A 72,089-nucleotide genomic window follows, 5' to 3' on the forward strand; every position below is an offset into this window, starting at 1 on the left:
TGATTGTTCACTCGTTTTATAAAGGTGCTATTATCTCAGTTTCACTTTTCTACGGCTGGCTGCTTTCTGCATAATTATGTTTAACTTGCCTTCTTTTTATGACAAGCTTTTACCCGCGGCTTCGCTCGAATGGTACTGAGAAAGCTAATTAATTTGTTTTGTTGTTTATGTATAAGAATTTTCCAGGTAAAATGATATATTTTTTGGAATAGAAGTAGCCTGTATCGATTGCCGGTCTTCCAACTATCGCTATTAAAAAAAAAACGATCTGTTAGTCTATGGCGACGTAGCATCGTTATTCTGTTTTGATATGAATACATTTTTCACCAAAAATTTTCTCAATGGATTTATACTATTTCACAATTCAATTTTTTTTTTTGGTTATCCTTATGCAAAAAATCACGTTGACCGGTGCTCCGTTGCGACTTGAAGTAAACACAAATAAACACTCTTTCGTATTAACTTCGTGACTCAAGCTATTATTTTCAGATTTGAAATATTATTAATTGCTTTTACCCGCGGCTTTGCTGGTGTGGTATTGGAAGAAATTTTGAAGTATTTGTCAGCAAAGAGACTCAAACTGGATAGTCATTTGAACCTTTTGGTTTGACCAAACAGGATTGAAAGATGGTAATAGAACTGAGTTATGTTTAAAAGCGCTACTTTGAGTGATGTTGAATTAATTAATGCTATCTATCTATCTATTTATCATTTATTTATCTATCTATATATCTATCTACCTATCTATCTAGTAGTACTTAGGTACCTACAAATCTTAATTAACACATATACTTCAGAGCGCGATTTACCCTGAGCCCTCTAAAATTATGACACTCAACCCATGCCCAACGCAAATTTGGTCATTGTTTAATTTACAGCCGTGTTTTGACGTGACCTTGCCATTTAATTTGAAACTAAAAGAAAAAAAGAACTAAGATAGACCAGAACTTGTCTTGAGGTAGTATTTTTTGTCTTAGCTTTAATTTTATTTCGTTGTATTTAATTTCATTTGTACTTATATTTAGTATCAGATTATGTGTTTACCATTATTGGAATGACTAAATAAGTCCGTCAATAAATAAATTATAATAAAAGAAAATTAATGTATGGTGAAAACGTGCAAAAACTTTCCGGATAAAAGGAAAAATACTTTAAATTGATATGTAGGTACCTAAGTACTACTAGATAGATAGGTAGATAGAAATATATAGAAAGATAAATAAATGATAAATAGATAGATAGATAGATTGAATAACCAACCAGTTTGGGCAAAACACTATGCCTTCTTCAGGGTTAAATTTGTAATTAACCTGTCGACGCTGACCTCAAAAAGATGCTCCAGGAAAAATGATTTGGCTCCAGTGAAGAAGTGATTGCCGAAACCGAAGCCTAATTTGAGGCCAAAGATAAATTGTTCAACAAAAAATGTACCGGAAAGTTAGAAAAGGGATGGAATGAGAAACATTGGTCGAACCTTGCTTGTTTTCCGTTTTCTTATACGGTTATTTATCACAATCGAAAATGGACACACCATGAAGACATTTTGGTAAATTTAAAATAAGGCAAAAACATACCTAATTTTTTTTAAATGTGTATTGCCGTTTTTTGAAAAACTCTGCAAAAGAAAATGGAAATTACTTTGTCTTGTAATGTTGTTTGAACATTGGATCTCTGATCCCTAATTGAGCGACGATAACTCGGAATCTCAAAACAATTCCAGTATTTAAAAAAAAATATGGAAATTGGTATGTTGTAATGAATTATAATTTTGAAAATTAACAGCGTAGGTACATACATAATTTCATTGACAATTTTACGTTAATATCACAATATATATTCCAAATTTGCTTGATGATTAAATGAAGGAAATAATTTTGAATTTCTGATAAATAAAATCATCTTGGCAATTAAAATAAAACCGTATGTTCTATCAAATTCGTAATATCCTAGTTATAATGAATAAATCATTAAGGCGAGACTCGGAAATTCTGTCAGTAAAGTTACAAATGTATTTATATATTTAATGTGAGCGCAGAGGTACATTTAGATTTAGTGACACATCTGATAGATATTTAATGCTATTAATAATAATCTGACTAAAGTTCTCGAAAGCTCAGGATATTTGCTAGATTACTTTTTGAAGTACTTCATCAATTCATTAAAAATGTTATCTTCTTGATTTTGTATGAATATATCAAATTACGAAATACCAAAACATTGTTTACAAATAAAACAACTAAAACATGTTATTACAGTCTTTATCTTGTAAATGATTGGATAAATTAAGCAAGAATTTGTGTATTTTACCAAGTTTTCGTAAATTTAGATATCGTTTTCGTATTTACCAAATTACCATCAAATCACAACCTCAATATCATTTTATATGGCTGAATTTAAATATTTTTCCATGTTTATAGGTTTTTTATTCTCGTATGTGCACTTGTTTTTTTTACTTGGCAAAATACAAAACATTTACATATTATTTTGCGTCATACGAATATGAATAATATAAATAATAAATGTGATTTTATATCCTTTTACATGCTTTATTAGAGCAAAAATTAACTTAAAGCGATGCGACGCGATGTCGAAATAGTTGAAAGATGTTCATTTTTGCCTCAAACGAAATTGAATTCCACTTTTAACTTGCCGCTGATTATAACTTAACGTAGCTTGAGGGCTACGTTGAAAATGTCAACCTCAGGTGAAAATATTTGAAGCTGGCCTAAATAATGAACCGTTCAAAGATGTCATGAAGAAATTACGAAATCTTTTGATATTACGGTATTCATTTTAATTTATAATGTTCATGACGTTACTAAATTCAAAAAAGTCAGACGATTCCAGTTTGAACAGTAAATTATTAATGATATTTACCTAAGCCAAAGACACGTTTTTGCTAATTTTTATAACACGGTTAGTTGTTTGTAACAAACAACGTGACAAAAATATATTTTAATATTACTTTCATAGACACGTTCGTGAGAAAAAGTAATGAAAAGAAAAGTGATGGATTTAGCCTCGAATGTCTGATTGACTTGATTAAAAAAGCACAATTAATGACCTTTAAAGAGGAGAATTTTTGTAATTAAAGGTACACAGACCGCAAATAACGGTTAAAACTCTAATTCTACAAAAAATACAATAATCTATTTTTCAATAACTCTAATTTATTTTGATAATAAAAAAATATATTATTATAAAGATCTTATCATTTAATAATTTTTTTTTCGATTTATATTAGGTTAGTTTTCCAATTTCCGGGTGTAATGAAGATTTATGTATAATTTTAGAAGGGAAAGTAGATCCTTGACTAGTATTACGGACTCACATATGCTTCCTACCACAACTTTCTCATTTTCCAAAAGTGAGTTATTTACAACAAAATAAAGTTGTTTCAATATGCTACAACCATTATAAACTCCGAGACTTTGAAAAAGTTCAAGATTTTGTTTATTAAGGCTCATCTATCTCTGCGGGCGGTGCATGCACTTTAGAAATTAAAAGACGCATACTAAAAGCAAAAAAAAAATTGACAAGATTAGGGCATCTCGAAAAGAACTAAAATATTCATAGTGCGTACGCTTGTGATCCCGATATTCGTGTATGACGCAGAAACGTGGACAGTTAAAGCATGTGAGCAGGAGAGAATAGATGCCTTCGAGATGTGGTGTTGGCGTCGAATACTGATAATACCATGGACAGCCAGAAGAACAAATGTCTCTATACTGGAAGAACTCAACATAAAAGTTCGCCTATCAGCCATATGCTGCCAACGTATACTGCAGTCCTTCGGTCACATAGTTAGACGTGACCCAGAAAATCTGGAGAAAATAATTAATACAGGCAGTGTGCCAGGACGAAGAAGCAGAGGCAAAGCTGCAGCTCGATGGATCGACCAGGTGAAAACAACCTCACGGGCGACCCTATATGGAGCTGTGGAGAGGGCGCAGAGCAGTGACGAGTGGAGACGCTTTGTCAATGGAATAGCTGGTGAGAGTACCAATGATCACAAACCTCAGAACTGAGAAACGACAGAGAAAAAGAAGAAAGTAATGCAGACTACAATTGTCAAATAAATAAATATATTTAACAAAAAAAATATGAGTACCAACGCAATGCCCTTTGCACCGTTAACGCAGATGAGGGAATGATAATAATATTACTTTTGCATTAATCATATTTTCTATGAAGAAATTAACGTGAACTACAACTATCTACAAATATTGTATATTCAGGTTACGTTGAAAATACAGTTTATAGTTTTCGGTATTTTGGCAGAAATAAATTTGTCCTTGTATTTTCAAGTGAAGCAATACAGGTCTGCATACTAAAAGAAACACTTAGGCCCATTTCAGACGGATCGTACAAATCCACAAGGTCGGGAAAAATTACTTAGGCCTGATTGATTTTGATCGCATTCATATTTATTTATTTAGTGGCAGGCAAACGCACCAACTCATAAGTGACTCATAAGGCAGACATATCATCACTTGATTTCCCTTTGCAGATTTTTTACTCGAAAGTAGCCACAAAATAAACAAATATTTGTTTTCTACTTACAATGAAAATCAATCAAGTCGGTTGGATTTGTAGTACCGCACCGGTGGGAAATAGGCCAACCCTTCACATCGCGTGCGACAGTATTCATAGTGATGGCTATCTTGGGAATATTTAGACGCGACCTCACAGTTAATCTATGTTACTACACAAAATTACAGATTTAAGTACGTTTGAGCACCATGAAAATGTTCGTCCGACCGTATAACAACACTTGCGGAAAAATTCAGTTTCGTATAAATGCTATAAAATATAAAGCGGGAAAATGGTCAGCATCGAAATACTAATGTAAAACAGTAACTGTTCAGTGCAATATATCGGCATTTATTTATAATCATTTATTTATAATCATTTATTTATAATCAAATTTTAATCAATATTTTTTAAGTAATGATTCTACTAACAATACGCAAAAGGTCTCGGATGAGACTCCTGGCGCGATTGATATGAAATTTTTAGTTTTAGAACGCAACGATATTTTATCTATTTTTTATTTATTTATTTATTTGGCGGACTTATGCAGTCCATTATAACAATGGTAAATACAATTCCTAATAATAAATACAGGCACTAATAAAATAAAATAGTATTAAATAAAAATAATTCTAGGACAAAAAAATAAAAATTACTACCTCAAGACAAGATCCGGTCTATCTCAGTGAATTTTTAAATCTATAAAGACTTGTACCAAAAAAGTCCAGATCTTGTCTCGAGTTTACAATACGACACAATCGGGACATTGGTGCAGGCAAGTCATAGTTTGTGCTGTGTTGATCGAGGAACAGAACATTATTATTTCGCAACCGGTGGATCGGAACATTGAATGCCACTTGTTCCAGTAACGATGGTACATTAATTAAGCCATTTTGCAAATTAAACATAAATATAAATACGATGTTTTACGCTGTAATATTTCATAATTATTGAACTGATACGTGAAGCGTAGGATGGATCGTCTTCGTGTAGTATAAAATTAACGACATATGTTGTGTGGTATACCAAGGTAACGCCTCGCCTACCATTGTGTTCGGTTATCCTTATGGATGGAAAAAAAAACAGTTTCTAATCACTTTAAACTACTCGTCGCGAATTTCCTAATCTGTGTTGATATTTTTGAGAATATTTATTTACAAAATATTTCGATATATTTACTGTTATATAAATAAGTATTTTATTGTTTTGTTTAAAAGTTCAACTTAACATGCCTAATAATAAATTAATTATTATTCTACGACCTTTTGTGCTTCATTTCAAGTACCTAGTGAATACGTCTTGTAGCACAAATATTTAACCGACGAAATAATATTTTAATATTTAAACTTTGTGACAGATATTTTCAGATAGACAAATTGCATGATTTATTCTCAGCACGTTCTGGAATATTATCATCACCTTGACAAATCACAAATTCAAATATTTGTACATTAATTTTAACAAATTGTCATTATTTATGATTGTCCATAAATAAGATTTAACGTTTAATAAATTGTATTTTTAATAATATCTTCTTAAGGAATATTACGAAAAAAAGCCAATAATTTGGAGATAGTGGTTTAATGATTTAAAATTACTTTTATGCGAAAAAATACATGAAAATTTTACACGACGAAGCAAAGGATTTAAAAATAAGAGCAACTAATTTCTGTACTTAATCTTAAAAATCTCTTAATTTTAACGATTTTTTGGCAATAATTTTTCATTCAGTACATTAATTTAATTATAACAATTTTTTTAATTTAATAACATGAATTTACATATTGCAGGGCCATCAGAAAGTTATTTCTTGTATTTTAAAAATAATATGATCAGTAATGTAACTTGTAAAATCTATTTTTCGATCTTCCAATGGTTAATACATTATCACCAAATTGCAAAGAAGTTTATGTAATGAAATACTTAATAAATATTTTTTTTTAAAACACTCTGAATATTTCAAATATCTGACCGCGAATTGAATCTGAGGCCTCAAACCAATAAACTTGCCACAAATACGTGCGAATAAAGAACAACATATTCGCCAATAATTTGAAATAAAAAAAAAAACTGAAAGAATTTCCCTTCTTTTATTAGTAAAAGAAAAAATAAAGCAAACAAATATCTGATTAAACTTCTTAGATTTTCACGGCCGTTAAGATGCACAATAAGTTTTTCTGGGTTATTATGCCGTGTGTCGTTCGTACTCTCTACCGACGTTTCGGATCGCGTTACAGCGTCCATCATCAGGGTTGATGTTATTTGTGTATAAATATGTGTTACGTTAGGTACTTAGAATTTTTACCGTGTCGTAGTCGTTTTTGTGTGATGTTATGTATTTGGGACTTGTACCGTGTCGTAGTCGTTTAGATTAATGTGTACCATTATGTACTTAGGATCTATACCGTATCACAAATCTGTGTTACATTGCAATCTTTATGCGATTTCTTTATGACTGGGTACCAGGATGTTTTTAATCGCATCCCATCATCTCTGTTTATGTTGTCGGGATGTTTGTAAATCTCAATTGCTTCTTTTACTAGTCGTGTTTGGTGGTTCTTTGGCCTCCCTAAGATTATCGGCTCAAAGGAAAACTTATGCCCCGTTTCTATGTGGTGCTCGGCCAAGGCCGATTTTTCGGGGTAGCCGAGCCTGCATGCACTCATGTGCTCCTTTACTACGACACGGTACAAGTCCCAAATACATAACATCACACAAAAACGACTACGACACGGTAAAAATTCTAAGTACCTAACGTAACACATATTTATACACAAATAACATCAACCCTGATGATGGACGCTGTAACGCGATCCGAAACGTCGGTAGAGAGTACGAACGACACACGGCATAATAACCCAGAAAAACTTATTGTGAAACAAATATCTCTTTAATATTATTTTACAACACAAGTAAAGTGGATTTAACAAAATACACTAAATTATTTGGTACAATTCTAACCTTCAAATAATTATATACATATGAATACGAAAGTGTTTGTTTGTTTGTGTGTCCTTCACGTCTTTACAGAAAAACCAATCGACTTAATTTTTTGCACAAAAAAAGCCAAAGAGATGAAAAATAAAATTAATAACTTATTTTTTAACCCGAAAATTGAAAAAATACGCTTAAAAAATAATTAAATATAGTTTAAATTGACAACATTTTTTGAAAATAAGTAGACGGAAAGGTGGGATTTCAAAATAATCAATATAAAATTTATTCTTAAATTTCTACAATTGACTTGCTTTATCTATGGTAAGTTTGATTTGCTTTTTGTTTTAGTTTTGTAGTAATATTTTAAATTTGTGAACAAAATAAGGTTGATACGTCTTCATAAACTAGCGGATAGTTGTTTTTTTTAAGGACTGGTAATTGATACAAGCTACTTTCCTTTCCCACAAAATACATCATTTCGTTCGAGAAATTCTTATTGTTAAACGACAAAAACAATTAATTTACTTATTTCTCCCTGACACCACGGAAGCAAAGCCGCGGGTAAAAGCCAGTATTTTTATAAAAATAAAAGTTAATGGGTTGAACCAGATTGTCTCGTCATAGTGTCACGGACTGAAGTCTGAGGATTAAGCTTTGGAATTATTTATTTTTTAATAAAAAGGGGGACGGGTTTATTCACAAATAGCAATATCTACCAACTGACGAACAAAGTAATACAGTGAAATGATGAGTCGACTAGGATGTGATGGAAATGTGGTGATACGGTTCCATTTTCTGCCTTACCTTTTTTTAGAATCATATATTTAAATCCCTTTCTACTAATCCGGATCCGTTTTAAAGATCTCGTTGTCACTTTTTTGATCCGCATATTGGAAATTTTTAAATCTTTAGTTGATGATTAGTTACTATTAAAATATATTTAAAATGTATTTAAAATAAATTAATAGAGGTATTGTTGTTTGCTGACGATATAAAGATTTTTAAAGTAATAAACACTGTAAATGATTGTTTAACTCATCAGAAAAATGTTGACAAATTGTTTATGTGGTGTTCGACAAACAAGTTGGAACTAAACATTAAAAAATGTCAGGTCAAGTGATTTTTTAGAATAAATAATCCTTTCTTATTGCAAACGATAAATAAGTTTATGTTTCTAAATCGCAAGATCTAGGTGTTTTTTGTCAGTCTCATAAACTGCATAGCCAATAAATCCCTAAAAATGCTAGGCTATATATATAATATCGCTACATTAAAATTGATGTGCACAGCTTTGGTTAGGAGCCAGTTGGAATTAACTTAACTATATGGACTCTGTAACATAATTCTTACCAATATATTCTAAAAGAGTTCAAAATAAGTTTTTAAGATACATTAACTTCAAACATGGAATCAGATATGAATTTATTAACTATGATTTTGTATTAAATACTTTGAACTTGTTGAAACTTACTGAGAGAAGAAAAATAAAAGATTTACTGAATTTATTTAAGATTGTAAACTTAACATGGAACTGCTCAAATCTATTAGCACTCATTTACTTCAAGGTACCTGGACGAATGACTCGTCGAGTACCTCCGTTTAGTTGCAACAATTCGCGAACAGTATACTCATATAATGCTATCCTGAATCGACTTCATGGACTCGACAATAACTATTCCGACGTTGCTGATATTTTTCAAATAAAGTATAGTTTATATAAAACAACTATATTTTTTCATTTCAAAGATAATGAACGGTAATTTACATTTTTTAGATTATATTTCTTTCTATGTTTACTTTTGTATGGGTATTATTGTGTACCATATTTACGTGTATACTTCTTTTTAAAATTACTTTAATTGTTATAATTACTACTATTTTTTTGATAATTTTTTTTGAGACAAAAGAATTTGATTGTATTTAATATACTTATATTTTGTATCTCTTAAAGAAAAAAATAAAAAGTTCTTTTCCTTTGAAGATTTTATCTGCACATATTGTTTAATTATTTTTTTATATATATATATTCTCTTTATCCAAAACTGCTGTGTGATATATAGTATATATAGTATGTAACATAATACTTTTCAATTTAATTTTTCAGGTTTTCATATTACATTGAAGTGTTTATATTATTTTTAATCTGTATCTTTTTAAGGTAAATGGCACTGCGTGCCGTGTATATTAATTAATGAATACATATTTATTCTTTGTTTATTTTATTTTTTATTTTATTTTATTAAAATAAACGCACTTAGTGCCTTTTACATATTAGTTACAAATACAATTAAATATACATACATGTTAGCATAATTATAAGTTATACAGAGCATTTAAAACAATATTTTGAATTAACAAATTAAGAAAGTCTAAAAAAGATAAACTATAGAAAAGAATAAAATATTACCAGAATTATCGATTAAAAAATATAATTTGGTATTAGAAATACTTTGAACCAGTTAAAAAAATAACTAAGAAAACAATTTTGAATAACATTAAGCGAAAAAAAAAAAAATATATGTATTATTATTTAAAACTAATACTTAGGTAAAAAGTATATATTTATGTATAAAAATATATAATAATGGGAAAAAAATGATGAATGTAAATATTTTGTACTTATAAATTAATTCAAGAAAAAAAACGAAATAAAGAAAAAAAAACACTAATAAAGAAGTTTAAACAAGTTTTAACAACAGTAACAAATAGTTACCTAGAACTATTACCAATGAAATACAGGAGAAGAGCCGTTCTACATGTACTAAATATGAACATTTACATTCACTGCTTGCAAAGTCCCTATCGTCACCAGTGTATATATACATATGTGTATATGCATATATAGTTAATTTGCCCGTTACCATCAATCTAATTATCTCTATTTTGACGGTGATAGAGTATGTTAGTTTATTGGCTTGTTAGTAAACCAAGAGAACCGAGTCCGATAAAGCAAACTAGAACTGTTGCCTCCCTTTCATCAGCCATGTTATAACAGTTCACACAGAGCAACCGTTTCCCGGCGTTTCGCAATTTAAAGGACACCCGGATTCGGGCATTTTTATCAAAATATCTAAAATTAAAACTTATCAGGCGCGAGAAAAAAAAAATAAATTGTAAAATCGGCAGACGCTATTTTCATTAGTCGTTTATGTGTCAAGTTTTTACTCAATCTGGCGATAAAACTTGTAAGCACCGCCAGTCACTAGAGACCGTCATCGAAGCTTTTCTCAAAAGAAACCCGCACGTCATAGCTTTTGTAGAGCAGGTACTCGCGTCAATACCAGGTGAGGTTAACGAATAAGTTTTGGTTTTTATTCAATTTTATCAAAAATAAACTATTGAATGCGGCTAAGTCATTTTGATCTCTATCAATAAATATGTTTTCATGTACTGACGTATAATAAATAGACACATTAATTCCTTACGGGCTGCACCTAAGATTTATCAAAAACTGTGTTGTCCTTAACAACAAAAAAAAATCATTTTAATTTAAGGGTACATTGCTAAAAAGGGCACCCTGCATTTATAGATTTTCGAGACATAAATGCCATTTTTTCTCCTGAATCGAGTTCATATAAACGGCGCGGAAGGCAAAAAAAACAGTTACAACGATTGCTGCAACAAGATCGTTGGGATAAAGCAGACGTTTATGTTTGTTATTTTATGTGATTTCATGTAAATATATATTGCATTAATTGAAAACCTACTTTATTAAATACATGAACCAAGAGTCCCACAAATCAGGTTAATATTATCTTTTTTTTATTATCTTATAAATTTCGTAATTTGCTAATAGGCCCGTTCTTGCCATGTACCCTTCTATAGGGAAATATCACTTTTTTTCAAAACATTTTTAAAGTACTAAAGGTCTTTAAAATACTGTCCAGTAGAATAAAAAAAATTGCTGATTATTGGTACAAATAAATTTATTTTTAAATTTGTAATTTTGAATCGGCGCAAAAGCGGTAATTCCATTGGTAACGCGTCACGCCCCGAATATGCCACGATTCTCTCCGACCAATACATATTAAAAATGCAGTCAACACCTTCCTCAGCCTGGCAATCTCACCACATTTCCATGAATCTGCGATAAGGTTATATATCCTCGAGCCTATGTAATATTGCTGGCTTTGAGCCAAAAAAGTATAAACTTCTCTCTGTAGAATCAGATCCTTATTGGAGTGTCTAGTATTATGAACATGACAAACCGTTGCGTATTTTTCCCTGTTGAGATGCGTTACCGCAATTGAATTAGTGACCGTTACCGCTAGAATTGTCGTGAAGGTTTAATTTTTGGAAGCACTCTATTATGGTATCCCAAGTGAATCGTTGAAACATCCACTGTGGTTTCATCGGCGACCATTTTGTTTTTTTTTATTTTCGAATGAATCAACTGAAAATATAAAATTGTATTCTTAGTATTTGGGTCTGTAACACAGGGCTTTTGGAGTCACAGAATTGCGGTTATGTTACTATTTTATGTTATACGAGTATATATATAAAAATGTATTGTTGTAATTTATAAATAAAATGAAAGAAATAAATGTGTTTTCTTTGTTTTCACTGAAAATACCAGTTCTTGCGCCGTAAACTGGCCAGATCTGGTTTGAATACCCATTTACGTACCTCATTACGTGTATCTATGAACAAAAAGATCCCGCATATTATTAGGTGAGTGCGGATCTAGTAAATACTTCCCCTGCAGAAAGGGGAGTCAAACGCTCCAAGATCGATAGTCCCATTATTAAAGTCCTCGTGACAGCCACTTACCTGAAAAGAAAAACGACACGTTTTTAATCGATTTTTATTACATATTATATCGTGCATTATCATTTAGTATTATTAATATAAACGTTAATAACTTGACTACTATGATAATGTCTTGGATTCGATTCTCGACAAGGTTGAATTAAATTATTCATTTAAAGTTGTATTTTTACAATGCCAAAATTTTTAAATACAATTTATTGATTAAGTTTACATTTATAATCTAAATTGTGTGATTACTATAAAATTTATATTTGAAGCACTTACTTTGTGGTTATTCATTATAATAAAATAAATAAAACAACTTTAATTTATAATACGAAAACAATAATTAATAACCAAATAAACAATATTTCTTTTAGTCCTCTCCTGTCTTACATCGAAAATAATGATATAAAAATTACCACCCGTGTAAGGAAAAAACCACTTGATTTATTGGGTCCACGTGTAGTATTAAGTGAACAAGATAGAAATTAAAAAAAAGGAATCAATTCATTAGTTACGTAAACCTTGACGAAGAAGCTTGTTTGCTTTGAAACCGGTCAGTGAAAAAAAAAATTAGTTGTTAAAAACAAAGTTGTTTTTTTTATTTTGTTATTGTGTGATTACTACTTACACATTGAAAAATAAAGTTTGTTATAAATAAGCTTTTGCATTAAAATACTTGTGGGGTGTCAAATTGGTAAATGAATGCCTTTTATGAGGACCTTACATTACAAGTTATATTCGCGTATCCAACCAACGAACTCCAAAGTTGCATTAAAAAAATATGTACTCCCAGGTATTATAACTGCTTACAATAAAACCTTTTAAGCACTTTACGCTCGGACGCGCTACCTAGGTTTTACAACAACATTTTTCATAAAAGTTTCAGTCAATCCTACTTGAAGTTTTAATTAAGTTTTCTACATTCATAAAGATCTATATAATACAATTATACCATATATTCTATCTGGTTTTATTGGTAAAACCATCCGAATTTTTTGTAACAATCTTTTTTCGCTTTTTTCGTATAAGGAAATTTTCAACATATTTTTTTTATTTATTTTTTTATTATTTAATATAATATACAGTTACAACATGTTACCAAAAAGAAATACATGTAAAGCAAAAGTTAAAAAACAAAAAACGAAAAGGTATACCACACAAAAAAAGAAGCTACTTCTTGTGCTTGCTGTGGGATTACAATATTAATAATTTAAGTCCAAAATTAACATATATTTTTAAAAAATAATGAAGGTATACAAAACATTTTTTTAATAAATAAGTGCATATACATATGCATGCAAATAAGCATGCGTGCGCACGCATATATAATTACACACACATATACACGCACACTCACTCACACGCACATACACATTCACCCACATACATAATATAACATAGTGAAAAAAATGATAACATAAGGTTTTCAAGTTACTTAACAAAACAACTTTAAGTACTGTAGAAAAAAACATTGAAAAAAAGAAAGAAAACAAATAAAAACATATTTCGTTAATTTTAGAAAACTTAAATATAATTTAAATGTTAAAAAGCAACATTTAATTAAGGAGGTTTGTAAACGAATATTTTTACCTTTAGTTTGAATTTTGTAAAGACATTTATAATTTTTATTTCGTCGGGCAAATTGTTATAGAAATTTATTCCCTGATAATAACTTTTTTCAAAACGCTTAGTATTAAATTTTAGCATATTAATTTAATATTGGCGTCTACGTGAATAACTTAATGTTTGTTTTTTTTTATTCTCTTTATAGATTTGTAAAATTGAATTTTTAAATATATTTTGTCAATTGTTGGAATATTAAAAATTTGAAATAGTTCTTTTAATATGATATTGAATCAGCCCTCACCTAGTGGAATCTGTTAAAGGGAAGAAGCAGAGAAAAGGGAAAGAAGAATAATGATTTCATTTTGCAATTTAATTTATTGACTTTTGACTGTGAAATCTAGAAAGGAAGACTAATTGATGATAAGTATAACAGAGTAAAGCCATCGCAGATGGAAAGAAAAAAAGGGCAACTTGAAATATTATGGTATGATTGTATTCACTTGAAAAAGAGTAAAATTTTCTTCAGCTACATCGTTATTTGAGTAATATTACTGTAAAAGTATGAATGCACTTTTAGATGTATAAAGTACCTATTATATCTTTATAAAAGGCAATGTTCATTTGTGTGTCATCGATGGACTGAATAACCACTGGACCGATTTACGTGCGGTTTTTTTTTATGAGCTTTGGCGTGGGCATATTTATAGCTGATAAAATCTTAAAATTAATCTGTAGGAAAAAAGTAATGAACGTAAATATTTTATTCATCAACCTATCGGGGTTGCAGTTGACGAGTATGCATGTACTTAAATATTGAGAGGACCTTATTTTTTGGTTCATAAAAAAGTTTGTATTTAAATGTTTACAAACAACAAACGTTTTTTCTGGATCCTATCAGATTCTTTCTTTATATACCGTATAATTTCTACCTAATTATTTCTTTTAACTGGATTTTCGATAGTGATAAAATAATATGAACTCACATTTAATACATTTTTGGCTATTGCATTCCTACATGTTGGTAGAAGAGCAGAGTTTGACATTTGCAAAAAGAATTTTATAATTGTTAATGAATTATTTTATGTTTTGAAATTCAATCATAAATAAGTACGGAATTACCTATTTACTATATATATTTTTTAAATTGACAAAATTGGTTAAGTTTTGAGGAGCGGCAAACGGAACAATGAAACGTTGATTTTGTCTATTTAAGTTAGGCATAAATGGTCCGACATGGAGTTGTCTTTTTTGCACAGTATCGGGGAGGCATCAAATCAAACTTTTGATGGGGTTTTTTTAATTTTTAAACGACTATATACTCAAATCTTGCAATAGCAAAGTATTTCCGGGATTAAAAATATTTTACCTTTTCAATATTATTATGGTGGATAAAGATACATATAAACTCAATAAATTTATTATTTTAAATTTAATAAAAGCTTCTTCTGCCAAAAAACCATGTAAATGCATTAAAATTATTTTTTTCATGTACACACCGCACTCTACAGATATAATTTATGTACGCACCTAGCGCAATCGATTGTAGTAGTATAACACGAAAATAAAATCTTTATCTTCCAAAGAACTATATTAATTAATTAATTGATCAGCAAATATTATTTATACTAATTTTTGGTGGCACAATAAATAAAAAAATTACAGTTAAGTACAATAATAATAGACAAAATATTTCCTGACTAGCCGCATCTCATATTTAAAAAAAATAACATAGCCCTTAAAAAAATAAAAAGGACAAGAAAATCATGATAAACACACAAAATTCAATTTGTAAAAGACTTATATTTATACACATTTTCTTATTTATTATTTTTCCGAAACTTGTTGCCATGGCTGCAAAGCTGGCTGTTTGTATTACTTAGTGCCTTCAAATATAAAAAAAGTACAAAAAAATATATCGTATTGTTTACTTGTTTAATAAATCAGATTGTATTTACGTTTAAATCGAAATATTTGTTTCGTTCTTCACAATAGAATTATTAATTAAAGTATAAACTAGTCCCACACGATAGAGTTGTTCTGCCTAGAGTCACGTCTGATTACAACGAAAGTCCGTTTATTAATGAAGTCAAGGAAGGCAATTACCCACGAATTGAAATATCACCGAATTGGCACTTGTGACGTGTCTTTTCAATTAAATGACATTAGTCTTCATCCTTTATAAAGTACCATAACTTATTTAAAAGAGACAATAATAAAAATCCAGGGATCCCTTAAGGTTTAAATTTAGTGCTCGTCCACAGGTATACTGTAACTTTGTTCATAACCAATGTTTAAACCTTAAGAGGAGGGAATGAAAAATAATTTTAAGAAAATCCATAATTTTTACATAATCAATTATGTGTACATAAGTTACGAAACTACGTGTTTAATTGAAAATTTCAGTCATATTTAATTTCATTGAATTTCTGGTGTAAATACGAAAACCCACCATTCCAATAAATAAAGTCTTAAATTTATTTATTTTCGTTTAAACCAATAGAAGCATCGAGTTTATAAAATAGTTTATTAATGCTAGAGAAGGGAACGAACAAGAACGTAGTAGGTTTCAATATTTAAAATATTGAAATGAACTTACCTTGTTTCAAATGATAAACGGAATTCTCGGAAGAATCTAATAACTTGGTATTGATTCTTAGACCATAAACGGTAAAAAGGCTTTTTTTTTTAAAAATATATCTTAAGTTAGTTTATATTACCAAAAAGGTGTAAACTAAAATTAACACTTATTATAATAACACATCCATTAACATTATTTTACAGTACACGACATTAAAAAAAAAAATCAAACTTTTTTCATTTTTCATATATTCAGGCATATCTTCATACATTTTTAAACCCTTATACATAATACAATTTTGAATTTATTTATTTTTTAAATGGCAGTATATTTTTAATTTGTATTCTTCGTAATATAATTAAAATTTTTTTTAATAACACTATTTTATTAATGAAGTATTCAGGCATTCGACTGTTTAAAAATTTAAATACAAAAACAAGCATATTACTCGTATATATCAGTCTTTTCTTTATTACTAAACAATTAAGTTCTTCTCGCATTTTTTCTCTTTTATTGTATCTACTTTTCTTTAGCACTATTTTAATGGCTCTATTTAGAAATATTTTCAATTTATTTCAATTTCCGTCATTGGCTAAAAATAATACTGTTGAGTATATGTGGAATGAATATAGTTTTAAATATGAGTTCTGCATTATTTTTATCGAATTTATTTTTCAATCTACCGAGCCATAATATTTTTTCAGATATTTTTTCAAAAATATACTCAAAGTTTGCATTCATAGTTAATTTCGAGTTTAATATAATACCCAAATACTTCATTTCATCCACTTTCTTAACGTTTTAAATGCGATTCTCAATAGTTTTACCATCTATATATAATTCATTATTATGCTAGATTTTTTTTCTTCATATTTCCATGAATTTCGTTTTTGTTGATTGTAAGTCATTTTAAAATGCTGTTTAAATTGTCATTTAATTTGTTTATGATTTTTGTTTAATCTTAACTCTCTTTGTAGATTAATAAGTCCTCAGCAAAAAGTTGCATTTTGCGGTGTTTTGTTATTTGAGTTACGTCGTTTATGTATGTACATGATAAATAAAATTGGTCCTAGAAATGATCCTTGGGGAACTCCTTAATAATTTTCTAATATAAATTAAAATGATCAAAATGCTTTGTTATGAGACCACTTGAGTGTGTTTTTTGGAGTATTGCTTTATAGTTTTTAAAAAAACACAAATCTTTATTTTGGAAATAAAGATCAGTGCTATGCGAAACTATATTCTAGTAATGCTCCAATAAGTTTAAGCGGTTTCTTAACAAGGTATTTTATTTGATAAAATTAATCATGTTGTTCCACAATCTTAATCGCGAATCAATAAATAGTATAAATTAATCTTCTCGTGGACCCTGCAGCGTTATACTGATCACCTTACCTTCTATATTTTAAAATGGAATAATAATGTATTGGTCTATGCCCCACAGCCCGTGCTGACAGTAAAATTATGATGATAATGATTCTTAACGTTTTAAATGCGATAGATTTTATTATTAATATTACAAAAAGATCTAAATATATAAAAAAGATCTAAATATATAAAAAAATATCCAAATATATCTAAATATATCAAAAAGATCTAAAATATATCAAAATGATCTAAATATATCAAAAATATCTGAATGAAAAGATTTAAACAAGTCTCCCATTTTACTTCTCCATTAAAAAAATAGTCAAGTTAACCGTTTTGAAAAACATATGTCCGTATTAATAAATATTACAATATAATCTTTATCTATAGAAAAACTGCTTAATTGTTGAATTGTGATTATTTATAAAATCTTGATGTTTAAGACGTAGATTTTATTGAGGTATTTTTTATGTTGGCTCATTTGCCTACCATAATTTAAGTCTAAAGTTTGATTCCTAGTCAGGTCGATCGGAAATATTTGTTTCAAAATAGCTTTAACACTGAAATATTTCACTGTCCTTGAAACGTTAGACTGATCACCTTACCTTCATGTAACAGAATGATGATCGTGATACACTGTGTTTGGTGTGCAAATGTAGCGCCCTATGCATCATTTCGGGGGCTAAAAGTGGCATGATAGTGATGATTCTGTTTATAATCAAGAAGTGTTTAATTATTTAGTTTAAAAAATCTCAACTTAATTCTAAAGTTATTTATCATTTGAAAATGTCGCATTTGCTAAGTTCTGGGCAAAAAAGTACTCCGTAGAATATACAATATCAATAAAAACGTTTTTTGACATTTTTATTTCCAGCGTTTACATTGTGGAGTATTCAAAAATGTTCTTGTACTGACATTTACATTACAAAAAATACTTTTGGTAATCCATATTTATAACGAGTGCCAAAAATAAGTAACCCCTTACTTGAAATATTTTTTACGCATATTCAAACCTATCGTTTGATTGAAAGCATAAAAATATGCGTTATATAAATCATTGATTTTGACGAAAACTGCTAATAGGAATATTGCCTCTCGATCCATAAATAAAATTAAATTTGGTAAAAGCGCTTCGAAATTTATATTGATTGGTTTTGGAAAATATAATCAATATTATTTTGAGTACCTACTCTTGAAAATTGCAAATCCTAATTTTTGGATTTAGAAAAACTGGATTCAATCCAGTAAGGAAGGGGGAGTAGGGCGTTTTTTGAGATCGACAAGTGTATAAAAAATGAGGTAGGACTTGTTATTAAGAAGGGAATATGGAGGTTAAAGTGTTTACAGGGCTTATTACTTCTTGCCGGCTGGTTTGAGTGTCAGTGGTGAGAAATGTGGAATTTCAAACATAAGCTGAATAGTTAATTTGTGTTGAACAGTTTGAAATAATCATTTAAAACAGCCAAAGCTTTGTTTTGTTATAAGAAAAGTTCTCCGTCTGTTGGATGACTCGATCATCTGACTCAAATGAATAAGTTTATGGAAACTACGAAAAAAAACACTTCAATGGCCACATAAAATGTAATATTTGGATGTATAAAAGCCTATTTCAAATACGGAATAAAAATAATTCAGTTTTAATTTTTCACTGAAGGCAGAATAAATTTTGACAGTTAAAACAGCACTACCTGGTGGTTGAGTTTGAAAATTCGAGGAAGTTACAGCGCATGCGTCAGATCATTTGACGTTTGAGATGACACGCGCCGTAATGTGCAATGGCAACACTTCGAAAGAAATGTTGCCACTATAAAAAATAAATATAACTATTTCTTTCATTTCATTGATAGCCATGTCTTCCTGCAAACACATATCGACATATTGATAGAGCCGGCTTCGTAATACCGCTTGTTAGAGATTGTAGAAATGTAAAGTATGACGTCTCCGTACATACCGATGAAGATAGCGTTTGTAATCGCCACAATAAACACAATATACTCAGTTTTTAAAAAAGAAAAAACTTCTTTGTCAAATTATATTTATCAATATTGAAAATATTAAGTATAAATAATGATAGACTAGTTCAACCAAAAGTTATTCGATATGTTTTAATAATTATTTGTAGAAACAAGTGATTTAAAATTAATAAAATGATTGAAATATTGGTTGAATAATATCTATTGAAATTGGGATTTGGTATACTAAATTGATTGAGATTAAAGTCAAACATTCAATATTACTAAAGAAAGTGCAAACAAAATTTAAAAAAATTTAGGCTATTACTTAGGTGGTAGGTTAACATCTCCATTGAACAATTCCTTTTTTAAAATCTGACCAAGATGTATAATTTAGAAAAATTAAAAAACATCCCTGAGGAAACATCGTATTTAATTTTGTTTTCCAATTTCGTATTTGATCTGTAAAATTCAACATTATTTCAATTCAAACTATGAACAACAAGTATTTCTAAACAAAGGATAAACTGTAAGGACCTTTTGTTTGAAGGTTTTGTTAGGGTCGAAATAGCCTGGGGTAAACAAATCCAATGCAACGTTTGCTCTTTGAAGTGATTTTTTTTTTCATCTTTGTGAACAGACGAACATTTTTGAAATTTATGAAATTGAGCTTCTTTCTCCCCATACACACATTTTTTATTTTACTCTTGATTTAATGTTCTTGGTTAATGTATTTATTTTTTCTACTGAACCTTTGTTTTTTTTTTCTTAGTAGGTATTTTGCTAAGTTTTTTGCTATAAACATATTAACAATGACTTAATGTGTTTCTAATTATGTATTTTGTTTTGACTACGTATTTTCCTGGTTTTTAAACATGTTTTTTACTGTGTTTTTTACCACATATTTTGTTTTTGCTACGTTTTTGTTGAGATATTTACTTTGTTTTTTACCACAAGTTGTTCTGTGTTATTCACTGTGTCTTTTTTATTGTTTCTGTACATTTATATTTTTTTTTGTTTTTTTTTTACTGTCTTAAAACGGGGTAAATAATTCTTGTTGGAGAGTCAAAACAACTTTGAATAAATTAAAATTTTATGTTAATAATGTGATAAAGAAAAAAATAATAAGTTTAAATACGCAGAGATTCAAATTATTTCCAATAAGAAAAAACTTATTTTCAAAAATATTTCTAAAATTTCTATTATTTAACTGCGTTGTTAAAAAGAAAACAATATTGTAAAATTGTTAAGGATTATTTTAACGTTAAATTTAATGTGACAATGAGTCAGAATTTCATGTTGGAAATTTACAAAAGATATCATTCAATGCACAAAGGTATTTTTTATAATTCCTACTGGTGCCTTACGCTTCGCTATAATGCCTTCTACATTCCGTGCTGGTTCACCATTTCACTGTATAAAGCTGGAACTTCGCTTATCGCGATCATGGCCTTTCGTGTCAAGCGCTAAATTAAGGTTAAAGTATTAAGATACGGAAATCAAAGTACGACTAAAACTACATTTAAACAGACTATACATTTTACCAGATGGTTCGTTTTATCGAGTTACCCAGACGTGTGTTGTGTTATTTATTTATTGTTTTCATAATGAAAACAGAAATTAAATATTTTCACAATTTTGGGTAAATTGTACAAAAATAAGTACAACATAAAAAGTTTTAAGTTAAATAATAATTGATTCATTTTCATAAAAATCGACAAAGTTTGTTTCTATAAATCGAAAGGTAAAATAATTAATTTTGCTAGTTTTAACAAAAACGTTACTTTTTCTTCCGTTTAGTCCTAAGGAAAAGTTGCACAAAAAAAGTGCGGCATTTGTTCCATTTTTTTACGCTTGAAAAAAGTCCAGAAATAATTAAATAACGCAGTGTTGAGCCCGCTACCCTTAAATCAATATTTTACGTCTACTCTGCCAGAAATCAAACCAAGAGCTTCAAATACGGAATGCAAACCACCAGCCACTACACTACGAGGCAGACTAATCTCGACTCGATTTCTGAGCGTATTTATCAAGTAAACACTCGTCTTTCTGGTCCTATCTCATACTAAGAACAGCTTTTCCGCCAGAATACTGACTTCTGTAGAAACAAACCTTATGGATATAATTGTGTACAAAATTTGTTATATTTTCACTTTTTTCTTGTGCTGTCTAAGTAATTTTTATTTTAATTTAATACTTTCTTCATTCATTTAAAAAAAAATTAAATGTTAAGTTTCATATTTCCGAGTACATGAAAATATCATTTTTATAAGGATAAAGTATTAATTTAATATGTAATTTATTTTCTTAACTAATTTTGTATACTTTGTGGAAATCTGTTATTAGTTCTAAGTTTATACACTACATCTGTTTGTTTACTATAAATATGAATGTAGAACTGTTGATTTCCCAAATAAAATAAAATAAAATAATCAACATGGTCGTACCCAATATTTACAACACACTAATAAATCTACACTTATTCTAACAATTTATTCCTCACCTTATTTACTGTCCTATTTTATAAATATATATGGTTATATATTTTTGTTTTAAATGTATTTATTAACTCTAACGGATTATTACGTTCATTTTACAAAAAAAGACTTCTTTTTTTTCGTACTCTGTTGATAATAATATTTTGTACACCTTTTAAAAAGTTTATCTGAGTCCTTTAATTAGTTTTTATTTTTTTAAATAGTATCAACTAACGTATATTTCCCATTTATAATATATCTTACCTTATATTTTTTACGTAATATACGCTTTAAGTTTAATTTTAAATTTTTTAACATTTATCTTATTTTTTAGGTGTTTTGACATTTTCGCAAACAACTGGATTCATTTATAACTTCAAGTAGAAAGAATAAGTAATTTGGCGGACTTATTGCTAAAAGCAATATCTTCCAACCAACCAAAAAACAGACTGGTCAAAAAAAAGAGATTAGTCAAAATTTTGTACCAAAAAACATAAATGTATTTCAAAAGATACATACAAATGATAAAATAAGATTTTAAAAAACCTAATTAACGAAAAATAACAGCTGTTTTTCAATTGAGAGATAAGGCTTGCACAAATGAACATTAATACATTTTTTATTTAAGTTCATTATGTAAGATGAATTAAATGATAAAGAATGTGGGATCAGATAATGAGTTTCAGAACCAAGTATAGAAAAAGGGATAAAAAATATATATCTGAGAAAAAAAAAGCAGTAAAAACTCCAGAAGTTCTGGATTCTGGGGATATATAATAATGTTTCAGGCGTTTCTTGAAGGTGGCTAGAAAAGGTGCATTTTTTATATGAAAAGGTAGCTCATCCCAAAGTCTGGTAGCTTTCCTTGTACATAAGACAGTTTTGGGACATTGCTTTTGATTTCATTTCCACTCTTATATTTTTAGATCCTCCGGTTGCAGAGCTATGAAAGAATTATGTTTTTATTGTTTGTTTTGGGAATATCTCGCAATTATTCAAACATTAAATTTTATTCTTTGATTTTGAATTTTTAAAAAAAATATTTAAGGTAAATTATTGTAGTTATTTTATTAAGGTGATGTTTTTGTATTATATTATTTTATCAAATATAACAAAATGGCTTGATTATTATGAAAAGTTATCATTGCTACTTTATTTTTATTTTAAACGAGCTGAATTTTGCTATTGCTAGATTTGAGTGGAAACTTGTATATATATATAAACATAATCGAAAGTTTGATAACAATTATTTTATTTAGTCCAAATATGTACGCATACATTTTTTTTTCATTTAACGTGAATTGTGAGGACAGTATTCGAACATTGTTTTCCTGTCACTTTCTTGCGATGCCTTCCCGATACTGTGCGAGACAACTGCCTGTTAGAACTTTTGTTAGAATATACAAAATTGACGTTTCGTTGTCTCGTTATCCGCACCTCAAAAGTTATCTGATTTTGTAACCGATTTTTTTTGTATCGGATCGTTTTGCATTTTTCAAAAGTAGTTTGTATTACCTTGCGCCCGAATATAACATATAAAACTGTGTCTAGTTCCCATAATAACATTTTTTGTAAAAACGAAACAATTAGAACACGACAATAGTAAATATCTATAGTGTGTAAAAAAATCACTGCTCTAGTCTCATAATCCAGAGAGAAATTACGCGAATAAGTTTGTGTGAAGAAAAGTCGGACCGCGTTTCCTCTTAAAATTAAACATTATTAAGTATACTTACAAAAAAATATTTCATATTGTTTTTATCTAAACATGGTAATAGGTTTGGTGTTCTTAATTACCATTTACCTAATAATACACAAAGACGAACCCGGAACCCTCTAAAATTATGGCACTCAACTCATGCCCAATCGCTCAGTCTTGCCCTAGGTGTGTTTGGTCGCCCTTTAACCGCCAGCCGGGTTTCGACGTAAGCTTGACATTTAATTCGAAACCAAAATGCTTGGCTGTGTCATGAAAGCGTGTGAAAACCATTCGGATAAACGTAATAAAAGATGGTGTAACTTTTCATTGGTAAGTAGGTACTTCGGTATTTGTTTATGACTGAAATCCAAAAGTTTAAATAATTCTTTTTCAAATACTGAATTTGGGTGTTTTAATTAATTTGTATTTAAATATATTGTATTTCAATTAATTAAATTTAATAATTGTAATTAAAGTAACCCGGGTACCAGGTTGGTTAAATTTCCAAACTGTAAATAATTAATTTTCAAATGTGGAATTCTTTTTCAAACGTCAAACTTTGCTATACTTACCAACAGTGGTGCCTTTTGTGTATGAATCCGTATTTCAAAAATGTATCAAATGTCAGTTAAAATTATTTTAACATTACTAAAAATAAGTTTGAATAAAGAAATTAGGAAATTGTAAGAAAATTTATGATTTTTGTATCCATTTAAAATAATGGTTGTTTGTTAACGTTAAAATACAAACTTTTTTAAAATACAAAAAAACAACATTATTCAAATTTTTCGATATTTGCATTTACGTCAAATGCAACCCTGGAAAATCTATGAAAAATACATATTTGTTTATAATATTTTTTTCACTCAACATGTTGAAAATTTTATAATTGATTTACCTTGAGAACATGAATTAGAAAATTGTGCAAAAAATCGCACGTAAATCTGTCAAACCATTTTCGAATATTTGCGAGACTAATAACGGCGTGGCGATTCAATTTTATATTTTTGAAATAATACTTAGATTGATAAGATTTTCAGGGGAAAACATTTAGCCTGAAAATCATAGAACCTGAAGTTAAGTCTCAAAGAGAAGTGGCGAATCACTCTAAAATTCTGGAAAAATAAATCGGATCACGATTCCTCGGGAGAATACTCTCTCGACGTAGATAAAAAATTTATTGTGATACAAGGAATACTCTTTTTACCCTTTTTTATTTATCATCATAAACATCATTACCTTTCCGCACCCAATGGTGCATATGGCACTGCATTGGTTCACCAACCGCAGCGTGTATTTATAATTTTTATTACACGGAGGTAAGATTATCAGTTTTACGCTACAGGGGCCAATCCAGGGACAACGTAATATTCTAGTGTAAAAACAAAATTTTTAAGAATAAATATTACATGTCAACCATGCCGGGAATAGAACCTGTGACCTCTTGAATGGTAGGAGAGGACGCTGATTACTTCTCCATGAGGCCGAATTTATATCATAACTAAAATGAACTCAATTTAACAAAAAAGGAAGCAGATTGGTTCAAGAAGTAGTTTTTTATGAGCGATAAAAGTAAATAATCCTTGATAGTTTTGTTTGAATCAAAAAATAAAACCGTACGTTTATATACTCTTATTAACAATCGTTTCGTCTTTATTATTATTTAATCTTACACCAAATGCAAAGATCATCCGTTAAAAAAAAGTAAGGTGATCTATCTTTATTATTTATTTTATTACATTATAAATGTACGTATGGTCAAATATATTTGTATTAAATATTATAATGTGCAACCGTGTGACCAATATTCAAAAGTAGATATATTCTGAATAATATTATGTATTATATTTACATTTATATTTCTAGTATTATAAGTTTTGTATGATTAGTTATTTAAAGTTATGTTTAATTTTTATGTGACAACATTTACAATAACAATATTATGTGGAAGCCTCTAATTGGACTTTATGATAAGTATTTATGGTATAATTGTATCTTATAAATTAATAAATGTCTGTTGGCTTTCCAATGGAATAAAATAGAAATTTTCCGATTCGGGTAGAAGTTCAGATACGATGAAAAGTTAAAGTAAAAGCACCCTCTACACGTCCACATACCCGAAAACGGTTTTTAATGTTTTTTAACTTTTCTATATACAAACGTATTCCTTTATTTTCTCCCTGAATTATGGCACTTAAACGATGTTTTTACAGACTAAAGATATATATAATTGGCGCGTTCCTATTGTTTTTTTTTTATTTGATATAAATTGTATTTTATAAGAGCTAGGAGCATTCAAAAACCATTAAATCCGTCTTGTTTTATCTACCGTCTTTAGATGTACGGTAAATTAAAAACTATTTTTAAAAAAAGCAAAGCCCGCCTACACGGAAAAGTTATTTCTGAAACCTTTAAACATCTGAATCGTTTCATTTTAGTTCAGCCCTAGCTTTTATCGATTTTAGTAGGACATTATCTTTCCGACGACGCTGGCGTGTAGTAGTCTTTTTTGAACGGTCAGTACTCGGGGAGGCATCTGCGAGATAGAGGCAGAAAAACTATATTTAATACCTATTCAAACCGCTCTCTGCTGCATATCATCTTAATGACCGTGGGTCTTACCATTGTTTTTACTCATACTTAAAAAAATATATTTATCATAGTTTAATCATGCGTGTACAAATTTTTTTTAATTTTAATAATTCAACTTCTTCCTCTATCCGCTAAAAAAAGGTGCATCCTCATACCCCAGTTCCTATTAGTACAAGAAAAAAAATATTACAGGAATAAGTGAATACATGAGTTTCTAAGTACCTTATAATATTTTCACGAATTCGATGACCATTTTATTATAAAACAATCGGTGATAAATAACAATGACTTGTTTATGGATGAGTAAGGATATTAAAAAAAAAATCCATTCTACATTGTTTAAAATGTATGATGTTTGAATGTTCTTAACTATGACATAAAATGGAAAAAAAATGTATTTATCTTGTCATGCCTCTTACAGTGGACCGAATTTTGCTGTCATGTTTCTCCGAACATATCAATCCCTTAAAAATATAACTGCCAAATACTGAAAAAGGTACTGAAACGAGGCTGACATTTTGACATGAAATATGACCTAAACGTTTGTGATTAATGTTTTCAATGTTAGCGAAGCACTAAAATGGCTTATTCGGTAAAAGCACAAGTGCCTAGTTGCATACGAATCACGCTATCTAATCAGAGTGATATGATACATTTATATTTCTGAAATCCAATAAACAATTACATGACGACAAGATATTAAAATGTATGTCAAGTTTTAATATCTCGATGTAACTAAACGTTATTTTGCTTAAAAACACATGAAACTCATGTACAACTGTTTTATATATACATAACTGTAATGCTTATAATTAAATTAAAATAAAGTTGTAGTTTTGCCAGACTGTTTAAATGACGGTCAATTTTAACAATAATATGATGTCAGTAATAAAATACGATGGAATAATAGAACCTAAACATTTTAAAGAGTGACCGACTGAAGATTTGGATTCGGTTTCAGCCAGTTTCTACTAATAAAAAAAGTTTGTGTCACGGTTTCGGTTTTGGCCGAAAATTGTCCAAAACTTCGGCTCATCCAAATCCTGTGAACGGTACACGTCGAATAACGTTCGGCTGTACTCGGATGCATCTTATGACTCGTGACTCGGCCGCATGATCTGTAATCTTTAATTTGTTTGGACTTTAGACCGTTGAGTGTTTTGAGTTGTTACGTTAAAGTCATGCCTTTTGTTTCATTGTTTTTTTTATTAAAAGTTATTTTAATCAACTTGTAAGGTTAAACGATAAAAACGTCTGATTTTGGACGTTTTGATGTGACTTTTAGCTTATTTAAATACGTCTGTTTCGGATTCGGATAAAAATTGCACCTTATTAGAGCTTAAAGTAGCAAACTATTAAGTTCTAAGAATAGGTGTCCTAGAAAAATGTCATGTGTGCGGTAGCTTAACTTTAAAGGAACGAAAAGATAAGAAAACGGACGTAGAAATCTCTGGTGACAAATGTCGTGGAGCAGAGGCAATACCGTCAGCCAGGCCATATACTGCGAATGCCAATTAAGAGCCTTGCCTATAATGCTCATGCTCGCGTACTTTACATAGCTTCAGGATCTCGATGTCCCGCAAACCTGATGAGGAAGAGAGACCTGGATACTATTTATGGACACTATAATGCTCGAACTAGGAAGTGGACGTGAAATTATGATGATATTGTGTAACAGCGAGTTCTCAATCCAAACATTAAAAAAAAACTACGATAACTACACGGGACACACGGTATAAGCATTTATTTAAGAAAACTCATGAATACAAATTATAAAATAAGAATCAGTCATGAATTTTCAAATTACGATTTTTTACTAAAAACATTAAATTTTCTAAAACTTAATGATAGAAGAAAAATTATAGACCTTTTAAATGTATTCAAAACTGTAAATTCAATATGAAATTGCCCTGAAATGTTATCTCTCATCAACTTCAGGATGCCTGAAAGAATACCTAGACAAGTGCCACCGTTTTGTAGCAACAATTCACGGACAGTGTATACTTGTAATGCCGTACTAAACAGACTTCATGAACTCGGCAATAGTTATTCCCACGTATCGGATATATTTAATGTAGGGTATTGTTCCCATAGAACAAACCTTTTGAAATTTTTTAAAGATGGTGAATGGTAATTATATTTATTTATTTATACATTTCATAATATACACATTTTTTTTTCACTTTGCCCAGCTGTATAAAACAATATCTACAATTTTCTTGTTATATTACTTTAAAATATTGTATTATTTAATTTGTTTTTTCATTTGCCTCTTGTTAAATTGTTTAAACTTTCTACTGAATATGTTGTATAATATTTAGGTAATTTTTTTTTTTTAAATGTTGTTTCATTTTTTTATAAATCTTGGGTAAAGGGAAATTAATGTTTTTTTTTTTTTTTAAATAGTAAGCCAAATATTTTAGTATTATAATTTTTTTTTAAAGGCAGATTTGCCGTTTATGTTAATAAAATAAATTAAAACCAAAATATGAAAAAAGCCTGTTAGCTATCATAGTACAAACACGTATAAATACTTATATTTAGTGCACTTCTATTCAAAACACTAGCATAATACAAACATTGAAATGCTAATTACATGCACGTCTTGTGATTTAACGTTTTCCGCTACGACGCAACACACACAATACCTTTACGGAACTATCGAGGAAAATGCTTCCACAAAGTGCAAGTACTATGTGCATATTTACTTGTTTTTACAGGCTATAACAAATGAACAAGTTTCATATATTTGCACTTTAAAACAAAAATTCTTTTTGAACGTTGGGAGACTCATTGCTATAAGTAATATCTTCCGACCAATCAAAATCAGACTGGTGTAATGGGGCCTAAGGTTTGTATTTCCACATTTTAAAGTTGTGTTTTTAGTGAGCAGATAGTTCTTATACACGTAAAAACGCAAAAAAAAAACGGAATAACATGGTCAGTTAAGCGATGCATAGGAAGTGAAATGAAGTAAGGAGATTGTAAACTAAAAGGAGGGGATCAAAAAAAAATATTGATGATATAAATTGCCAAGCCTAGTTGTCCATAGCATTTTGGTCAACCAGTTCAAAAACCGTTAGCATGCTTTTTTGAAGGAGTAAGAACGTAGACAAAAAGCGGTACACGAGATACAGGTGCACCAGCAAAGGCTGTCTGCCTATAAAGAATAATAATTACATAAGGAATGCAATTATATTTCGTGGTTGTTATAATACAAAAAGAGAAAGGATGCAGCAACCTTCGGTGACAACCGTCATCGAGCGAAAGCGATGCGGCTGGCTGGGCCATATATTACGGATGCATCCCGAAAGCTTTGACCGCGCTTGCCATGGCATTATGCTCTCGCAGTTCTGAGCGTCCACGGTTGAAATACGGGAAACTAACTTGACTTGGGAGGACGCGCGGGAGTTAGCCACAGGCTGAAAGGCCTGGAGAGATTTCGTGGACATCACATGCTCCACTTTGAAAATGGACATAGAATAAGGAAGGTTTAAACAGTCAATTAATTACAACTCTTTAATATTCATTCATGGCACGTTATTAATTACGTCGATTTACTATCGTCATCAACATTATAATTTCCCTTTCCGAACCTAATGGTGCAAAGGGTACTGCATTGTTTCACCAGCCGCAGCGTATCTTGATCATTTTGTTACATGAAGGCAAGATGATTGTCTTACACTGCAGGTGTCAGTCCAGGGACTATGATATATTCTAGTGTAAAAACACGTTTTCAAATAAATATTTCATGTCAACCGTATCAGGAATCTAACCCGAGACCTCTTGCGTGGTAGGAAAACGCGCTGACTACTACACCACGAGAACAATTGTTTTACATTTTTTTTTCTTACCTCATTTACTCATCATACATTCATTAACATAGGTTATTAGTTTTTCTTTCTTTATATTAATTTTATTTTACAGTGAAAAATTATATTAGTTAAAGGAGTTAGCATATGCGAATGATGATTTAACCTACCTACAAATGAACATTTTAACCCTACAGTAGTATAGCCTTAATGTGTGACGCGCGTGATCACGAGGGATACATATAATACCCAATTCGATCGTGATGCTAAAATGAAATAGTTGAGCAAAATACATTTTTTTCCCACTCTCAATCCTGAGTAACTTCTTTTACTCTCTTAATTAGAATGCTTCCATACATTTTGCCAACAGCGCTCAAAAGGCTGATTGCTCTTTAATTTTCGTATTTAACCTTTGAGCCTTTGCCCTTGTATAGAGGCACAACAACAGCCCTTTTCCAATCCAGAGAAGTGTATTATTCCCCTAAACACCGACTTAAAAGCTTGTACAGTAATGTGCAGCCATACAAACTTTATTTCACTGCTTACCTTTATAAACTCTAGCGACATTATCAAAACCTTGCGCTTTTCTTTCTTCATGTACATGTATTTGGCAGCACTTCTTATTTCTTTCATACTTATTTCTTCAGTAACATCAGCGTGGGCTACATATGTACACCGCGGACTTCAAAAAATCCTCCTGACACCTTCAAACGTTTCCAGAACACGACCCACCATGAGCGAGGAACACGGATATTCTTTTTTAAGTACATGAGTTCCATGTTTAACCCTAACATTGATTTTGAGACATTCTTTGTTTTATGGTAGTGTGTGACACATGAACCCCGCGCAACCACTGCAGGGTTGATGTATATATATACTCGTATACGTAGTATGTGCTGGGGTAAACTGAAATCGGGGTGTCATTGAACCGGAAGGATTTCGCGAATTCAATATTTTCCTAAACGCGACCGCAAAACCTATTTGTGCGTTTGATACACAAATAAATATTACGTAAATATCTTCCGACAACTGCAAAAATGTAAAAATTAAAACTAATTAAATAAATCAGAATGGTTAAATCAACAGTAAGTATTTTATTCAAAGAGGAAAATCGGAATAACATGGTGATTTTTTAAAGTGGAGAGTACAATATAATGGACAAAAATAAAATTTTGTTAAAATAAATGCTAGTAAATATTTGTAAAATAAAACACTCTCCGACATTTCTATGTCTACCGGTTTTGAAAAGTTCTATTTATCGTTCAAATTCCACTATTATCGGCATGTTGGATTTTATATTTTTCTGTAACTATGGGGGGTAGTGGGATTTGCATGTTAGTTTAATTAGTGTCCCGACAGAAAGTCGGTTGGTAGTTATACACAAATATTCACAACCGTTTTGTTATGTTATTTAACATAGAAAATGTTTGAACCTAGAGTTTGTAAAAAAAATTGTTAAATGTGTCTTATTTTTCTTAGAAAAATATTTTGTTTCTTTTCTATCCATAAAACCTTTTATTCTTAAATTTTACTTGTACGTTTTTTAGTTCTTCCTTTTCTATTTAAAAAAAAATATTTTTGGAGAAATATATTTTTGGTAAGATGCATTGTAACGGAATTGTAACGGATTACATGCTACACCTGCTTATATTCAAAAGTGTTCAAATTTCCCACCAGGGAAGCGGGCGGAAGGTCAGCAAAGAAAATCGATGGTACTCGCAGTTGTACCGTGGAGTAAGGAAACAGCGAGCGATGCCAAAATAACCGGCTAGGAGACTTGGAACGGTGACAAGAATTTATATGAAAGCACCTGTCTCTTATAGTGAGGCCTGGCACAATTTAATGTGTTTCAGCTTATTCTTTAAAAATAATTTATTTCAAAACCATTAAATAGAAGTCTTACTCCAATTAATATTTTTGATCACCGTGATTCATCATTATTATCTCCGCAACATTAATTTGTGAATACCAATTATTTCATGCATGTACCTACTCAATATGATACCATTCAACGTTTTTTGTGTGATGACTGATGCCAAAAAAATGCTTTTCGTCACCGACTGTGAAAATTAATTTTGAAACGATTTGCTCTAATTAATCAGATCAAAATCGTTTTTTAAATTTGTGATTTTAGTTTGCTTAATTAAATGACCTAATTCTAAGTTTATTCGAAACATATTATGAAAGTAGTTTTAATATATGTCAATATATAAAAATAACGCAGAAAGACTGGAAATTGATCGAAAATATATATATTTCTTCTCGTGACACTCGTATTGGAGGTTGGTGACTATCACTTGTGTATAATATGAACAAACTCATCAAAAGTAAAATTATCTAAGGTTTTTTAAAAGTGATGAATATTTTTCTGAAGAATTTAAACAAGAAATTCGTAGTTTACTCAAAATGAAAACTACATTTTTGGGTTTTTTTTTTCATTACTTTTGTTACACAGAAAACGCGTCAACAAACTATTTTAAACAATCTACAAAACCTAGAATATGCGACTAATATAACAATATATTTACCGAGGCTGATATTTTTTGTGACAATGTAAGTAAATTTAGGTCAAAAACTATAGAAATTTTGAGAGAAACAGATATTTAACTTTATTATTACATACATATTTTTTCATTTCGTTTTTTTTTACATTTAAATTATTGTATTAAATGTTTACATTTTTTTTGGTGTGTGCATGAGTGTCTTACACAAATATACAAAGAAATTGGCAATATTTGTGTACATATTGTTTATTTACCTAAAAAAAATAATCTATATACATACACACCTTTGAGGTGATTTCCATAAAAATGGGGGTATATAAATTATCCAAATATATATATATAAATAAGATATCATATAAACTACAATAAAATTAAGAGTAATATCACGAGAAGAAATAATAAACTAACCAAACAATAATATGAAGGCAAATCCCTACTAGAAATATTGCTTTTTTAAAAAATATCATTTCGATATAAATGATCGATGTTTATGAGGGCCTGGGTTTTTGAGATAAGGATGCAATGGGTTAAACTGTGGGTAAGCAATGTTATGAAAATCATTATTCCATTTTGGAAATTTGGAATAACCAATTTGGTTCATAAGACTGACTGATACATTAAAACGAGAACGTCTTTTATGATTATGCAGATCTTTTTTGAAAATAAGCTTAAGGTTAATATGTGATGAGTCAAATATTATATGGAGAGTTGTTTTAGGAAGTCTGTGGGTAGGTAGTATACAAAAGAAGAAAACTAGAAAACATATCTCAATTATCATTTCAATTGTGTTCTTATATATATATATATATTCTTTTTCTGTTCATTTTAATGATACTCTTATTTTGTTTTTATAAACTACTATTTTACTATTATTTTGTTGATTTGAATGATACCATTATTTTGTATATTTGATTATGTGTGATTCTTAGTTTGTATAATTTATATTTTAAAAAATATTTCTGATTATCCTTTTTGCATTGTATTCTTTGTAATTTAATTAATTATTACAAATACCTTTTTTTCTAGATAGAATATATGAATAAAATAAATAAAATAAGTAAAATAAATAAAAAAAAATAAAATAAAATAAATAAATAAAAATAAAATAACTAAAACAAATAAAATAAATACACCTAAAAAAATATAAATATAATTCTTAAACTTTTCTTTACATTTAAAACTGTTTTCCTTTTTTGCTTTTTCATATTTATTTCGTTAGGTTGCTTATCTGTTTTTACGTACTTGTTATTATTGTTAAAACTATGCCGTTTTATCATTTTTTGCTTTGTATTTATTATTGTTTTATATTTATGTTTAAAATATGTAATAGGCAATTTATGCCATTTATGTAAACATAAATAAACATATTTATAAATTCAAGTTTTCCAATAAACATTCTGTGATTAACGGTATTAAAAACGTTTTTGAATCTTATTAATAATCCAGCAGTGAAATCTTCCCAGTCTAAGCGCTTCTAAGGGGTTTAAATAAAGTCAAAATGTAGTGATAAAAATACAAGAAAATAATACGATTAAATTAAGTACCTACTATTGATATCACATCCCCATTTGCTTAAACGTATTTCGTTTTTCTAAAATATATGTTTTCATCTTTTGATTTACAAACTTCATTTATTAATGAGAAAAATGATTTGCATTTTATGAAAAGGGGGAATTTTGAATAGTTTCCGTGATTAGAAACGAACGTATCGAGTTCTGAAATGTATTTACGGAGCAAATATTACAGAAGTAAAATTCCAGCTCGGTTGTGAGACATGGCACGAAGAATCCAGAAACAGTTTACACAAGTTAAACAAGAGGCTATAAACTTTTGACGAAACACCTACTGTAATGTACTGAAGCATTTCTTTTGTTTTTAGTCCGTTCCAATTCCAAGAAGAATTTCAAGGCTTTCAAAAGGTTTTGTAATCATTTTGGCGAATTGATCATGTCCAATCAATTTGATTCCAGCTATCGAAAAATGCATTTCCCTCTTTTCCACAATCCGATGAAGTGCATTTTATGTGCTTCTGGATTATATTATGCTATGGATCAGACTACACATAGCTTTTTAGGGCAGCTTTTCTCGTTTAACAAAGAGCTTTTATTCCGTGTATGTGGGTATCGTCAAGAAGACTTAACTTATCATATGTCCTCAGATGCGGTGTGCGGTATGTGGTTGGTAAGCTGTTATAATTCCTTATTAAAGTTATCCCTTAGAAATGCTTTGACAGTGATGAATAATTAATAAGTTTTATGACGATTTCAGCAGATTCACCCTTTGATTAACGTTTTACAAACCTAATAAAATATGTTATTTTTTAAGATAATAAACGTATTGCATTTAAGTGGTAGACTGACCTAATAGTGAACGTAAATTATTTATTTGACAATTGTAGTCTGCATTACTTTACGGGTTGTTTGCCCCATCACGTAATGCATACTGGAAATATGTATAAGGTAGAATACACGATATTATATCCGTTCCTATAAGGGACGATACGGGTCTCGACTTTATGTCATTTTGAAGTGAAAAAGAAGAAATTAGCTATTTTATACGTAAATAAAACACCCTTTTCTTCCTCTTCCGTCCTTTTTTGTCATTAAAGTGCTTTTTTAAGTTTAAATAAAAGTTCACTTTTTTTTATGCAAAAAACATCTGTAGTCCCAGATACGTTATTTGAATATGTTCTATTTTTTTGAAAATAATCATTATTTTACGTTGAAAGTTCTTTAAAGATTAAAATCATCTCATTTGGTTCCAAAGTTATCATGTTTTGGAAATCGCACAATCACTAAATCTTGTTTCCCAAACATTTTGTTCAGTGTGACTCCCGTGGTTGTCCTTAAAGATTCACATAAATTATTACGATACTCTTGTGAAATAAGAGTTATCATTAATACAAAATAATTGAAAATATGAACCTCAATTTAAAAGATATATGTACGTTTGTACCACATTATTCTAAGTGTCCTATAATGGGTCAAAGGAGAGAACTCACTATGACAATTAAGATGCATTTCACATATTGCACGAAAACATATCAGCGTATTCCAGAAATACGAATAAGGAACATTCCTTCTATTTACTTCGGCTTTACCCACAAAGCTAAGCAGGTAGTGAGTATGTGAAATTCCTCTGAGAATATTTGGAACATTATTACTGATTCCTCCCACTAAAAATTCTTCTTCCACCGGTGCCACTCATGGAGATATAATAGTCATTTTTATTTTGTCCACCGCCACTTTGAATATGGATTTGGAGCTACACTGGAACAACTCTGATAAGTTTTTTTAGCCAGAAGGTACGTCTTCTTTCTGACACTGCGTTTTTCTTATTTATATATTTTTGTTTTAAGATTTCGTTTCTTACTTGTATTAATTATTTATATTTCTAACCAGATTATCTACAACATCAAACCAGTTTAGTTAGATTTGTAGTAATTTTATTTGTAGGTCAGTTTTATTGTATAATTTGACGCAAGTACCAGCTTATAAAAATTACTTTAAAATATTTTAAAAAGATGAGCAAACCTTTAGACATGCTATTTCTAATCTGTATACACGCATGATTTATAGAAAATGAAGAACAAAATCACGCGCTTTTGCCTTTTGATCCGATTTCAGGTCCATTGTGTTGGTTTTATAAAATACGCAATATGAAATAATGATAATTCAAATTGGCTCGTTCCGTAAAATTCATGTTGAAGAAATTTATAATTTAAAAATATAACATGTTTGTATGTTATGACTTGAGTCTCAACATTAAATTATAACACTCGCTTATAAACGTAATGTGAATTAAGTTGGTATTGAAGGTGACTCAAGTTGAAAATCTTTCGTCCGACTCACCGATGTTCTCAATCTATTTACGGGTCGTTTACAAAGAGTCGTATTATGTTCTTTGTGAAACAAATGAGTGTTACTCAGTAGTTTATGAATAAATATGTACATTTCTAACGATGCTGTACTAGAAAACAGGAAGGTATTTTTTTTATGTGTTTTTGAAAAAACTTTATAAAATTATAATAATTGTAAATTTAAAAAAATTAAAAACATTGAAATTGTTTTTTGTTGCGTTAAATAATCTTATTTTGTATAAAAAATAATTTAATAACATTTTGAGTATGCCTTATTTGACAAAGTTTGGATTTCACCCCCTAGGGAAGTATAAGGTTTGACAAATATTTCCCGATAAATGAATCTCACTGACATCAATAAAGAATTCACCCCTTACTTCGGAAAAGTCAACAGATATACGAGTTGAGTAAATACGGATGTTCATAAGCAAATTGAAGAATATTTCACAATGTGGAAAGTGAGCCAATTACAGGGATAAGCCTTATAAATGCCAATTCTTCGATATTCCCCCTGAAAAATGTTCTTCCATCACTTTCATAACATATAACGTCAAAAATAAATTCATTTATATATTATAACAGACGTATTTAATACAACATTAGTTAACTTAAATAATATAAAGTATTTTTCAGGTACGCTGAGTATTAAAGCTAACATGCTAAATGATAACCGTCGTAATATAATATGTAAATTCATCTACCAAATCAGATCGTTTTAGTAACAAATCGACATTAATAAAATAATTTATAAGGAGGGTTAGTGCCGGTAACAGAGTTAATGGTGCCTTAAAGTCTGTCGTAGCAAATAAGTGTCTATCGCAAGAGGCTAAATTAGCAGTTCATAATGGAGTTCTGGTACCAACCCTAATGTATGGAAGCGAAGCATGGAGTTGGAAAAAAAGGGACGAAAGTAGACTGAATGCTGTTGAAATGTGATCCTTCAGGCGAATGTGCGGAAAAACAATGTATGATAGGTGCCCTAATGTCGAAATTAGAGCAGAATGCAAGGCTGAGTTAAGCATTATCGACAAAATTAAGAAAGGTCTTTTGCGATGGTTCGGTCATGTGGAGCGAATGAATGATGAAAGAACGGCTAAAAAGATTTATGATGCGAATGTGTCTGGTTGTAGAAGTCGAGGAAGGCCGAGAAAGACATGGCATGATAAAGTACAACAAATTCTTGAAAGTGGTCATGTGAAAAGTCGGAATAATCGACGTGCGTGCATGAGAAGATGTATGAATGTGAAGGAAGCAAAGGAAGTGTGCCAGGACAGAGTGGTGTGGCGTTCTATCCTCTCTGCCTACCCCTCCGGGGAAATGGCGTGATGGTTAGTTAGTTAGTTAGTTAGTTTATTAAGGTAACTACAGTTGTATATCTTTTGTTACATTTAGCGAAGTAACTTTTCATTTAATAAAATTTAAAAAAATTACCAAAGCTGGATTTTTTTTTAAAATACATAAAAAAAATTGAATTCAGTATTCTTATTCTAAATTATTAAAAACTATGAAGTTGTTTGTTTTCAACATATCCTAGCTAATCGAGCTGTACCTAAAAAATAGTAAAAAAAATACTCTTTCAACTAGCATATAATGACGCTAGTTTTATAGACAAGGTCATCATTATGTAATTATTGCGATCCCCTTCTGATGTGGTATTTGAGGGATCGGAGAGTTGAGAAGTGCATTTCCAATTAGTGAGTTCTCAATCAGTCATGATAATATAATACAATATTAATTTACACCAGCGATGTTTCAAGCTGCATATTCAATTACTGATGCTTAAAATTAAAATGATCAATTATCAATGATCAATCATTCATGTCACCACGGTTAACTATCATCATTATTCTATGTCTGCCCCTTAGTTGAGTACATGGTGTCCACAAATAGACTCTATGCATCTCTATTGGCTGCTAGCTCATGCGCGTCCTCTCAAGTCAGGTTCACGTCCCTTATTTCTGACATAAACTGCCGACAAACACTCAAGCAGTGGATATCCAGGACGTACATATTTAGGCGAAAAATGTTGAAAACCTGGTCAAAACCCTAGATTGTAAATTTATCATTAGTAGGTGGTTAATATTTATGAGATCTGATAATATACCTACCTATGGGTGACTTGTGTGCAATTTCTCTAGCATACAAACTGAGATATTTATCAGTTTAAAGTTTGACTTCTTGGTAGACAGCTTTGCTTGTGAATTTGTTGACTGTGAAATGTTATTTCTGTAATAGTAACTATATTGTTTTGTGGCTAAATTTGGTAGTTTTTTTAATGAATTCTCAAGCTGAAGGTAAGCAACTAAGTATTTGATGTAAATTAAGTTTTGTCTATTTTTATTTTTCCCTTATTTGAAGACTATGATTGTTAGATTAATAAAGCACAAAAAGCCTTACTAAGAGTAGCCAACAAAAAGCCCTACTAATACTCTACGGACAGACTTTTTACAGAATTTCCAGTACAAGACATAAGAAAAATCTAATCAAATCTAAATTGATTAACGCAAAAAATACTTATGAACGCTTTATCAAGAAAAACAGAGACTGGCTTGCCACTTTCATGGCTTTTTATATAATTGCAACGGAAATAAATGTTTAGATATTGGTGGAAGATCGGTAAATAAACTTTATGGATAGCAGCAAAAGAACAAAGCGCAGAAATACTAAAGAGTTGCGTTCAAATGCAAGAAAAACAATAAATGCAATAACAGACACATCGTCTTATTAACGGTGCTATTTATGTGGGTTTATTTCTACGAAATTTAATATGATTAAATATATAATTCTTCTGTTTGCGTGTATAAACTAAACTCTCCTAAACGGCTGGACCGATTTAGATGCAATTTTTTTGTGTGTTTGAGGGAGTCCCTGGATAGTTTAGATTTACAACCCGGTAAGTGGCGCTGCGATCTCAATGTCGAATGTTGTTTAGCTTCATAGAAAATTCGAATTTTTCGAGATTTTGCGTTTGCTGAACTAGCTAATAGCAGGCAAGTCAACGTTCGGGCAGAGACGGGTCCGCTAGCATTATATAGATTTTATATCATACTCTTGGTTTTTACAATAACATTTCGGAAGCCAGTCGTCTCATCCCTAAAATACTACCGTTGTGGTATTGCATGCCTATTACAGTTCATAAAGTTTTATTTTGGATGATTGTAGCACTAACTTTGTAGTTTATTGTTATGTTTTAAAGGAATAAATAAAATTACTTTGTTTTATGGACCGCTTATTAATTATCACAACCAACTAGTTTCAGTTAGTTAGTTAGCAACTCACGTTGCCCTCTTCATATAATATGTAATCTCTTCTGATATAATAATTTATAATTCCTCCAACCATCAAACCTCACATAAACATTCCACGTTCCACTCATATGATTCACCGTTTATTTAATATCCCAATGTCAAAAAATAATTTTCTGGTAGAACTTAACACGATCGAGATAATTTCTTTTAATGATGGGTATAACCCAAATATAGTAGATAATATTTTAAGCAAAAAACAAAAACAAAACGTTCAAAGTAAATATTAATGTTCAAATAACATAGATTTTCATTATAATTAACGTTGGAGGAGATTTTTGTACGTTGACAAGTTAAGCAACCAAATTTTAAAAGATTTGCTCATCGACGTAAGACCGGCATTCTACACAAATAATAATGTAGGAAATTTGATTAAAAACACAAAGAAAAAAAAAACAAATTAGAAAAATCAGGGGTATACAAACTAACTTGCCACGATTGTAGAGCATTTTAAATAGGGAAACATCACGGTCATTCAAAACTAGATTAAGAGACTACACGAGATGTGTCAATAATAACAATTTTTCGGAATTTGTTGAATATATTTTAACATGTAACGATTCATTCAATTTTGGAGATAGAATAGAAATATAACATTTAAATAATAAAACTCCTCGGAATCAAAAAAGTAGTCAGACAAAATTAAAAATAGTAATAGTAGTAGTAACAATACAAAAAACCCAACTTGATAAAAATTTGTGTTTTATTTACAGTGGGTTAAGCCAGAAATCAAACCAGAAAACCCTGAGTGTGAGGCAAACGTCTTAGATATTACATCACAAGGACCACTATAACAGATAAATAGGCCCAAAAATTTTTAATTTTTTTTTTACCGATAATATTTCATTGATTCCAAAATTTCAAAATTTTACTTCTTTTAAAAAACATGCCCTATCCTGTATTCAAACTAAAGATTCAAACTCTTTTTTTCTATGATTTATTTTGTTGCCCTTTAATAATAAGGAATATTTTTGTGTTTTTTAAAAATATTTTTTATTTCCTTCTTTAATTACTATAAAAAAAGAATACCATATTATCTTTAACAGGATATTTTATTTTTTCTTTCTTATGTTACACAAAAAAAATTAAAACTGTCCATTATTTATTATAAGAGCAAAAATTCATTTACATTTTCTTGTATACCCACGAACAGTCCATGCCTTTGTGGGATTTTTGTTTACTATTTTTCTATTAATATGTATTTCATTGCTATGTAATGATGCTTCTTTTTTTGTATACTCTGATTTATTATTATGTTTATTGTAAAAAAACAAAAAAAAAAATTACATGATTTATTAAATAATCCCCATTTTCAACATTGACACATTACGAATAAATTTAACGAAAATTTTATTTTTTTGACTAGTCGGGAGTAACTGGATTTAAAAATGGGAATCAAGTTTCACAAATACTAAAAAAAAGGCTCATATTAAAGCGCTAATTAGCAAACTCAGGAAATGAATCTACTACTTTTGGTCTCTGAGAAATATCCTAAGCCTCAAAGATTTAAGAATGGTCTATTTTTCTAGGTGTCAAAGTTAAATTAGATATGAAATTATGGGCTGGGGTGGAACTGCAACCACCATACTTGACCCATTAATAAAGGTGCAAATGGCAATTATTAGAGTAATATTAAAAAAAGCCTTTCCGCTGTGAATCAGAGCCATTATTTCGCTAGGCTAATGAGTTAAATGTAAGACAAATGTTCATGAAGACAATTTAAGAAGGCATTCATATAAACAAAGCTTCGCTCGTCGTTACCCATACTAAAAGTACCAGATTAAAACTGAAGGGAAAAGAAATATTCCCCATATGAAAACTTCTTTTGCCTAAAGGCATCCAATTTTTAAAGGCTCCCGTGTATACAATATACTCTCACAAGTAATATTATGCTCAGCTGGAAACAAATTTAAAATTGGAACAAAAGAGTGGATTTTAAAAATAAGAAAGAGCCGGCTGGAGCAGTCATTAAATTAATGTTTATGTGTGATTTTTTTTTTTTTGGCAGGGTGTTGTTTTTTTATTTTTAAATGTTAGTTTACTTATTTATGACTTTCTATCAGTTTATACCTTTAAATGAGTATTTTGTTTTCTGTACATATTTCTTTTCATTTTCATATATATTCTATTAATTTTTTCAGTAACATTTATTTTGACAGTTTTGATTTTTTAAATTCATAATTTTATGTAAGATTATTATATTTTTATATATTTTTCAATTTTGTATTAATTTTGATAACTTAAGATATCTATAAAAAGAATATGCTATATTTTATAAATATAAAAAATGCTGTCTACCTCAGAACAGGTATTTACTATACCTAGTGAGAATAGACAGTGCCCAATATGTTTTGCTTTTACTTTAATTTTATTTTAATAGTACTTAATTTTTATTTAAATTTATTTCAAAAGAGATGGAAAACAATTTTGAGAAGGAAATATGAAAGTCTAGGCATTTACAGGGCTTATGGCCTGTTATTGGCTGGTTGACCTGTTAGTGGTAACATTCACCATTCTGCCCATGTTTCCCTTCTCAAAAATGTTTTCCCTCTCTGTTGAAAAAAAATGAATATGAATAGGGAGGAAATCCAGCCAGTCTGCAAGCATTTGGACATACTCAAACATTTTTGTACTTAATTTTTACTTGATTTTACTTTTATTTTGCTTTTTTGTATATATTTTAACCTTCTTTACCGTTTTTCAAACAGATCATAATAATACTATGCTTTACAATAAACGCCAATTTTTTCGACACTGAACTGATCTGTTTAGACGGAAAACGTTTGAGAGAACAAAATATGGAATTCTAGGCATTTACAAAGCTTAAGGCCTGTCATTGACGGGAATCAAGTTGTTGATGAGTGGGGCGCGAACCTTAGACCTCTGATCCGCGAGTCTGCGATGCGACCAAGAACCTACAAGCCGGTTTATCATAACATTGCATTCTAAAGAGGTGTAATTTTAATCAGTTTACCTGCAATATGGCGCAGGTAGTCTACTGTACATTTGATTACGTTGCTAACTGTCCCTGTAATACTTATTATACTAGTCTTATAATTAATGACATTGCTGCACCTTCCCGCGGTACAAACCTATTCCAATGCAATATTAAAGTGACAAACAAAAATTCAATTTAAACCCAATGTTGAATCAGCTTTAGATTTGATCTAAGGCATTTTATAAATTAAAGAATAACTTCTCCATTCATATAAAAAAGGTGATTACCCATTAAACAGTTTTCCACGTATGTACCTACATATGTTTTTCAACGATATTCAACAAAGCACGATTACGTACTGATTTAATAAATTCATTAATCATTCCCTTTTTACACCTTAATATTTGGCTGATTTATATAGCGCCATTTTTATAAAAAATCACCTCAAGGGCGCTTAATGCATATGACACTACATTGGCACACCAACCGCGGTGAATATTAATATTTTTTTTGTCTACATGATAGTAACATGATCAGTTTGCAAGATTAAGGACCATGAAATATTTTAGTTTAAAAACACCCTTTAAAATAAACATTTCATCTCGACCATGTCGGACACCAAGCCCTAGACCTCTTGCAAGGTAGACAATCGCGCTGACTATTTGACCTCGTGGCAGGTTTTATGAATATTATCAATGGCGTCTACAGTATATAAAATAGACTTATTTTTAAACATTAATGTGTTACACGCTGAAAAAATATATTGCCTACCGAATTTCCGGTCCTACAATAACAGTCCATCCGCGACGCCTTCTAGCTACTCTGCGACTCATAGCGGCCGACACTCGAACATCAGCGGGAGCTGTTGATGTTGCGGTGTTAATTGTGTTTAGCGAAGCTTCAAACCGCTGCCGCACTGCGTCGGATAGCGAAAGCTCTCCAAACTTTTCTTCCGCTTCTTCGGAGGGAGTTCTGACGAGAACTGCTTTACCGTCACCGGCAGATGCCATCGTAAATGTTTTTAATTTAATAAACAAAGGAATAAGAATAAAGTTCAATAATCTTTACATTTAGCTTTTCTTTATGTTTTAACACTGGTAAAATATAACATTATTTTCAATAATATAAATCGCTTAATGGCTTTAATAAGTATCCACTCACATTTTTGTCACTTTCGTCGTTTACTAAAAAGAAAACTTGTATTTATAGTATGGACAACTATGCTCATCAAACATTATTTGATCTTCAAATTCTTAAAAGTTAAGTCGATAATATCAGGCATGCGAAGATAAAATATGAAACTATGACAAATCAACAAAAATTAACAATTTAACACTTTAAAATGATTATATCTTGTCCAGTCTTTGTCGCGAAACACTGGCGAAATACGAAATTATAACACTGTACTATGCATACACGCACTAGCTTATCGGCCCAAGAGCGGAGTATCGCGTAATTTTATTCCTTCCGATTTAAGAATGGTGACAGAAAATTGTTGCCAGCGCATTTGAATATCGCGTCGGAAATAAGCGGCCGACTTCGCGCTGGAGGAAGATTGCAACAGATTTAGTGAGTGAAGATGCGAGCGGAGAAGCCAGCGCCGCGCCGCGCTGCCGCAGCAGAGCGGCACTTTGACAATTTTTCAGTAATATCTCACGCCAGTTAGAGCGGATATTATGCGGATATTTATGTTTCCCGCCGTTTGGCCACGGCAGCGGCGGTAGCAGTGGTACTAATCACCGACGTCTTCCTCCGCCAGCTAAAAATGGAAAGTCTCCATTTGGTAATGTCCTTCGTACACCTGGGGAAGCGAGAAAATATATTGCGAACAAAACGTTAACCTAATAATAAAATTGTTATATACAGACATAAAATTACCGTAGTCGGATAAAAAGTAAAAAAAACCAAACAATGTTGACATTTCAAAACGCCGTTCTTTAAAAAAAGTTCATAAACGACTGATAAATAAATTAAATACAACTATAACTTTTTCATTATTTTAATATCTTTTCGACTGGCAGATTTAGCCTATTGAAATTTAGACTAAATTTAGATACATCGGCACTGACATAAAGTCAGAGTATTTAAGTGAACTTCATTCTGATGATTTAAAGATAACGATTTGAACATGAAAGTTTTAAATATTTTTTTTTTTTTTTTATGTAAAACAAATTTGTTTTTACGCACTTTTAATTTTTTCTACCGATTAGATTCAAAGATATGCCAGTTTTTTTATCAAGGCATAAACATATTATCCTTTTTTATTTTGACAGTGATTACTAAATATTACATCGTTACAAAGTTTAGTGGTTAAGTTATTTTATATATTTTTTTAATAAGATGATAACTACAAAGTTGGTGCTGCTAATATAAATTTTAATTTTTAGTCTTTGAAAAGAAATGAAAGTATTTTAAATCTAGTTCTCGGTTTCATTGTGTCTGAAAAATTGTTTAAAAAATAAACATAGCTCTAGCATTTTAATTCAAATCCTATTCACGGAATTTTAATTACTATCTTTAAACAATATTTATTTTGGTTGTAAATATTTGAATACGAATTTAACGAATTGAATATTTTATTATCACTTTTTTTAATGATCAAGTTTGGGTTGTGAAGACAAATAAGTAATAAGTTTATTTGAAACATTTTTCAAAGGCTTATATTTTATTAGTTTAAAAAAAAAACTGGAGCGTAATGTTTACTTTTACCCTAAAGGTAGGCCAAATAAGAACGCTATCCCATTCGTGTCTTTTTATTACAAATATTTACAATAAATACGTACACGACACTTTTTACATTGATGTCTCGATTTTCTTGAAATTAATCCGATCGAGTCGGGAATTTTACATTCACAAATCTTTTCACGCAAGCGAACGGATTATTCCAACTTTTGACACGTCCATCTTCAAGTATTTGTCGGATTGTATATAAGTATGGTCAAATAACACTTCATTGTACGATTCGTAAAATTTTCAATAAGATTCCTAAGCAGATCTTAAATCTGCTTAGAATTCTGCTATTTATAAAATCTTCTAAGAAATCTGCTATTCATAAAATCTTCTAAGAGCAACTTTTGTTTTTGTGCCCCAATGTCCAGAATCTGTAGATTAGTCAATTCATCACATGACTTGGAATTCTTTGGGATAGATTTTCCTGATTTTTGTAGATCTTTTCGCGACTAAACAGTGTGGGATGATGTTGGATTGGCTTGGTTTAGCTTGAAGTCTTATATATTTTGTTTTTATGAATATATTGTATACCATTATTGTTTTGCCCTTGTTTGTCTTTGCTACATACTTTTATGTTCTTTTTGTTCAGTTTCTTGCATTTATGTTTCTTCATGTAACTGTTTTAATAGTCGTAGGCCGTATATATAATAAATAAATAATTAAATAAATATTTCTTAGTAAAGAAAAAATAAGAAACCTGCTGACAAGCCGGTTTCGTGGTTTAGTGGGTTTCATTATTTTTCCTTTAATATTTTCTGTTGATGTTTACCATCATAAAAAAATAAATAAAAAATAAAAATGATATTTGGTAATTTCAAATTATTTTTATGGCTTAAATGATGTCATTTTTTTACACCACATTCTTCAATATTCGCATTGTAACTCTTTTTAGCCGTTCTATCGCTGTCCGTTAGCTCTGCATGTCCAAACCATCGTACCTCCGCTTTCTTGATTTCACCGGTTATGCTTGTCGTAGTATTGAATTGTGCACATATCATAGATATGCTATCTTAAATATATCGCATTTCGTAGTCTACTTTCATTTTTGTTTTTTTTCCGTTCCATACTAATTGTCCATACATTAGGGTCGGCACTGGAATTTCGTTATTATTCGCGCATTTCTTATAAATTAGCCAATTAGTACTAAACATATGGATAGGCAGCTGGTGTTCCACTTGCCAAAAGGACGGCTCCCGTCCAAGTTCATGGTATCAATAATCTAGAACAAGCGAAAAAAGTCGGAGAAGAAGTACAAAAAATAAAACTTCAACTACCCAGATTAATGAGTGTCAAATTTTACAGCTTGCAAAATAAAACAGCGAATTGGAATCATACAAAAAACTTACTTGAACGTGTCAAGCAAAGTTAATTTTACAATCAAATTAAAATTGAAAATTTCTCTTTTTTTCTTTATTTTTTGATGACGATCTGAATATTAGCCAATCCAGATGACTGGAATTCAGATAAACGGAGTCATACTATATTGCAAAGTATGAATCAAACAATGCCGATATTTGTATGTTCTCATATATGTGAATGAGTCAATGTTTGTGTGTACTTGCTATTGAGTCATTTATATACAGTCACGAGAAAATTCAGTAACTAAGTATTCGAAAATAAATGCCTTTCAACTCGCACATGCCTTTGTCACTTTATTTTCAGGTCTTGTCAGCACTGATTATTATAAAGAAAACAAGCGTGTAATAAGGAACACAAAGAAAATAATTAAAGTTCACAGAAACAAAGTTTGTTTGAAATAAATTTAAGAGGAAAATTAATAGTTGGAAAACATTCACTAGTAGGAAATATTACAGTCTAGGCATTTAAAGGGCTTGTAACCTGTCATCAGCTGATAAAAGTTATCACTTTATAAAATGTGTATCATTCATAATTCATTTTGATTTGACGGCTACATTCAGGTTAATTTTTTTATATTTTTTCACATATTTTATACAACGCAACAAACGAATCAAAACAAAAATTAAGGGTTACAAACAAATCCTTTTTTAGTTGTGTTACAATTAGAGCCAAAATTTGTTACAAGGTATGTCAAAACAGGGTTAGAGGGCGAGGGTGTGTGTGTGTATATGAGAGAGGGAAAACTGAGAGAGATTGAAACATTAAAAAAAGCAAATTGAGTTGAGAAAAGGCGGCTTCAAAGTGTAGTGGTTGATGGTCTACCATGCTTGAGGTTCCGGGTTCGATTTCTGGCAAGGTCAACATAAAATATTATTTTACTGGAACTCAAAGCATAACACTTACCTGCCTGTCACATAAGATTTCCCCATCAGGTGCGAATAAGGGTTCGATGATTATTTTATATTTTAAAATATTCTGAAATTTATAAACATATGTAAAAATACGTCAAATATAAACACATATATGAGTGTTAAACGTCAAAGTTTTTATTTTTGTACATTTATTGACATATAATTTTAATCATGATAAAATTATCAATCCTCTAATTTAAACTCTTAATTCAATTAAAAAATGGGATATTGCATCACAATCAAAATAATAACTTATTCCAGTAAGAGAATTTCTAGACTGACCTAAAACTGATGACCTTATTGCAGTACCAATACAGTGCCCAATACACCACTACTTGCGGAAAGGGAAATGATGATGATATGTTTACGCAAGATACTAAATGATTGTCCGGGCGGATAAATAGTAAAGTTCTGAGTGAAATAGAAACAGAACCAGGGTTCGACCAGGGTCAAGCGTTTTTGACTCGATATCCACTCTCAGGCAAAACTCCTAAAAAAGAAAATCTAGCATAGATAAGTACGTATCATTGTGAAACACTTGGCGCTTTTGCATACCACTCTGAGGAAAGATGAGAAATATTGGTTTATAGTTCCCCAATTGGAGTGTAAGGGCAGTGCCCCATGTACCACTTGGAATGGATAGGGAAACGATGTTGACGATGCTCTCATTTTTTATTGTTTTGTATACCAACCGCAAATATAAGAGAACTCTTCCTTTTCAGTAGTTCCAACTTAATACATAGATTCAAGAGCAGGGAGTTGAAGAGATGGACATCGAATGAAAAAGTAATTACAGCCGTGGATGAGTATTTTTGATCTATAGGTACACATAGATGCACCTTACTTATGCCCAAACGCTTAGTCATAACCAACGCGTATTAAGTCGTTTTTTAACCGCCAGCCGATGAGCTTGATATTTAATTTGAAACCCAAAAGCCCGATTGTGCGTAAAAACATGGAAAAACTGTTTTGATAAAAGGAAAAAAGATAGTGTCACTTTTTGTTGATAAGTAAAAACCAAGTTACTTGTTTATGATTGAATTCTAAATCCAAAAATAATTAGTATTCAAATATTGAATTCAAGCAGGTACCTGAGTATTTTTATTTTTTTCTCAATTTTTCCGGGAGTTGTATTGTATTTTTCATAACCTTCTCCTATATCCCCTTTTTCCACCTACTTACAAGCCTCTAAATAGAGGCCTAGCGCATTAATCCGTTAAAAAAAAGCAAATAAATTTTCTCATCATTCATCATTATTCCCTATCCAAACCTAATAGTGCACAGGGCACTGCATAAGTACGCCAATTGCAGCGTATCTTGATATTTTTTTGTTACATGAAGGTAAGATGATCAGTCTTACGCTTCAGGTACCAGCCCAGGGACTATGAAATATTTTAGTGTGAAAACACCCTATTGAATGAATATTCCATATTAACCCTGTCGGGAATCAAACCAGTGGTGTAGTCGGGCCGGAGGGCACCGGAACGGCGCTCTGGCACTTTTTATCTGAGCGGAGCGGCATTCCGGCTCTAGTCAGGAACAAATATTATGTTTCAAAAATATTTCTATTTAAGTCTCTTCAAACAATTCAAAATAACAACAAACGTATTTACTGCCGATAACTGGCAAAATTCTAAACAAGTGTCCCCCCCCCCAACTTCCCTCCCACTTCACCATGGTGGTTGTGGTGCGCTTCGGTCCTTTTTTTATTTAGGACTACACCACTGAAGCGAACCCGAGACCTCTTGCATGGTAGGCAAATGCACTGACCATTACACCAAGGGGCCGACAATTTTCTTATCTTCTTTTTAGTAAAATCCCGCCATTTTCTGTGGCTTGTTGGTGAAGATTTTTATGAATACTCACTCATATATTATCTTAATTTATAAAAAGAATTAATTCACAAATATAATTAATAGCCAGATATAATAAACAGCCCATTTGTGAACAATCAAAAACAAACTTTTTTATACACAAAAAAAACAACATCCTTCCATTTTTTTTGAATATGCATTCCGTGGAATGCAACCCTGGAGAACGATGAATAAAATATTTACGCGCCTATATTTTTTTCTACCTTACATATTGAAGATTTCAAACGCTTTAAATATCCTCATGACAAACTTCACTATTTTGCCGATAACCCCACGTAAATCGGTAGAGTTGTTATTCATTTATCGAGGACACACATACGAGCACTGCCTTATTTAGATAAAATAAAATAAAAAAACATGTTTTTTATGCCTAAATTAAAATTTGTTTATTTGATTTCGAGTCCTATAAAGACATTGAAGTGGAAATGAGATGGAAGTTTAGACAGATTGAGAGGTAGGCACAACATAGCGTATGTCAGTTTTTCACCCAAACTTCGTGCGGCGCGCCAAGAAAAGCTCTTTTCAGCGGATAAATTCTGAAGAAAATTAATTCAGGCCAGGGTCAGGATTATACAGTCCACTAAACAAACATACCTATTTTGTTTGAGCGACAAGTTTAACTTATTACTGTATTATTTTCTGTCCGTGTCCTAGCGCATGCAAAATACAGTTCAGCGAGTGAAATAGAACCTAAATCTTGGACAAACGTTTTCAAATCGAAGATTACTCTTATAAAATTATTAAAATTGGCTCAAGCGGAAAGTTTTCTACAATAATCGGGGTTTCGAGTTTGATTCCTGGTAAGGTTGAGAAGCAATATTTAAATTTATTAAAATAGGTAAGAAAAACATTTTTGAGAAGGAAAAATAATGGAAGTCTTGGTAGTTATTTTAGGCTTATGGCCGGTTGACTGGTTTAAGTCGCCATTTATACACCATTCTGCCTATGTATAAACATCCAAACTCGCTCAACTTGTCCATCTGTTTACATTTTCTGAAATAAAAGAGCTTAAACCTTTATCATATGGGTGATATTTATCCGGGTAAACCGATTTACCTACTAGGTGACGCGACTGCTGAAAACAATGTTTAAATTTTAATACTTCTTCTTATACCAGTTAGTTAAATGAAAAATGTTTGAGTTTTTCCAAATGTTTGTAGACATACTGGATTTCCTTCCATTAAAGTCATCGTTTGCAACATTAGGTGTTTTAATTAGAATTATTGGTTTTGTCAATTGATATCATGTCATGTCAACGAATATCAAACAATTGTCACGAAATTTTTGTTTTTATATTCTTTATATTTGTAAAAATAAAATGAAGTGTTCAGAAGACTCAAATCAGTGTTTGATTTCTAAAATTATAAGTTTAAATATAGAGTTCTACAAAATAAACACCAAATTAATCAATACAATGAATATCGTTGTATCGTAAGGTATTCATTGTTTATATGTTAGTAATTAAAATTCATTTAACATATTAAGCTTGTGTATTTGTTTTTTTTTCCATGATTATTCTTGGAACTTTGTTTTGTAATATGGAAATATGTTTAAATTTTCTTGCTTTGATAGCATAATATGCTGCTGCAGTGGTTGGTGTGTGGTTCAGTGTTGTTGGTGATTTTATATGAATCTTTATCAACAAATCTCCTGGTTCTTTTTCCCAAAATACATATTGTTTTTTTTGTCATCTTTTTCGTTAGCTCTTTAGTGCTTTGAAGAAATGTAAGTTTCCAGTGTGTATAGTTCAGAAATACTTATGAATAATATATAATTTAGTGTTATTAAGATTTTTAATTTTAGGACATTCATATATTATAATGTTTGTACTATTTAAAAACCAAAAGAAAAAAATATTGATAACAAAATATACCCGGATGACTACCTAGGGAAGAAATAAAAAACCACCTTCCCTAAAAAACTTTTGGATGAGATATTTCATTGAAATTTTTATTTATTGAATAAGTTTATAAACTCTACTTTATTAAAACTTGATTTCAGATTTTTTAGCACAGCTATTTACGAGTTAAATCAGTCTGAAATTGAAATATTTGGGTCATTTTATCATAATTTTCCAATCCACAAACTGTGGTGTCTAAGGCACTGCATTGGTAAATCAAATGCAGCTTATTTTTATCTTATATTACATAAACCATTTCAAATCGAGTCGGACATATCTCCATCCAAAAATTTTACCCGAGATTAATCATCGAGTAGAAAACATTTGTCTAAGATTCCGGTTATATTTCGCAAACAAAACTTAATTATATGAGAAAGGTCGTAATAAGACAAATATTTATTTTTTTATAAAAACATATAAATGTTTCACTTTAACTTCAGATATAGTCAATTATATTTCAGATGTTTGTAGCTCTAACTTTGTAGATTATTGGTATATTCATAGTGTTTCAGGGCCAGGCCGTGAAACTTCAGAGGAACATTCCTCACGTTGACCTTTATTATATTTTATTTTTAATTAGAATAAATCTTTAATTTCTCGTAAAAACATCCCCTTTACAAACCCCTACGACTCCTCTACAAAAAAAATTGAGATGAAAAACACATTTGACCAATGAAACTATACGGACTAGACGCGGATAAGGAAATCGGCTGGGTAGGGAAGGGGTAGGGGTCTGTCGAAGGAATGCGTGTGTGAAAAGTTGTGTATTTACTCCATTTTGAGATTGAAAAAAAATCTTTAAAAAATATGTTTTTAAAAAAAAAGTTTACCTCGAGAAATGTTCCTCTGAAGTTTTACAATCTGGCTCTGAAACATCGTGTATAATATTTTTTATACTACGACTAGTTTTGGCAACAACACGTTGCTGTTTTCATGGTTATTTAACAACTAAACAAACATAATGTTCTTTATTTTATTTCTTTATATTGTATTTTTTTTAATTTATGTTGTTTGTACACTCATCTTTTTATTTTTATTTTTATACCAACCTTACTTCTAAACAATGTTCCCATATTTAATTTTTCTACATTGTATTTTTTTTAAATTTATGTTATTTAAATACTCATCTTAATTTTTTACACCAACTTTACTTTTCAACACTGTTCTATCTTTTATTGCTTTATATTATATTTTTTAAATTTTATCATGTTTATATACTCATGTTTTATATAACTTCCATGTATATTAAAGCCTTATGAGCGAGAAAATTTGATAAAAAAAAACATCTAAAAGAAACAACAAAAAAAATAACAAAACAGGAAATTTAATACAGTAAAAATACAGAAAAAAAAATAGATCGGGGATAAAAACTAACTTGCCAAGATTAGAGATTAAAAAAAAAAAAACATCGCGTACATTTAATAGAACTCATGAGATGTCTCAGCAATACAAATATAGATTTTAAAAATTGGTTAGCATGTTTTGACAAACAATCACTCCTTTAATTTTGAAGATGGAATTGAAATATTACATGCTCTTTAAAGTAATTATAAAACGAACACACCAAATAATTTCGAATTTTAGATTGCAAAAGCCTTCAAACAAAATTTTAGTGTAATATTATATAAACGCTATTTTTAATTTTTTTCTTATCTTTCTTACCTTAATCACAATTGCCTTTTCCCCTACACTTATCCCTCCTTAAACACAGCTATTCCATTCTTTTCCCTTATCGACACCTACCAATTTGATCGTTGTTTATTTACTGAAGAGGGCAACGTGTCGTTGCCGCAACTCGTCGGTTGTGTAAACAAATAAAGTGGTTCAAAAAATAAAGCAATTTAAATTTTCAAAAATATTCCACAGTCATTTTCTGAATGAATTTACTTGTTGACAGTGATTTTTGATTGTTTGTTTTTATTACAATCCTGTAATTTTTTTTAGTTTATTCATATAACAAATATGAGCGTGCAATATTACAACTTAACACGTTTTTTTTTACAAATTCAATACGTATATTTACATTAACGTTTCCCATTACGTAAAAATAAGAACTTTACTTGTAAACATAATGAGAAGTAATGTCTTACAGTAACATATAAATTACAACAACAAAAAACTGTGTTTTCAATCAGTGCTACACACGAAAGGATTATAAATATAACTTCTTTCTTAAATTTGTTGTTTTCTTGGCTGCACTTTTTATTTCCTTTGTTCATTACATTAAAGAAAAATATTCTTCTGTACGTAGAATGATGTTGTGCTGTAGTTGTTTTTAATTTTGGAATTAAGATGTTACCTGTTATTCTAAGTCACGTACTTACGTTTTGTGACGTAGAAATATTACTATTTATGTTGTCTTTAAAGATTTAAAGTAAACAATTATTTTTAAATAGCCATTTTGTGTAGAAAACCCTATTTTTTAAAAATAATTAGACAGTGGGAAAAGTAGTCGTTTTTTAAATATAACTTTTATATTTCATTTTTGTATTTTTTCGACCAGTAAAATACTTGTTTTATTAATGTCACCCTATTTGATTATTCCGTACTGTTATATAGATTGGGCTAATGCAAAGTCAATTGAATTGAAATTTTCAATAGTTGATATTTTTCTCAATCCAATGAATACATTAATAAGTTTTCTTATTCTATTTCCAATATTATATATTTTCTCCTTCGATTTTATATTTTTATCAATTATTATACCTAAATTTATATTTTGCTATTTTTTTCAGTGATTTAGAGGCAATTATTATTGATTGATATCCTTCATTGCATTTTGTAGTGTGGATACAAATATTTATAGAAGGTATAACTTGTTTTTTCAATGTGAAAGCCATGTAATATGATTTTTCAGTATTCAGAGACAAAATATTGTAATTACACCATTATTTTAATTTCTAAATATCTATATTTGATTTCAAATTTACTTCGTCCCATTAAAATTATTTTGTAAATAAAAAATATGCCAACGAGAATTTTTTTTTTTGATACTTAAAATACATTTTTTTCACGAGTAGGTAACAAGTTTTGTACTGAACACGAAAATAAAATAATTCATCAAGAATAATTAAGTATTCATTTAAACATTCTCGGAGAACGGAATATGCAATGATATAAATAAAATGTTCTTAAGCAACCAGACTTAAGTTGAAACAGTGTATAGTCAACGGCCTAAATCGATCTAAGATTAAACATTTAGAGCGCTGACCATGATACTGATTTACAATAGAACCATTGCTGAGAATTTTATAAAATGCGAAAAGAGGTACATTATTTATTTTTTTTTATTCAATGTTCCTTTAGTTTGTTATCTTGCACATTTAACAATGAACTTCTGTTTTTATATGTAATTTATAAATTTTCGTGATTATTTTTTTGCTATCACTTAATATAATAATTATTTATATTCAGTGAAAAAACACGTTCGACACAAACGAATTCGTTTTTAAGACCGAGAGTCTACCTTTCAAGTTTTGCTTATAGGTAATAGAGAAAGCACTTCTCAACTCGCCCAAAACTGTTTTAAAGACCTTGAGTCTACCCTTTGGTTTTGCTGTTACTCTTAATAAAAAAAAAACAATAATAAAAACCGCGGTCTTAATAAAACAAAACTTTCTGCTTCTGTAAGTTTGGGAAGGTAAATGGAAGACTTAAGTAGAATATTTCCATTTTTTCTAGTGATTATATTGCAATTACACGATCAATACCAGAAAAAATATTCTGACTGTATTACGAAATATAAAATCATCATGAAATAAACGATATTAAATATATATATATACATATATATATATATATATATATATATATATATATATATATATGTTTAAATCACTGCCTTTTTTATAACAAACCAAGAACTTACAGTCAATCTTTCATTATCTTTCTCAATGTATTATGAACATTTTATGTAGGGGTGAGGTCAGTCGCAAGCGGTGATTTTTTATAGGTAATTTACAAAAAAAATGTTCATTACTTTGTACCTGTTTACAGGTACATTTACGCAATATTTATTTAAATGGTTTTTTTATGTGATTATGTGAACAACATCTTTCTGCTTCAGCCGTTGACAACAGGAGATTGTTACCAATAATCTATCAAATCAACTCAAACAACAATTATTCACTTGGATGCGATGTATGTAGCTATTTCTTACAGTATTTTAATACACCGCTTGTACAAAAGTTTTTTAAAAACACTACAAAAGTTTTCAACTAGCAATAATCGCACCTCGGATAAACCTCATTGGTTACGATATCGCCACTGCGCAAAAAAAAAAACACTACAGTGACATTCAGCAGATACGTGTCAATCTGAAGCACTGTACTGTGTTTTCTAGAAATGAATAATGCCAAAAAGGGCTACGTCGAGCGCCACATGTCCTATGTCATTAACTGTATAATATATAAAAAAAACATTCCTTAGGAAATCTTCTTCGAAATACTATTTTTCAAATTGACAATCTTTAAAAGATATCTGTAATCTACAAGCTTATTTAATTAATGGGGAAATAACAGCAATTGGATTTTAAGATTATATAAAAATTATAAAAACATATTTGTATGAAAAGGTAAAATTAAGTCTTTGTAATCAGCTAGATTCATTGTTCACTAGGAACGGGCCGGGCGCTGGGCACGCCATCGATATCTATGATATTAATACTCCATTAGATTAATTGAGTCTGTCCCTCATACTCACGCACAGGAATTTGAGCCTTATTATCGTCGAATCAACACTGAATTAGGGTCATTTTTCTCTGTTGAAATTAAATATTCGAAAGGAATAATAATTATATCTATTATAATATATGAATACTTACCTCGATTTTTTTTGAAAAATAGGTTGTAAGAGTTGTTTTTTTTCAACTATTGTTATCACTACAATATTTACCTATTAGTCGATTTTTTTAATAAGCCACGAAAATATGTTTTTTAAATGTTGACACAAAAACATTAAACATCAAAATTATTATTTCTTAACAGTCGGCCACAGCTGAATGTTATCTTTTTAAATTACTTTTCAAAAAAATATTTAAATTGCTTGCTTACCGATATTTTTACCTAGACATAAAATATTTCTGTCAATTTTGTTTTGTTTTTGTAGTATTATTTTGAGTCAGAGATTATTAATTATTACATTTAGATTACTCAGAAATATTGAAAAAAAGTAAGACCCAAAGGAACGATATTTATAGATGACCGAGATCCTAACCAACCGAAGCATTGAAGTGCCGAAAACTGAGGCCCATATAGTCGATAAAACGAGGCCGGGGGCCGAATTCTTTACCATGTAACAAGAGTCGGTGATAACTGACTGTTGTCTGCTAGTTTATATTAATTTTTGGAGGAATATGTAACCGGTGTCAGTTTATTGAAATGAAATACAATTGTTTTATTTATTTTCCCATAAATAAATTAAAATATCATTATTCGCAGTGAAAATTAAATTAAGACTTCTTGGTGTAGTTTTTTCAATAATTTTTATTTATACGGTCAACGATATTTTTAAATTATATTGTCTACAGCTAAAGTATGGTAAATTGTAAGCCCTGAAAACGCCTGGATTTTCATATTCCTTAAAAATAATTTATATATCTCGCTTGAGATACCTACTAAAAAATGATTTCGTTCGTCTCTGTTGCGTTTGAAATTGATTTATTTAGAAAAATTTCTAATATGTACAAACATATGAACATTTTCAAAATATTGTTTCAAAGTATTAGTTTGTCTTTTATTGAATTAATAAAAAATAGTAGTGGTATATAGGAACCTTAGGAACGTAATAAGTTCATCGAATCGGAGGTGGATTTCAATATAATTAGTCGCTCGCGTCGTGTCCCCGACATTTTTGAGTCTGAGCCACATCTATTTTTGATCGAAATCTATTTGTGAAAGGAGTGTGCTCGATATTACATTAACCGCTTATCAACGTCATGGGGTTTAGATTTAGAGTGGTTTGTCAGTTCGTCATCGTTTGCACGTAACCTATATTAAATTTTAGGAAAAGTGAGCATGACTCTAAAAAATATAACCGGTATTACGAAATTCTATATTTTTTAAAAACAACGGCTGTCAAACGAATGGCCAAATTTGTATAAAATATTTTCTCTTATATTTAAATTTATCTGGCAACTCATGCACCACGAATCGAGTTTGTTTGTTTGAATTTGTCCAAATATTTGTAAACGTGTAATTTTCACCACCTAGGGAGTTTATTAAGATTTATATATTAAAATAAAGCCGAAGAACATATTTAAGAAAAGAGTATGAAAATTTGAGATTTTTCGGAGCGAAAGACCAAAATTTGACCAATTTTTATCAATACATACCCTATTATTTTAAGCTTTTACAATTTTGACTTGTGAGCATCCATATTTCTTTAATTTCTCGATAATTGTGTAATTGACATTTTAAACCATAATCCTGATTAACTCCGCATGGTGTAAAATCGCTTCCATGTCTACAAACATTTAAACAAACTAAAAATATTTTTCTCTCAACTGGTTTTTCAGGTATAATAATTCAAATCGAAGAGCATGAAATTATTCTTAGTAGTTTAAATAATACGGAGGAATCGGCATCGGTAAAAAATTCAGCTCTTTTAGATTTTATTCGAATTCCGTTAAAACAAAATTGGTAGGTAGTACTGAGTATTTACATAAATAAAAAATTGTTTTGATTATTTAATTTGAGCAATTAGTTAGCTAATTAACGAATTGTAAGTGACGTAATTCAAGACAAAGTAATGAGCCATGTTCTTGGATCGAACGGAATACGAAACAAAGTTCAATATAACATAATATAATGAACAATATTAGGCAATGTTCTTTTTTGTGATGTTATTAGGTACGAGACAAGCATGTTTATGGAAGAGAATCAGTTACAAGAATAATATACAAGAAGGAAAGAAATTCAATCATTCAGAAATGAAATTCTTTTATACATGTAAGTACATTTTCGTAAAACATAATAAAAATAACAAAATTAAATTCAGAATCCGGAGCGAGACCGATCGGTACATGGACATGATTCGCACTGCTTTAAAAATATGTCGTCCTTGCATTATTGACTTTATCAAAATTTTTATGTGGTTGATTCAGTATTTGAATTTTAAAAAAGTTTTAAATGATTACTTAATATTAAAGAAAATATTTCGAGTCGATTTGAACTACGTACAATAAATAAAATGTCAACTTTGAATTCGTTTTTATTCATTACATATTATAGGCAGTTATTGCATAAATTATGTCACGTATCCTCAATTTAAAAAAAATACAAGCCAAATCGAGAAATTTGCCCAAGAGGAAACAGTTGATGGACGTTTGTGTGCATATATAGAGAAGGATCTCTAAAATCTGATTAACTTGGAAACGATGCATAATTGGATAGTTCAATAGCTGATGCGACACTTTCTGCCTATCCAGCTCAAATACTCGCTTTATTTGCGATCATATTATCAACATGTTCATCAAATTCAAATGATTTATGGGGAAAATAAGGTTTAATTACAGAAGACATTCTGCATAGACTTTGTATAAGATGTTTAAACCGCGACATGCCATTCACACTAGAAATGTATATTGAGATATTGGTTTTGATTGAGGATGGATGTCTGGTGATTGTACATAAAGTATTGTCACAACTGGGAATGACAACACCTAACCGACAAGCTAACGAAATATTTTTTACTGAATTGATATGTCGTTAATTAGACATCAATGCATTAAATATACTTGTATATTCACATACACAAAAATTACTTCAAAAACAAAAACACGTATACGATGCAATAATGCATAACAAATTATGGAAGTGGTGGAATGTATTTCTTGGAAGCACCAGGTGGCAAAGGAAAAATATTTATTATTTCAATTGAAATGGAAATCATACGTGCATAAAAATATATTGCATTGGCAATCGCATCATCTGGAATTGCGGCGACCCTTTTGAATATTTGTCAAACAGCATATTTACCACTTAAATTGCCATTGAATATTCTGTAACGAATTACATTTACTAGCCATCACAAATAATATCACAACCAATCTTGGTAATTTTGTTCTGTCGCAAACGCATCTACAGATGCTGTTCCCTTCTAAGCTTTCTTACGTGACAGAATGTAAACCGAACAGTTACTATCGCATGAGCCATCTTCAAAAACGGAGCTACCTTGAGTGTAAGTGCTTTAAATAACTTTTATTTATGCGGATCCCGTGTCTTTAAACATCGCATCATCTTAGGTTGAAATTTATCCTTTTGTTTCTTTTTTACTTATATTTTTAATCATAAATATTCATATTTTAACCAAATTCTGATGTGAAAATGTCACACGGCCAGCACCAGCGTTTTTTTTTTGGTAGTCATATTGATTCAGCTCAAAAAATTCAGGAATGAGGATTCCAATTTAATCCTTACATTTTTTATTGCACATTATTTAAAAACGCAACAAATGGATTTTACTCGTATATACGGACAAATAAACTAATTAAAAACTTTTATGTGGCTGTTTTTTTAGAACTTTCTGGCGGTAAAGTCGTGGCTTTAAACTGGAGCATCAATTATTGGACCTGATTGTCGAATCCAACTACATAGATGACCTATGACTTCAAATGGAACACTCGAAACCACTGAAGAAACTATCCAAAATGCATTTTTTTAAGACTACATATTCTACGCAACGCGACAATTTTAATTGAGACCAGATTGCGGTCAAATTTGCAACTTTGAATATTTGAAGCAATAACAGTTCATTTACCATTTTGAATTAATCAAATTTATAATGTAGAATATGTGTAACAAATCATAATTTATTCACCATTTTAAATATATTAAATTAATAATTTAGAATGTTTGTAACAAATGATAGTTTATTTAGCATATTTAAATGGATTCTGGAATTAGGTAGAGACTTAAATTAGCGAGAAATAAATCTCATTATTATGTATCAATTATTATTATGTATTATGTATCAGTTAATCAACAAAGATCAAATCAATTAAAGCAGTACGTATCTTTGATTTGTGACTACAACAAATTTCATGGAGTCTTACTTTTAAACGTCAGCATTGTCAGTGATAAAAACAAACTGTATCTTGTTCCTACATTTAATACGATCACGTAAAACAATGTCGTAAAATTGATACAAATCAGCGGTAAGTACAATATATGTCAGTTAAACCCCCGTTTTTTTTGTTTCTTGTCCGTTACGTTTTTTGTACTCATGTGTGTTTTGATAACTCGCCGACTTGAACATGTGACGTCACACGCGGAGTAATTTCGAAGTTTCGGTGGGAATTTTCAAAATTACAAAACCTTAAAAATTACAGCGATGGAAGTAAGATACTTAAAATATATATATAAATATATTTTTGGCCCAGTTTGATAATAAAATTAAAAAAACCGACTGAACTTCCTCATTATATGGGATGAATGCACAATTAAACTTTACAAGATTTACGCGCTAGGTGGTGGGCTTATATTATTAGCCAATGACTTTAGGCTAACATTATCTGTTATTCTATGTTCAACACTAGCTGACAAACTAAATGCCTGTTGAATCCAAAATACAAAAAAAATATCATGAATATCTAATGACAAAATACAATAATTATTGATGTCAAACATCCGATAGTGTTAATTTAATCCATACTCTACTCAAATCTAGAAATAGCAAAGAATTGTCGGGTTCAGCTCAATTATCCCTTTATCTGTACTTTTGTGTGTGTATAGTACCACATTGGTTTTTCAAATCGTGGCCCATCTCAATTATTTAAATTGCAGTGTAAAACCACTTTTTTAATTCAACATATCATACTTACCTTTTCAGGAATCGAATCCGAGATCTAGAAGGCGAGGAAACGCCTTAATTACTAGAGTAAGAAGCGGACAACATAGATGTATGTTTAGTGTATGCAGTTTTGATGCGTATACTTTTTTTACAAAAAAAGACTAGGTTCAAAACATTAAAAAAAATATGTCAATTTTAATTTGACTCTAGGAACAGAGTAAAGTTTAACACGACGCGCGACGGCACGAGAAAATGGTAATAATTTGAAAATTAAGATTTTCATAGCGCATGCGTCAGTTCATTGGATATTTGAGATGACAACATGCGCATCTGCTATAAAAATATTGCCACATTAAAAACAAATGAAACTAGTACCTTTTTTTATCGATAATAATATCTTCGTGAAAATACGTATCGACATGTCGGTAGAGTTGGCTTCGTTATACAGAGGCGAATAGAGATAAAATAAGTTTATTATACCGATTCGAAACGTACCTACTGATGTTACATTTTTTTTTTCGATAAACAATATTAAAATATGATTTATTTTCGCAATACCACACACAATTTAACGTTCTAACGCAGATATTACAAATCGATAAAATAATCGGCAACCTTCACCCGACCTTTAAAAACGCCTGAAATATTAAAATGTCAATTATTTACTCCATAATAAGTTCATGGCACTTGAATAGCTTGTAAACCTTGGCAATGCGATCAGAACAGCTAAATGTTAGGCGCTAGTCTAAAAATGCTGTTTACCTTATTCTATTGGTTCAGGGTAGCTCTGGGTAGGATAACGCGTTATCTTACATGGCATCTATTCGTTTAAGTTAGACGCATTGGTATTTCAAATCAGCTGTTGAGTTTAACTAGTAAGTGAGTAAAAAAGGTCGAGTATCTTATGCTTAAACTTAAAATGTTAGACTCACTAATATGCGAGTTACTTCTTGATCTTACAATGTGGTGAAAAAAAAAGAGTTTTTATCTATCGACCCCCTCACAAGGGGCATAATTAGCGGTTCACAACGGAGTCCTGGTCCCGGCCTTGATGTATGGGAGCGAAGTATGGACTTGGAATAACAGGGATGAAAGTAGGCTAAATACAATCTCTCAGGCAAATATGTGGTAAAACTATGCACGATAGATGCACAAATGTTGTGATCCGTACATTATGTTAGGCTAAGACAAGCATTATCGACAAAATCAAGAAAGAAGCTCTGCGCTGGTTTGACTCAACGAATGAACAGCAAAAAAACGGCTAAGAATATTTACAATGCGAATGTTGATGGATGCGGATATAGAGGAAGACCGAGAAAGACACGGTATGACCAAATTCAACATATACTTGAAGATGGACATGTAAAAAGTTGGAATAATCGGCGCGCGTGCATGAGAAGACGTATGAATGTAGAGGAATATTGTAACGAGATATGTATGCAAGTATCTATCTTCACACTCTAGTGTTGTGGCGTTCTATCCTCTCTGTTTTTTAGGACGAATATTGTCGTAAAACAGATTTTTATGAAAGTATGGTATTTTTAAAAACATTACGATAAGTTTAGCGAGATGAAAGAGATGATCGAAAGTGGCGTAAGTATCTGTTACGATTGTGTTCTTCAGACTAAACGGACGTCCGCCGCGTGCATTTTTTTTATTTTTAAATGGCATTTATTACATATTGTTTCCAAAACGAATCTTTTTATGAAAAAAAAAAGAATTAAGCCAATCAGTTCGTTAAAAACACCTATGTGGACTGTTTGCATAGCAGAATCTTAAGTTTGTAGTAATTTTTAAAATATGATAACGTGTACATACATGAAAATAAAATAAAAAAGTACTTTTTAAAACAACTTGTTCAATGTTTGAGGCAAAAAAAATCGGCACAAGATTTAGCAAGGAATACATTGTAATCAAATAATGCATTTTTTTTATAAATAAAATACAAATTATTTAATCTATTATATATACATATATAAAAGGGAATTATTGTATGTGTGTCCTTGATAGACCAAAAAACTACAGGACCGATTTACTTCCGGTTTTTGCAAAAAATAATGGGCCTTGCATTGGGCATCGTTATAGTTCTTCATATCTCCATTTTCTTAAGTAGAAAAGAAGTGAGGAGCGCAAATGTTTTATTTATCCAAAACTAGGGTTACATTCTATGAGAATGCATTACTAAAAAAATGGAAGGATGTTAATTTTTAGAATACAAAAAAAGATTGTAAGTGGTGTTTACAAACAACATTTGTTTTTTGTTGACCCCAATCAGATTCATTCCTTAAATTCCGAATAATTTCTACGCATTTATTTATTTAACCTGAATTAACGGCTTATTTATTTATTTATACTTTAACATTGATTGTATTCTTTTTTTATACAGAATAATGTTCCCTCACTGTGTCCCGTGCCGAGGGAAATATTTTACAAAATGTGAAACATGCCTAAGATTAGCCATCTATATATAAAATAACTAAGATTGAATACATTTTTGAAAATCGTATTCCTACATAAAGTGCACCCCTGTTGGTGAGAAGAGCACAGTTTGGCATTTGCAAAAAGAATTCTGAATTCAAAAAAGAAGTATTCAAAGTTTTATAATTCAACCATAAACAAGTACCTTGGTACTTATCAATAAAAAGTCACACCATCTTTTTTACGTTTATTCGAAAGGTTTTAACGCGCTTTTGCGATACAGTCAGCCATTTTGGTTTCGAATTAAATGTCAAGCTCACTTTAAAATCCAGCTGATGGTTAAAGAATGACTCAAAATATAATAACCGAGTATGTACTCAAATTAAGAAATAGCAATACATTGCCGTGTTCAGCTCGCAAATGAAACAGATTTTTTAAATCTTTGATTTAAATTTGTAAATATTATTGTAAACATTAACCATCATCATCATTCTCTTTCCGCACCTAATGACGCATATGGCACTGCATTGGTGCACCAATCGCAGAGTATCTGGATTTTTTATGTTACATGAAGGTAAGATTATCAGTCTTACGCTTTAGTACACACTAAAATACTCCAGGGACTATGAAGTATTTTAGTGTGAAAACACCCAATGACATATATATTTCCGATTAACCCTGTCAGGAATCGAACCTGAGACCTCTTGTATGGTAGGCAAATGCACTGACCTATTACACTACGAAGTGTTATGCAAATTATATATTTTTTTTTAATCAAACAATTTTCTTAAATATGACATTTACTCTGTAGTTCACGGAAATGTACCAAAAATCTAGTCTCCTTAAAATCTCAAATATTGAAATATATGTTGCTACTTGTTACAATTGTGAAATTAAATGACAAAACAAAGGTAAACAATCAACTGAAGCAACCATCGTTTGCATTTTGTATTTTGCAAGTGCTATGCAGCTTTCAAGTCGAAATTTCGGTGTGTGACGAGATCCCTGTATCACTCCAGTGGAATGATAAATATTTTAGTTAAGTAAAGTAAAGGAATTGTGGCTTATAATTGAAAGGCATGTGATTCTTATATATAAACTCAAAAATTAAATGCAAAAATATCTAAATTAATATTAATTTCGTCATTCCTGTGGATGTCAATCCTGTGTGGAATGATAGGTATACAACTTTGTAAAATCTGACCGGGAGAAATAATTTTTCTATGGCTACATAAGCTCTTCAACCTATGTTTAGAGGAGAAATACACTCCCCCTGATTGGAGGAGAGCTGTTGTTATGCCTCTATACAAGGGAAAAGGCTCTAGGGTGGACTGCGGAAACTATAGAGCTATCAGCCTTTTGAGCGCTGTTGGAAAGATTTATGGCAGAATACTGACTGAGAGAGTAAGAAAAGTGACTTAAGATAGAGTTTGGGATATACAAAGTGGATTTATGAATGGAAGAGGATGTATGGATCAAATATTTGCTCTGCGAAATATGACGAAATATGAAAAGTTTCTGGCTAAACATCAGAAACTTTTCTGCGCATTTGTCGATCTGCAAAAAGCATTTGATAGAGTTGACAGAGAGAAATTGTGGAAGGTTTTATCGGAGTATGGAGCAAATGGTAACCTGACAAGGGCTATTGCGTCACTGTATAAGGACAGCACAGCACGTGTGAAGGAGGTAAATGGGTCATTCACATCATGGTTTATTAATATTCCGAAAGGAGTCAAACATGGATGTGTAATGTCACCATGGTTGTTCAACATATACATCGATAACTGTATGAAAGAACTGAAAGATTTAAGAATGGGAGCAAAAATGAGTGGTATAACTGTTAACTGTCATCTGTACGCGGATGATACCGTGCTTCTTGCTAGCAGCAAAGAAGACCTTCGATTCTTGGTAACAAAAGTCTACGATGTATGCAAGAAAAGCGATTTGCTTATGAATGTTGATAAATCGAAAGTGATGGTTTTTGAAAGGGACGAAAATATAACTAAATGTGAGATCAGCGTGAACGGAGATATTCTGAATCAAGTAGAAGAATTTGTGTAACTGGGAAGTATGTTTACTAGGGACGGAAAGGCCGAGAAAGATATTGAAAGGAGGGTGAGTGCCGGGAACAGGGTGAACGGTGCACTAAAATCTACTTTGGCAAACAAATGTTTATCGCAGTAGGCTAAACTAGCAGTTCACAACGGAGTTCTAGTTCCAACTCTAATTTATGGGAACAAAGTATGGAATTGGAAAAATAATGATGAAAGTAGGTTGAATGCTGTTGAAATGCGATCCCTCAGGCGAATTTGTGGTAAAACGATGTATAATAGGTGCACAAATGTCGAGATCCGTGAAGTGTGTAAGAATGAGACATGCATTATTGACAGAATCAAGAAAGGGGCGCTGCGTTGGTTTGGACATGTAGAGCGAATGGACAGCGAAAGAACGGCTAAAAGGATCTACGATGCAAATGTTGATGGACGCAGAAAACGAGGAAGACCGAGAAAGACATGGCACGATCAAGTCCATCAAATACTTGAAGATGGACATGTCAAAAGTAGGAATAATCGGCGTGCGTGCATGAGAAGATGTATGAATGTAGAGGAAGCGAGGTCTGTATGCTAAGATAGAGTGTTATGGTGTTCTATCCTCTTTGCCTACCCCTACGGGGAAACGGCGTGATGGTTTGTTGTTGTTGTTGTTGTTGTCTTAAACACGTGTTGTCGACAAAGACAGAGCTGAAATGAACTAGAGGTGGAATGCAACCGGATATATAGTTGGTTCTTTTTGGCACAGGTCATTTACGTAAACGACTGATACTGTGAACAAGAGCGACAACAATTTTTACTATTTACGTAAACATTAGACGACTTCTCCTTGGCGTTAGACTTGAGTATTTGTGTGTTCCTACAGTTAGTAAATTTGAAATAATTGGGTAAATAATACGGAAATACTTTGGCCCGGTAAATGAAAATATGACATTGTCTTTCCTTAATAGAAATAATGTATTTGAATTTTATTTTAAGACAACATTAATATGTTTTATCTAGATAAACAAGAGTAGTAGCATTAAATCGTAAATTTATTTGAACTTTTTATCATAAAAATCATTTTACGAAATTGTAGGATATGTAAGTTTATGATAATATAAGCAATAATTAGCCTAGGTATTGTGTTAAAACATATCATGGGTATACTGGCAAAAAGCTTTAACTCTCAAATCCCTGTATTGAAAAATCAAACATTTAAGTTTTATTTCAATTTTATTATTTTACATCTTATTTAAATAAAGAAAGATGTCAAGTGCTCATTTAAGTATATGTTTTTAATTTTTCCGTTTCTTAATTTTGTAATAAATAAGTATTGAGTTATTTAAAACTTTTAGCCTGAATAAAATACCGGGTATACGACCTAACCTTTTTTTTTTTTTAAACTACAGATATATTAAATTTAATATGACTTAGTGTATTTTGCTTGTTTGAAGAGCGTTAAAAACCTTACAAAACTGCATCATTAAAAATCCGCATATTTTTGAGTTAACGTTTTTGGCCAGTATACCCACGATATAAAATTAGTAATATGTGTATAGAATTAAAATATATCATAAAAAAGGGAATTTCTTAGAAAATTGGCACGCCCAGGTGCCGTAAAATAAGGAATGACTACGGGGATCAAGGGTAGCAATTTTAGCTTAGGTTTCTGAGAGAGAAAGGCAGTTCCGAACAAAAAGCTGCAAGAAAGAGACGAACAGAGATCGCCCAAAGAAGAAATTCTAGACACCATCTGGAGGTTCTTCAGTAATTCACCGCTTTATTTTTAACAAATGTTCTTGGTTATAATAAAGTGCTTGAGTTAAAAAAGTTCACCAGTTGTTTGACTTGAAAAGGAAAGGCGCCCTCAACTGACATTTCTGTATGTGCTGGTTTTCACGTACCACTGTTGATTTGAGCGCAAACACCTAACATTAACAAAATTTGAGGTTGTTCGGAGGAATGGCCCATAATTTAAAAAAATTAAATTCTTACATGTATTGGCAAATATAAATTAAAATATCTAAATGAAAATTTTTCAAAATGTTAAAATGCCGTTTGCAAAAAATCGATTCCAGAAAGATTTTAATATTTTTTTATTTGACGTTGATTTTCAGTGTAAAAAAAATACACTTAAGGTTATGCGAATCCATTTATTTATTTTTAAAAAATCTTGTAAATTTGTACTTTCTTAAATATTTCACCGATCCGAGGTTGTAACTCCGCTCTACCGCAACTTGAATACCAATTTTCATAAGTTAGTTTTTTAATGAGTTGAATTTTAGTTAGTTGAATTTTTCAACTCTGCGGTAAAAAAATACAGTGCAAAAAGTTATTTTTTTAATTTTGTATGTCAGCACAAAGTGTAAACCTATTGTGAACATTCATTTAATTGTTATGTGGGGAAGTAGGCTAGCGAGCACGCGCGATTTAGATATTTCATACGATGAACTAAGGCACGTTTTTCGTAGGTAGATAAAATTAAGGTTTATGAATTTAAAAAATATATAGTGGTGCGTAAAAGACAAAAAAAAATTAAAACCACCGTCAAAAGGGGGTTTTTCCACATAGTGAAATTGATTTTGTTTATGCACCTGTAAAAAAGTATAATTATTTATGGTTCAATGTTGGAATTCTGTAGTAAAAACTGAGTTTTTTATTTAACTATGATTAAAGTATATTTAATTTATGTACTTATATTCAACAAAAATGAAATTGGACATATTTAATATGCATTTTCCTATTAATATACTTTGTTAGTTGTTCCGAACACTTATTAGACAGATTGTAATAATATCAATGTTTTTTGTTGATATTTCCTGATAAAACTCCATAGTTGATGATTATGATTAATAATAAATAAACTTATCAATGAAACTTCTTGGATTGGTTTTATTTTTTATTATTTTGACCAACGAGCGCTTTCGCCTAAGTAGACATCTTCAAGACTGGTGAATTGTTTACAACGTTTACAGTTTTTATACTACTCTTAACATATTTTGGAGATAAGATCAAATAATTATTTTAACAGGGGACAGAAACCGAAAAGTTTCATTGATAAGTTTATTTATAATTTTATCATAATCATTAGATTATAATAACTTTTTAATGTATTATTGAGTAATAATAAATACTTTTGAAGGCAAAATAAGTTAATTTAAATATGATTTCAATGACGAAAAGTGTTGAGAAAACAAAAAAAACTACATAAAATTAAAAATAATAAATCAATGGACCCATTAATACAAAATGAAATAAAAAAACATTGCCAAATAAGAAATGAAACTAAATCTAGGCAGTATAATCCCGTTTGACGGTATTGATTAATAATATTCCACAAAGTTAGTGTTTTAAACATTATAAAAAAATATTAAGTTTGCGTTCGAGCGAAAATAATATTCACTTTGTACACTCCACACAAATTTATATGAAAATCACTCACGGCAAAATCAATGAAAATTAGGAAGTAAATGAAAAAAAAAACTATTTTTTATTGGTTTTATATTGTTCTTCATATTAGCTTGTCTATGGTCTTATTATAAATGTGTAGAAAAAATTTTTGTATACAAAATATCCATATGCCAAAAAATATGTTTTGTCTAATATTATTGCTCGTTGCACAAACTGTTTACATTATATTATCTATAACCCATGTAATTGCGAACTTTTAGCATTTGTACAGGAATAAAAGTATTTGGATATGTTTATAAATCATAATTTAATATGGGATTGTTAAATATTTCCACTTTGTGATAAATTGCGGACTCCGGTGAGTACTTTTTACAGGTTATCTTTTATTTTGCCTTAAATCAATGTGTATTTTTTTCCTGAGTAGAATCAATAATAAGGAATGGTAATAAAGTCACGGGGACATTAAACTAAAACTAATATGAAAGAGTCTAAGTACTCAATAGTTAAGATAATTGGACCAGCAGAGATTTACAGACAAAGAAGTTCTTCCGCACAAAATACTTAAAACTCTGCCAGTTCGAGGATTACTGTGGCATTGAATTATTTGGAAACAATGTAAAAGTAATAATTTACAATTTCTCTCAAAGATTACCCTAATGTACGCTTCACATATAACGATGTTTTAGTAGTACGAAAAATATGTTATAAGTATAACTCCTAATTTTAATACCAAGAATTTTTAATTTATTTCCAAAAGAACTTAAATTTAACACACAATACAACAAAAGCAAAATAAGAGAGTGTCTACCCGATCAAAAGCTTTTATGTGAATAGTTATGTACAAATATGTAACTATCTTAGTACAAATATTTTTATTTTTATATATCTCCTTTCTTGTGTTTTGAAACAAAGTTTATTTGTATGTGCTGATCTATCCGGCTGTTAATTATTGTATTTTCATTATTTATATACATTTAGGTAATATTATATAAGTGAGTATAAATATTAATCTCCACCACAAGCCACAAAAAGTGGTTGAGTGGTATTTAAGTTACTTGTAAAAATAAAAAATATTCCAATTGAAATGTTGAAAGTGTAAAAATATATATAATGTGAATGAAAAAATAAAAAAAGCTTTAGTATAAAAAAATAAATTTAAGTTGACATGTTTGTAAGACTTTTAATTGTGTCTTCAGCAAAAGAAATTTAAGCGTTTTAAGGTATGGTTATTTATGTAAGCGTATAACATGTAGAAAAAATTAATTGTTATTATTTAACTTTAAATCAATTTCTATGTGTACACATTTTCAAATATTTCAATAATATTACGCAAGTAGTTAAGCCCATAGTTTACCCTTTTTTCATGTTTTGCGCCCTAAAAATCAACATTTTTCAGCAATACATTAAAAATTATTAATAAAAATATAAATAATTTAAGCGAACGAACCTATGGATACTGTACATTCACACTTTGACAGTACACCATACCTTATTACGTACAATTTACAATAATCGCATCTGAATTTGTAAGGCTTTAGATTCCTACTGACATCATGAGATATATTAACCTTGACCCATCATTGTTCAAGTAAAATCGACCTGAACTCATAATACATTAAGTATGGTTTCATTTCACCTTTATGCAACTGTGTACATAATAAGTTATGGACATCGTTCATAAGATGCATTATGTAAAAAAAAATACCTAATCGATGTAATAATCAGACATTAAAAACTCGTTAATTTAAAAATATATTTCTATTATATATATGTAATAAACAATGTTTTGAATTGGTTCAAATATTTCAAGAAAAATACCAGATTTCACCCCCTTGAGCGTTATCTAGATTAACACATTACAACAGAGTCGGAGAACGTATAAAAAGAATCGAACCCGGAACCTTCCGAGGGTGAGTCAAGCTTCTTGACCACCAAAGAGGCCGTCATTTACAGGGCTTAAGACTTAAGATATCATTGGCTAGTTTCAGTATTTACTTAAGACACTAAGTAACATTCACCATTCTGCCCATGTTATTTATTCAATTTTGATATTCCATCCATATTTGTTATATAAAGTGGGCACTTCACAATGACAGGTCATTAACCCTGTAAATGCTTAGACTTGTGTATTTCCTTCTCCATATCAGTTGTCGTTTGTAAGGAATGATCTTGTCCTCGTATTCATAATTTGAAAAAAATCTAAATATTATTATTTTAACCAACTGTTCAAGAAGAAGTATTAAAATTAAAAAATATTTTTAGACGTTCATTAATAGGTGTTAACGTAGTTTTAATCTTAGTTTTACATCTAGCATTAACCCTAGTGTAAACCTAGTTTTAACTTAGTGTTAATCTAGTAGATTACCTAGAAGGTCTTTCAACGCTAAACGTTTTAAACTTTAGATTTTACAAAAACACGTGGAAGAAATGAAAAAATATCAAGTTCAATTCTAAGAGGAATGGTGAATACAACACGGTGTGTATTAGAAAGGATCATTTACACCTTTCAATGATAGGTCATACGCCATGTAAATGCCCAGATTTTATTGTACTTTTTCTGAAATGTCCATCTCCGTTGTAAAATAATATAATATCTTGATAATAAATTTAATATTTAATAATATATTAAATTTAATATTTAATAATATATTAAATTTAATATTTAATAATATAATAAATTTAATATAATTATCAAGATTAATAAAACGATTTGATGGATAGTGTTACACTTTTCAAAGATTACATTATATTATTATTTATTATTTGTTGACCAGATACGTTTTGCAGCT

The 72,089-nt window shown here is 30.2% G+C and overlaps 1 long non-coding RNA gene and 1 other non-coding gene across 2 annotated transcripts; both read right to left on the reverse strand.

Moving 5' to 3' along the window:
- Positions 1-11,453: 11,453 nt before the first annotated feature.
- LOC148273677 (uncharacterized) lies at positions 11,454-44,594 on the reverse strand. Its single transcript, XR_015824509.1, has 2 exons — positions 43,647-44,594; positions 11,454-11,863 (listed from the first exon to the last, which is right to left on the reverse strand). It is a non-coding gene; the product is annotated as an uncharacterized LOC148273677 (long non-coding RNA).
- An 11,200-nt stretch (positions 44,595-55,794) lies between these two features.
- On the reverse strand, positions 55,795-55,927 carry LOC148273678 (U4 spliceosomal RNA). The gene has a single exon (XR_015824510.1). It is a non-coding gene; the product is annotated as a U4 spliceosomal RNA (small nuclear RNA).
- Between the last annotated feature and the right edge of the window lie 16,162 nt (positions 55,928-72,089).

The sequence above is a fragment of the Micrasema longulum genome, unplaced genomic scaffold, assembly GCF_059751315.1.
Source record: "Micrasema longulum isolate JH-2025_06_02 unplaced genomic scaffold, ASM5975131v1 h1tg001875l, whole genome shotgun sequence".
NCBI lineage: Eukaryota > Metazoa > Arthropoda > Insecta > Trichoptera > Brachycentridae > Micrasema > Micrasema longulum.